The sequence below is a fragment of the Vicia villosa genome, linkage group LG4, assembly GCF_029867415.1.
Source record: "Vicia villosa cultivar HV-30 ecotype Madison, WI linkage group LG4, Vvil1.0, whole genome shotgun sequence".
Classification (NCBI taxonomy): domain Eukaryota; kingdom Viridiplantae; phylum Streptophyta; class Magnoliopsida; order Fabales; family Fabaceae; genus Vicia; species Vicia villosa.
The window spans coordinates 57,809,810-57,881,898 of NC_081183.1; the positions used below are offsets into that span (position 1 = coordinate 57,809,810).

At 36.3% G+C, this 72,089-nt stretch overlaps 1 protein-coding gene across 1 annotated transcript; it reads right to left on the reverse strand.

Annotated features, from left to right (window-relative positions):
- Positions 1-20,906: 20,906 nt before the first annotated feature.
- Positions 20,907-55,363, reverse strand: LOC131594839 (nuclear pore complex protein NUP205-like). The gene is made up of 45 exons (XM_058867047.1): positions 55,015-55,363; positions 54,814-54,909; positions 53,173-53,247; positions 52,493-52,597; positions 52,284-52,394; positions 51,499-51,658; positions 51,270-51,355; positions 50,701-50,823; positions 50,378-50,605; positions 48,382-48,471; positions 47,426-47,587; positions 47,008-47,124; positions 46,705-46,911; positions 45,350-45,451; positions 45,078-45,218; positions 43,721-43,851; positions 42,905-43,024; positions 42,243-42,366; positions 41,686-41,883; positions 41,271-41,389; positions 41,002-41,173; positions 40,800-40,912; positions 40,640-40,721; positions 39,255-39,341; positions 39,064-39,141; positions 37,297-37,500; positions 35,966-36,058; positions 35,703-35,816; positions 32,583-32,729; positions 32,432-32,487; positions 32,247-32,319; positions 30,923-31,113; positions 30,709-30,835; positions 30,542-30,619; positions 29,927-30,091; positions 26,773-26,937; positions 26,557-26,694; positions 25,940-26,083; positions 25,008-25,136; positions 24,824-24,919; positions 24,558-24,695; positions 24,340-24,440; positions 22,153-22,272; positions 21,820-21,943; positions 20,907-21,294 (listed from the first exon to the last, which is right to left on the reverse strand). The coding sequence occupies exons 1-45, from the start codon at positions 55,153-55,155 to the stop codon at positions 21,214-21,216; spliced, it is 5,652 nt and encodes a 1,883-aa protein (XP_058723030.1). The 5' UTR covers positions 55,156-55,363; the 3' UTR covers positions 20,907-21,213.
- Between the last annotated feature and the right edge of the window lie 16,726 nt (positions 55,364-72,089).

Here is a 72,089-nt window from a genome sequence, read left to right on the forward strand (position 1 = left end):
TTTACCCCTATTCGCTATTTTGCAGGTTTGGAACTCATCAATTACAGCGCTTTTCTCATAAAAGCGCTGTTAAAAGTGTGTCGAGAGGTTGAAGATGAAGACGTGTCCCCTTCCCACTGGCCAGTCTGCGCACGCGTGTTTTTTTAAATAATCCTCGGATTCAGTGTCTGCATGTGTGTCACGTGTGGTGGTCCCTCACAATCTGAGCCATCTGATCTCATTAATTCACTCATCCAACGCATCAGAATGAAGCCCCATACCATGGACTTTATTTAATTACCACATCTGATTATTGTCTTTATATTTTCTATTTTATTTTAATTTCTTTATAAAATTAATTAAAAATAGTTTTAAATATCCAAAAAATATACAAAAAATATTTTTAGGCTTCTAAAATAATATTTTATTTTCTGATATAAAAATATTTTATTTTCTGATATAAAAATATTTTATTTTGCATAATTAATTAGTTTATATTTATATATTTACTTTTTAATTATTTCAACCAATCAAAAAATCATAAAAAAAATTTTCTTTATATAAAATATAGTTTATATATTTTAGGCTAATTTTGTACATATTTAGGATAATTTTCTCTTTAAGTTTTAATTATTTGTATAATTATTTGTATAATTATGTGATTATTTAACTTAATGATTTCAAAATCAATTTCAAAAATTCCAAAAAAATTAGTTTTGTTTTAAAATTAATTGACAAGTATTTTGAACCTATTTTAAAGTTTTTTATTAGGTTTAAATTTTATTTCCATCTTTTTCTCATTTTAATTAAATTAATCATGCATTAATTATAATTAAAATCAATCATAAAAAATCCAAAAACACTTCTTTATTTTCTTGCAATTTAAATTCCTAGATAAATGTATAGGTTGTCAAATTCATGTAAATAGCGTAGTTTACATTTCCTGCACAATCGATGTAATAGCGTAGATTTACTTTCCGCATTTTACATTTCCGCATTTTAAATACCAGCACATATAAAACTGCGTGTATGCCAAAGATAAAAATTGAATCGTTAGATCACTAACTTCAAAGATAAAATATCTGAATCAGAACACAATCACACTTGCACCTCTTAGGGTAATCCCTCTTTTCACTCTTTTCAAAATCAAAATCAAATTCAAATGCAAAATCGAACTTTTGTTTATATCCGGTGAAAGGATAGTTTTTTAAAGGAAATAGGATAAAGACCTTATAACTTAGGGTAGACCTCCTAATTTGCTTGCTCAAATCAAAACAAACAAAATCTCATATATCATTATTTTTTCAAAATAAAACTTTCAAAAAGACAATACTTTGTATATATCCAAACAAGGATCTTTACGAGGTTAACGTTCTTTTTTCAAAACATCTTTTGAAAGATAAAAACACTTTGTATACATCCGCACAAGGATCATTACAAAGTCAATTTACAAAGGTATTTGAAACCACATACGAGCATTTCAAGGCAATAGAAAAGTAATTGAAAACAAGTGAGCTAAGCAAATTAAAGAGCCCATGGATAACCATGGATACAAAGGGTGCTAACACCTTCCCTTTGTATAACCTACCCCCTTACCCAGAATTTCTTAAAGGTCTTTTTTCTGTTTCTTTTATAAACCTTTCCTTAATTGGATAAAATAAAAGGTCGATGGCGACTCTCTGATTTTCAAAAACACAAAAGCAGAAACAAAAAAGAGTCAGTTCGCGTATCTCTCCGCGAGAGGTGCGGTAAAAAACCGAGAGCGACAACATCCTTATCAGAGGATCATTTCTTCATGTTCCTATCTTCACCAATTCTCTTAGAGATACAGTCGGCTTATAAGACTACCTTCTTACAAAAAGTAAAACACAAGGTGTGACATCCTTTTAATGCACACCGCCAACACAAGCTGATTCTTCATCATGACCATCATTCATGATAGATCTCCATAACAACACCATGCCAGATTAGGCTAGTGACTTGTCTTCACACTCCACCATGATCTTCAGAACAACTTCCTTTTCTGAAGAAGAAAACCCTTGAGATAATGTTTCAACATTAATTCAGATATCAATCTCAATCACATGGAATTCCCCAATTACTATGGTTTTGGACACAACGCCCATAGTAATCCATACACAACTCTTGCAAGAACACACGAGAACCATTCTCAAGAACCTTTTTCTAATAAGCACCAGGTCCAAACCTCATGTCTAACTTTAGGTGTTAGATACCATCCTTATGCATCTAAAGATGAGGTTCCCTCTAACAGATACTCATAGGACTGACCACAATAAACATGGTATTGAATGATCATCATACCTCAAACAGACTGTTCAAATTAAGTCTTCTTCTCCAAATCTTCAAGATACAAGGATGCCCTTCAATCTATGATCCTTTGGTCCCTAATAGGATTACCAACTCCTCATTACTGCAAACAAATTCTGATATGCTCATCTTAGGTGGCTCGGATGGTATCTCCATAGCACTCAACCCCTCTGATTTTCTCTTTCACTACATCAGAACAAGAGTTTCATGTTCTCATAGACTTGGTAATAATACCAAGTTTGAGTAAAAAACCTCCATCCTGTTTATGAGACACACCACCAAACATATTGAGAAAAAATTTCTCAACACAAAAATGTCAAGACATTATATCTTACATTTCTTCAAGGCTTTTCAACTCCAGATTAGGGACTCCCTTCAATAACTTCCAAGAACACCTTAGAGAATCATACATTCTCTTCTCCAAACGCAACACAGTCGTTAAAAAATTTCCCACTAGAAATAAGTGCTCAGCTTTTGTACTCCCATCTACTATGATCAGAAATACACTGACCCAGGGAGTAAACAATAGGTTCATCATATCTTGATCATCCCAATTTTCTAAGACAAGTTTTTTGGATAGAAAATTCTTAGACACACAACCCAGATGCCTCCTCTTCCTCATCGGGAGAAAGTTCTAAATCTATGTGATCAACACACATTTGTTTAGAACCCAAAGCATCTGCTAAGCCACGAGACTCTGCACACTTGCTGATATGATGTTCCAACATCCAGTAGAACATCAGTTCTCTTCTCATGGAACACAACGCATTCCTTGATCACCTTCAAGGTCTTTAATGGAAGTCCATCTTCCAACAACAACAATGGCAGGTCCTTTTTCCTAATTTAGCCACAAACAAGGAAACTCCATGTATATGATCACCATAGATCAAATTTTCTTCATATTCTCATCAAACTTATTGATAAGTTCCTTTATGAGTGGACTTTCGATAAACCTCAAGTATCTTTGGCAACTTTAATAAACTGGTTGAAAAAGTCTTCCATATATCACAACATCATAAGATAACCCTACTAAGGAGATCAAACCTTAATTCCCTTCCCATATTGGTATTCTAAGAACATACTATTACAAAGTATCAACACTAGAGACACAAGGAACAACCAGGGTTACATCAGATACCATGCAGCGGAACAAAAAGCAAAAGCTCCTCAACATTCTACAGGTGCAACATAAACACTTGCACATAATCCCGGAGACAACAGAACAACATAGGTTTGAAAATAAATCAAACACAATAGAGCAGCTCACCATCAACACAACATGTCTGAAAGACTTCAGACAGAGCCAACGCACACCCTGTCACAAATACACAATGCTCCCAATAACAGTATGAATTGTCCAAGTTCATACACCTTTTCAGTAGAACCTCCTTCCTTGCCCATTAAACCAGAAAGTACCTTCCCATGATCTCACCCAAAACAAAATAGGATGCCTGCTCTGATACAAATTAAAATTCTGGAATTCAAATCTCAGATGTCTATGAGATGTCGAGACACTAATCTCTTAACAAAACACAATGACAAGGTAAATACAATTTAAAGGTGCTGAAAAGTAAATGAACACAGAATTGTTTACCCAGTTTGGTGATATCAACACCTATTATGGGGGCTACCAATCCAGGGATAAAGTTCAATATAATAGTATTAGTTTGAATTACTATGCAAACAACCTCCGGTTCACACGTAAACAAGCTCCGGTTTAGTGCCTTCTCACTTAATCACTACCCGTGCTAACTTTCTACCTAAGACTCACCTAGGTATGAGACCCTCCTCAAATCCCCTTCAGTCACAAAAAGCGATTGGATACTTCTAAACAGTTAGAATAAAACAGGAAAACATAATTCCATGACAATACCTAGCCAAGACTCTTGACTAAGAACAATACTTAGAGTTGCTTAAAAGCTTCCTCCAAGAACAATAAACATTATATGCTTAAAGGATTAAGAATGAACAATAGAGAATTACAACACTAAACATCAGTCCTACTCTCATATCAACATGATATTTGAGAGGCTCAAACATACTAACTCTCCTTGATAATGGCTTACAGACTCAGCCCTAATAATAGAAACTTTTACCTCTTCGGCTGGTACTTCTCCTAGGTTACAATGCTTCTACTTATAACCTTTCTCTCAACTGGAACTGAACTTCCAATCACAACATATCATCTACTACAAATCATCATAACCTTCTACATAAAAATAGGTCTCAAATCATTTCCTTCCTAATTTCTCTCCATAATTAGAAAGTCAGTATTCTTCTTGATTCCAGCTTGAATCTTCCAAACCTTTAAATCAGCGCCATATAGGACTGCATAACATTCCCAGAGTGTTCTGCATTAGTTGAATTTTAAACGAACCTAATTGTCCAGCCTAATCAGTCACAATGTCGAGTGACTTTGCATAGGACATCTTGTCTGACATGTTGCTTCAGTTGATAGAACATCTTAACTCAACATGTTTCTTCATACAATATGACTTCTTGCTCAATCTGTTCTTTTAAGCAAGTTAATACATCCTATTTAACATAGTGCTGCTATATTTGTTTTAGTAAAATTAATGTCAATCTTAAAAATAGAGAACTAACGGATTGTTACCACGTATAGTGAATAGCTGCACGCGACAGTCCAGGTCTTCCACAAGCATCCCTTTCCCATCCTAGATTAGGTGTGCGCCAGCGTAGCCTCCCCCAGATATACTCATGGATCCGTGCGGGATCCAAAATGTATGTGAGGTAAGCGACATCAATATACGTGGATTCGTGTCCACAAACAGCTGAGTGCCGATCAAATATAGAAAGAAACATATCAGCACACTCTGTCTGTGTATCACCACGTCACTAGGATCACTATCAGCCTGTCGTCCCTCAGCTAGCGCCTCAATATATCTCCTCTTCATGAAGGAAAACCTCATGTGAGCGTCGTGGGTCTTATCCACCTCTTCAAGTGCATCTAGTGGATCAGCCTCAAGCTCCTCAACCAGAAGCTCTCTCGCTTCCTCCTTCGTCATCCTACCACGACGGAGGAGGGAAACCCTGATCGGTATATGGAATAGACGTGAGATGTCGTCCAGTGTAATAGTGACCTCACCATGGGTAGATAGAAAAAAGACGTTTCATGGTGTCATCTCTCCGCAATTGCCATAAGCATCCCGTTGTGGATCAGGTTGTACCCGGTCTCACAAAGGTCCGTTAGATCAGAGGTAGGGAGGACATCTTGGAACCACGCCTCTTGTGGCTGCTTCGAATCTTTAATCTTCCGCCCATGGTTATAGAACTTTTGAGCTTCCCTCTTCTGAAAATTTCCAATGAAAACAATGTTAATAACAATCAATGTTACAAATAATAAATTTCCAATGAAAAACTAAAGAATTAATCTAAGCAATGTTACCTCTCCATCCCAGCATGTCTTGCAGTATGGCCGGTGTATCCTGTCAGCAGGGACGTATCGAATGGACTCCCTGGGAAACCCTCAGGCGCATCCTCATAGCCATCAGCATCCTCTTGAAGTGGGTCATCACCCTTTGGAGGTGGCACCGAAGAAACATCATCAGCATGAAGTGGCACAGACCTTCCCGAAGAGGTTTGCGGGAGGACGGGGCCTATGATGTATCCTCACTAGCATCTCGACGCCTCCGGGATGAAGAAGTGGAAATGGAAGGGGTATGTGCACTAGGTTGCGTACTATGTTGTGGCGTAACCTCAACTTTGACCTTTGCTAAAACAACTGGAATAGAGACGTCGGCTCCCTCTGCCACTATCTGAGTCTGTCCACGTAACACGGATGCATGTTGTGCAACCCGCCCATGTATGAGTCAGCCCGTCCTATCACCCATAAGTTCTGCAAGGTATACCAAATAAATTTTAATTAGATACAAATAAATTATAAAAACAAAAGAAAAAAACAATTCTTAACTCCAGATATGTACATAAGGAAAGCTTTTGTAGATACAGCTACAGAAGTACCCAACATACATGACATATGGGTTTTTCTGGAGCTACATCTACGAAAATATCCTAACCTTAACTTGTTCCTTAGATGCACCTCTGGAACCTTCTACAACTCATAGACGCGACAATGGCGTCTGGAACCCTTGAAAGTCAAATTTCTGAGGCCCTGATCATCCGTTTTAAACAACAAACAATGCCTACATTGTCTCTAAACTATGTTTCTAAAACTATCTAAGGATTTCTACATCTAAAAGTATATTCTAACTCTTTCACGGAAAATACTCTAAAGTACCCCAGAAACTCGAAAACTTACCGATTATATTGAGCGATTAATGTTTTGGAGTGTGTTGATCGCTGAAATTGATGCTCCCTATCGAACTCTAGAGAAACATGCAAGTTTGGTGGAAAATGATTTTTGAGGTTTGAGAGAGTTTGGAGAGGGAAGATGAAAAAGTTTTAGAACGAGGGGGGAGAAGAGAGTCTGGCGCGAGTTTATCAAAAAATGATTCCAGAGATACATAACAGAAATGCTTCCGTAGATACAGAACAAACTAATGTTGAGTAAAAAAACAGGTGCGTCCGGAGATACACCTCTGAAAGCAGGGGGTATTTTTGGAAACGCACATGGTGCCTAAGAACCCCATGGGGTGAGGTAAGAAATTATAGCAGGTCCACGTTTTTTAACAATCTGAGTCCATCCCACGCTCAAATTTAACATACGAGAATTGGTTACATCAGTAAGTTTCACAATGACAAAACCAAGAAGCCTAATTTGTATCAGTAAAGAATAACGGTTGCGGTAAAATCAAATTTACACAAAACATTTGTTTTCCTCTTTAAGTCACGATTTCTTCGCCTTTTACCTACCTCACATCAGTTCACACGTTTTTGAAACCATGATATCCTATACAACGAATATCCCCTAAGTGAACATCTCATTCCACAAAAGAAGCTGAACTTTGTTGGATAAGTTTTTAAATATGATGGAAGAGTTTATCAAGTTGAGCATTATTGAAAGACAGCCAAATTAGAAAAAGTCAAAGGTGAAATCATTCTTAGATATAGATTAAGGTGGTGAGACATATTTTGATGCATTTTAGTTTTATCTTATAATGCATTTAAGTGATGACATAATTTTTTATATAATATTAGTTTATTATTTTCACATATGTAATTTGGATATATTTTAATATATTTTTAAAAAGATGTTTGATCGGAGAAATAGCAAGTGTATTATTTTCACCGGTGTAGTTATAATGGGTTTTACCCCAAGTATCGATCACGAGGATTGCGTAGGAAATATAAATTATTGTAACTAGTCAATTAAACAAAATAGCATAATGGTGTTTTTGTTATATTGAAATAACTGAATTAAAATAAATAAGCTGAAATTATAGTTAAGCTTTTGTGTATAAATTTAGAGTAATGCCAAGGTAGGTGTATGATCAGCCTTATAATGACTCTGTAAAAAGATCTCTTTAACAAGTTCATATGATGCAACTATTTGTTCTTAAGGGTGTTTTCCTAAGTCCTTAGTGAAAACCTTTTGGTTCGCAATCCTAATGCCTAAGTCCTTAGAAACATAAGTTTGTAAACCAAAGATGTAAATAATCAAGAATGTTCAAATAACCTTACGATATCCCTAGTCCTAGGTGATAACTATAAGATTTAATTGTTTAAAAACCTTAACAACCGTAGTCCTACAGATTGTTAACTGTGGATCAATCTTGTTTTGCCGACAAAGAAAGCATAAAAACATTAAACAATCAAATTGCAAAATACGAATACTTGATTAAAGAAATATGATATTCAGAGTCGTTACAATTCAAATCAGAGACATCCCCCTGGCATTGGGGGGTTTAGCCTCTCATAGTATTCAAGAAACCAAAATCAAAAAGTTTAGACATTACAAAGATTAGGAGAACTCTGATCTTCAATGGTGTCCACCGTTGAATCTCTTCGTCTTCCAAAACCTTGATGAAGCTATCTTTCTCTGCTCTGGAATTCTATCGTACAATCAAAAGTGCCTTCTCCTTGTCTCCCAATCCTCTTTTAATCCCTCTAGGTTTTCAGATCTCAGTCGGAATACCCAAACTGCCCCCGGAACTTTAAAATTGTAAAAACAAAAAAATCAGAATTTCTGTCCGCACAGCTGACACGGCCGTGTCACTTGACACGGGCAGACCGTGTCAGCTTCTGGTCTTAGGAGCACAGTTCTTCAGGAGGCCTGACACGGTCGTGTCAGGCGACACGGTCAGACCGTGTCCGCCTCTGCCTCCTTGCTCATTTTTACTTCTTGCTTCCTTTTTGCGCACCTCTTGGACATGCGATCTTCCTTCAATCCGAAGCTAACCTGAAACCATTACCAAACGAGATCAAAAGCACCTAATTGACAATGAAAACGGCACAAAAACAAATTTGCAAACAAATAAACTACAACTAGATAAAATAACGAAAACATTTGAAAACAAAGACAAAGTGTTACCAAATATGACGATCATGTGTCGAATTCATGATGAAATTGAGTGTAAAATGGTGGCCGATCACAACCCCAAACTTATCTCATTTCTTGTCCTCAAGCGATGCAAGCGAGCAAACAAAGGTCACCTTGAATTTCTTTTTGTACCACAACATAGCCGATATCATTCGCAACTTGAATCTCTTCCTTGAGTCAGCTTTTGGGACTTATCGCACCTTGTTGTCCATCACACTTCATATCAAGATGTATTTCACCTGTAAACTTGTCACACTTCTCACAAATTCTCTCGTGGTTAGAGTGTTTTTCGCTCAGATCATAATATGCGATATCAACCCTTGACTTTACGAACATTCTACTTCCACTACACAAAAAGGAATCACACAATTTGAGGGCTTTTTGGGTTGTAATGGGGCTGAGGTGGAGGTTGGATAAACAAGGAGAGGGTACACAATGGGTTTTTCTGCACTTATGTTACTTTTCTCGTTTTTTTTTATGTATGTGTGAGGGGTTTCTTCTTAGACTCTCTGTTTTCACCGAAATTTCGAGTGTTAGAATCACCTAGTCTTTCACTTCTTTTTGGGCAAGTGTATTAAACTCCTTTTTCTTTTTCTCTTTCTTTTTTTTTTCTTCTTTGTGTGGTTCACCCACTTCTCTTTTCTCTTTTGTTTATTTTTCTGTACACTTGCCCCTTTACTTTGATACATACATATAAACCACCCCAAACTTACAACTTTCACACGGTTTTGAGATAAGAGAAAAAAAACGATAAGTGCTACCCGGAAATGGTAATCATGAAGGATGGAGATACAACAAAACAAAACAATGGGTAATGGCTCAACGGGGTAAACGAGGGATATGACAAAAATAAACAAACCAACAATGGCGGAAAACAAGGACAGGGGAACAAAAAAAAACAAACAACTGCCTCTTGTGTGATTTCGCAATTGTATTATGTTGGTAGGACAGACGCAAAATTAGGGAGATAAAGACATACCTGATTTTACTCTTATGGTGATCTCTGTAAGTGTTTGGCATTTTATAATCCTCAGCAGGTAGGTTAAGTTTGCAGCTTCCACACACCCTTCATGTCGTGTGACTTCTCTTTCCGGCTTGATTTCGTCGCTTAACTGCTCAATTCCGTTCACCATGTTGCGTCCGACATTTTCGGCTACATCTACTTCCAAAGTGCCTTGAGAAATTAGCTTTTGGTTGTGTTGTCCCTCCATTCACCACTCATTAACTCATGCCTTCGACATCAATCTTCATCCTGTTACACTTTTGATACAACTAAAAAAAACTACAGACGATAACAAATTAAAATGAAATACTAAAACAAGAAAACAATACTGATAAAATCCCTCCCTCACTTGCACTAAACATTGTCCCCAATGTTTTCGTACTCGCCGGAGAGGACTTATAGAACATCCTACTGAGGAGGAGGAGGAGGAGGAGGAAAATGCAACATCAATTGTTGCATCATGCTAAGCATCTCCGTCATCATCACGCCTTGACGAGTTTGTTCAGCTCCTTGACGGTGTAACTCCAGACATTGGCGTGCTTGTTCACCTCGGAGGTCAGCAAATTCGCCATGTATCCATTGCCATTCTTCACTCGTGAAAGAGGAAGATTGACTACCACCTTGCGATGATTGACCCGTCTCTACCTGTATATGCTCCCTTTCGGCATTCGGCCGAAATTGATAACTGCTCCTAAAAATTTCACGATAGAGCCAATTCTCCTCGCTAAGGGTGGACGTACGTGCAGGGTTTGGAAGAGTCATGACCACCGTTTTCTCAACTTTGTACTCGTAATTGGTACCGCTCATCTGTATCACAAGTTGGTTAATCAAAGCAAGCATATCCAGTTTAGTCATACCTGCGACGGGCTCATGATGATACACCACCGGGTCATAGCCAAGAAACTTCGCTATTTGAGTAATGATGCCTCCCACACAAATGTCACCAGACACAGCTTTTCCCACTTTGCTTAAATGTGCAGCCGCAAAAGCAGCCACATTAACCGGAGTGTCCGAGATCATAGAGGACATAAGAAAAAGCTCAGTTTGGGAAATAACTCCTTGACTGTCACCCCTGGCAAACATAGAATAAGCCAAGCATTTTTGCACATAACGAAAACATGGATTGTGAATCTGGGAGGCTTTCGCGTCTTTAGCGGCATATTCTGTTCCTGTGATCTTACCCCAAAACCTTCCTGGTACAAAATCGCCAGGCAATTTACCTGGTCCATCAACGGGTATACTAAGGATAGCACCTAATTCCTCTAGAGTCAACCGGTGCTGCGTCTGAAACAGCTGAAAGGTGATTGCACCGATACACATAGGGAAATGTCCTTCCCACTCAGTATGGACCTCGTACTCCACTGTACTCAAGAACTCTAAGGTTATTCGTTCATAAGTTGGTGTCGTACGCACCATAAAGTCTAACAACCCTATTTTATTCAATAGTCTATGCACATCTTCAGACAGACCCAATTCAGCTAAAGTAGAAGGACACATATACCTGTTCGGAACTAACCGTCGGTCCATGTGTTTTGCATACCGGACTTCATGAGCGGGGTGGGTGAATGTGATCCCATGAGCATTCGCGTTGTCCGGCTCAGCCGCCGATTCAACATTCCTCCGTGGTCGGGTTTGTGGTCTCGAAGATCCATCCTCGGTTGGTCTTCTTCTGGAAGTATTCTTTGGGGGCATTTTAGGCACCTGAAAAAAATTCACAAAACTCAAAATTCGAATTAGTGAAAACGGCCACCGTAGGTAGATGGAGAACGACGAATGGAGCACTTTTTGTGAAGTGGGTGTGGGGAAAAAACGAATATTTGGAGTGGTGGAGGAAGGTTTATGTTGGAGGTTTAATGGAAGTGAGAAGTTTTTGTGGGAGAAGAAAGAGGAAGAAGGAGAAAAGTGAGGGAAGAGAAAGAGACAAGTAGGGTTTTAGGTGTGGGGCGCGCGGGACCCTCAAGTGAGAAAAAAAATTCAAAATCTGGCTCGCTGACACGGCCGTGTCAGCCAACACGGTCCGACCGTGTCCGAGTCTGGAAAATCACTTCTCTTCCTCAAAAATTCTGAGCAGCGTGACACGGCCGTGTCGGCCAACACGGTCAGACCGTGTCCGAGTCTGGAAAAGGAGTTTTGGCCCTCTAAAATTTCCATCAATGTGACACGGCCGTGTCAGCCAACACGGTCAGACCGTGTTAGGCACTGTTCCCAGAAAAAAAAATTCTTCTTGGATTTTCTGCTCTTTTCACTCCTTGATAGTCGTGTTTCAGAAAAAAACCTACAAAACAAAAACAATAAACAAAGAAAACTGTTAAGAACAAAAATAGTGGGTTGCCTCCCACTAAGCGCTTCGTTTAACGTCGCGTGGCTCGACGGACGTCCACCTCAATAGGTGAGACGCATATGATCAATTGATCCAGCGTCCTGTCCAGCATAATAGGGCTTCAACCTCTGTCCATTGACTTTGAATATGTCCCCATTGGCTTGGTTTTTAATTTCAATCGCACCATGTGGGAATACCTTGTGCACAACAAACGGCCCTGACCATCTTGACTTTAATTTTCCAGGATACAGCTTCAGCCTTGAGTTAAACAACAACACTAGTTGTCCTTCCCAAAAGTCCTTCTTGATGATTTTTTTATCATGCCACTTCTTTGTTTGTTCTTTGTACATCTTTGCATTTTCATAAGCTTGATCTCGAAATTCCTCTAACTCATGTAGTTGAAGGATACGAGACTCACCGGCTTTTACAATATCGTAGTTAAGGAATTTAGAAGCCCAAAACGCCTTGTGTTCAAGCTCGAGTGGCAAATGGTAAGCTTTACCATAAACCAACTGATAGGGTGACATGCCTATGGGTGTTTTGAATGCAGTCATGTATGCCCATAATGCATCTTCAAGCTTCATAGCCCAATCTTTTCTTGAGGCGCTCACAGTCTTCTCGAGAATCTGCTTGATTTGCCTGTTCGATACCTCTACCTGACCACTAGTCTGAGGGTGGTAAGCTGTTGCAATCTTGTGCTTCACATTATACTTCTTCAGCAGATTCTCCATCAACTTATTCAAGAAATGAGTACCTTCATCGCTTATGAGTGTTCGGGGAACACCGAATCTGGAGAAAATGTTATTCTTGAGGAAATTCATTACCACCTTAGCATCATTTGTAGGAAGAGCAACTGCTTCAACCCATTTTGAGACGTAGTCCACCGCTACAAGGATGTAGTTCTTCCCATGGGATGGTGGAAAAGGTCCCATGAAATCAATACCCCACACATCAAACAACTCCACTTCAAGTATACCCTTCTGAGGCATCTGATTTCTTTTTGAAATATTCCCCGTTCTCTGACACCTGTCGCATTCTTTCACAATGCTTTGAGCGTCTTTGAATAATGTGGGCCAATATAAACCAGATTGTAAGACCTTTGCAGCCGTTCTATCACCACTGAAATGTCCGCCATATTCTGAGTCATGGCATGCTTTTAGCACATCCCGTTGTTCCTCCTCGGGTACACATCTTCTAATCAAACCGTCGAGACCCTTCTTGTATAAGAAAGGATCATCCCACAAGTAGAACCTGCAATCATGTAAAAACTTTTTTCTACGGTTATAGTCAAAATCATCAGGGATAATACCACCTACCAAATAGTTCGCATAGTCGGCGAACCAAGGTACACCAATAACAGCGAGGATATGTTCATCTGCGAACTCATCCTTTATTGGGCGCGTAGCTTCTGTCTCTTCAATAGGTGACATTCGAGACAAGTGATCGGCCACAGTGTTTTCAGACCCTTTCTTGTCACGAATTTCCACATCAAACTCTTGAAGGAGTAAGATCCATCTTAGCAGTCGTGGCTTAGAGTTCTGTTTAGCAAAAAGATACTTCAAGGCAGCATGGTCAGTATAAACAATGACTCTAGAACCCAACAGATATTGCCTGAATTTATCAAAGGCATAAACAACCGCTAACAACTCCTTTTCAGTAGTTGCATAGTTCATCTGTGCGGGGTTCAACACATGACTAGCGTAGTAAATAACATGTAACAATTTTTCTCTACGCTGTCCCAGAACCGCCCCCACTGCAATATCACTTGCATCACACATGATCTCAAAAGGTAGAGACCAATCCGGGGCTACAACAATTGGTGCCGCCACTAATTTTTGCTTTATTGTATCGAATGCTACGGCACATTCTTTATCGAAAATAAAAGCTTTATCCTTAACTAAAAGTGTAGTTAAAGGTTTTGCTATTTTTGAGAAGTCTCTTATGAACCTACGGTAAAAACCCGCATGCCCTAAGAAACTTCGGATACCTTTTTCATTCATGGGAGGAGGCAATTTTGCTATGACTTCTATCTTGGCTTGGTCAACTTCTATTCCCTTATGAGAAATTTTGTGGCCCAAAACTATACCTTCACGCACCATGAAGTGACACTTCTCCCAGTTGAGGATTAAGTTGGTCTGTTGGCATCTTTCTAAAACAAGAGCAAGGTTAGTTAAGCAATTATCAAAAGACTTACCAAAAACCGAGAAGTCATCCATGAATACTTCCATATGCTTCTCAAGCATATCGGAAAAAATAGATTGTATGCATCTTTGAAATGTGGCCGGGGCATTACATAACCCGAATGGCATTCTTCTGTAAGCAAAAATACCAAAAGGGCATGTAAACGCGGTCTTCTCTTGGTCTTCAGGTGCAACAGCTCTCTGATTGTACCCCGAGTAGCCATCTAGGAAACAATAATAGTCATGACCCGCTAACCTTTCTAACATCTGGTCGATGAAAGGCAACGGGAAGTGATCTTTTCTTGTCGCCGGATTTAGTCTTCGGTAGTCAATACAGACTCTCCACCCTGTAACTGTCCTTGTGGGAATCAACTCATTTTTCTCATTCTTAACTACGGTAGTTCCACCTTTCTTTGGCACCACATGGACTGGACTCACCCATGAACTGTCAGATATTGGATAGATCATCCCTGCGTCCAAGAGTTTTACCACCTCCTTTCTAACCACTTCCTTCATTGCTGGATTGAGTCGTCGTTGAGGTTCGACAACTGGTTTGTGATCATCTTCCATTAAGATTGTGTGCATGCAGATTGTTGGACTTATTCCTTTCAACTCTTCAATGGACCATCCAAGAGCGCTTTTATGCTTTTTAAGAACTTTGACAAGTTTATCTTCTTGAAGGAATTCAAGGTGAGAACTTATGATGGCCGGGCATTTACTCTCAGTGTCTAAAAAGACATATTTGAGGTTTTCCGGTAATTGTTTTAGTTCAGCCCCCTTCTTTGGTTCATCTTTACTTCCATCCACTAACGGTTGCCTTAGTTCCTCCCATCGGTTGTGGCGAGGATTTTTGACAATTGATGTTGTTTCCATCATGGCTAAAATTTCACGATCTTTTTCATCAACTACCTCCTCTTCTTTAAAGATTGATAAACTCAAAACTCTTTCCAACGGTAACTGTTGTGTTGTCAAAGAATTTCCTTCATCACAAATTTGATCAATTACCTCAATGTGTTGACTTGTGGAAATGTCATCTTTGTACTTCATGGTGTTTCGCACATCAATCTTTAGTTCCTCATCATAAACTTTCAAGGTCATTGTACCTTCCTCTATGTCGATCAAGCATCTCCCGATCTCTAAAAATGGTCTCCCCAAAATGATTGGTATCTCTTCATCTTCGGGCATCTCTAGAATAACAAAATCTACAGGGAATACGAACTTGTCGATTTTCACCAACACGTCTTCTACCACTCCGTACGGTCTTTTCACCGATTGGTCAGCAAACTGAAGTGTCATTCGTGTATCTTGTACTTTACCTATCCCCAATCTTTTGTAGATGGATAATGGCATAAGACTTACACTTGCTCCCAAATCAATAAGAGCTTTCTTGAAAGACCTATCACCGATGGTGCATGGAATAGTTACTGAACCTCTATCTTTCTTTTTAACCGGAATCTTCATGCCCTGCAAAATAGCACTACAAGTTTCAGTTAGAATAATCGGATCACTCTCGATGGTCCGCTTCTTTGAGATAATATCTTTCATGAACTTTGCATAGGTTGGCATTTGCTCAAGTGCCTCTAAGAAGGGAATGTTCAGCTCAAGTTTCTTGAATATCTCCAAGAACTTCTCAAAATTTTTCTCATGTTGTTATTTCTTCTTATTTCTTGTGGGGAACGGAAGTTTAACCGTCGGTCTAGGTGCAACTACTTTTTCTTTTACCACCCCTTTTTCCCCCGTGACCTCTTTACTTGCACCCTCATTCTCTTTAATCTCTACATCCACTTCAATCAACATATCTTCTTCATCAGAATTCTTCTCAGGTGTGTCATTGGATTTATTGCTTCTGGTAGTTACAGCGTTCACATGATTATTGTCTCTGGGATTCGTAACCGTAGCACTAGGTAGAGCACCCTGTGGTTGAGAGTTAGTCATTTGTTGTGCAATCTGACTCATTTGGATTTCCAGATTTTTGATAGAGGCCCCTGTGTTCCTCAGGCTGCTCCTAGTTTCTTCCTGAAATTGAGAATTTTGAGCTGCCATTTTTTCAATAGCTATCTCCCATTCTGCCTTCTTCGGTGCCTGTTGTTGAAATTGTTGAGGTGCTTGAGATTGGAACTGTTGCGGGTGGTGTTGAAATTGTTGCTGGTATGGAAGTTGTTGTTGGGGAGGTAACACCATTATGCTATTTTGTTTAATTGACTAGTTACAATAATTTATATTTCCTACGCAATCCTCGTGATCGATACTTGGGGTAAAACCCATTATAACTACACCGGTGAAAATAGTACACTTGCTATTTCTCCGATCAAGTTTTTGGCGCCGTTGCCGGGGATTGCCAAAATATAAGTTATTATTCAGTCAATTAAAATTTTATTGCTCTGCAATTAAAATTTTATTTCCTCTGCAATTTTTAATTTTTATTTATTTATTTTTGTTGTTTACTCTCAACTAATAATTGTCTAATCTTGTATGCGAGGTAAGGCCTCGGCTGAACTTCTTTTTGACGCAGAACCCGAAAGATTATTGCGAGCACGACTCGAGAAGTTAAGCGGAAAAGACTGGCATCGAAAGAAGAATCACCTGTAGTGTCAGAATCGGAAGACGAAGAAGTACTATCTATTCAGTCCGAGCAGTCAAATTCTGAGCCTGAAACTATGGCAGCTGATCCACCTCCTCCAGAGAGACTTTTAGGTGATTATGGAAGGGCCAATGCACCGCTTGGAAGAATGACCATAGTAAATCAACCAGTTAACGTGGCACACTTCCAACTACATCCTTCCACTATCCGTCAGTTAGAAAGCAGGCCCTTTGCTGGAAGAATCAATGAAGATGCAAATAAGCATTTACAGAGATTCCTCACCACAACAACATCATTGAAGATAGAGGGCCATTATGAAGAAGCAAAGAGACTCGTGATGTTTCCTTTTACTTTATCCGAAGATGCGGAAGAGTGGTTTTACTCACTTCCAGCTGGAAGTATCACCACATGGCAACAGATGGAAACCGCCTTTCTTAACGAGTACTTCCCCGCATCAGTTTTCATTCGAAAAAGATATGATATTGTAAATTTCAAGCAGAAAGAAGGGGAATCGTTGGGAGATGCATACAAAAGGTTTAAGAGATGTTTGGTTGCATGTCCTACTCATAATATGGACCCAACAGAGCAAATGCAGACTTTTGTTAATGGTCTACGAGTCAAGACAAAACAGCTGATAGACACGGCAGCCGGTGGCTCAACTAATTTTTCAACAACCACTGGTATCAAGAGAATCATAGAAGCTATTGCCGCTAATGAGCACATTGAGTTATATGACCGTGCAATGAGCCAACCGGAAGGTAAAATTGATTTAAAGCTTGCCGATCAGGTGGTTAAAATGGAAGAACAAATTGCAGCTGAAGTAGAAAGAAGATTGAAGAAGATGAATCTCGGTGAACAGAAGGTAGCACAAGTTGAGCCAGCCGCCTCAGTTGTATGTGAAATATGTAGTGGACCGCATTTTGCTATGCATTGTGTGGCAACGCAAGAACAGGTGGAACAGATTCATATGTTGAGGCAAAATAATCCATATGCCAATACATATAATCCAGGTTGGAAAAATCATCCTAATTTTGCATGGAAGGACCAAACTGCCCCCGGAATACCCAAACTGCCCCCGGAACTTTAAAATTGTAAAAACAAAAAAAATCAGAATTTCTGTCCGCACAGCTGACACGGCCGTGTCACTTGACACGGGCAGACCGTGTCAGCTTCTGGTCTTAGGAGCACAGTTCTTCAGGAGGCCTGACACGGCCGTGTCAGGCGACACGGTCAGACCGTGTCCGCCTCTGCCTCCTTGCTCATTTTTACTTCTTGCTTCCTTTTTGCGCACCTCTTGGACATGCGATCTTTCTTCAATCCGAAGCTAACCTGAAACCATTACTAAACGAGATCAAAAGCACCTAATTGACAATGAAAACGGCACAAAAAAAAATTTGCAAACAAATAAACTACAACTAGATAAAATAACGAAAACATTTGAAAACAAACACAAATTGTTACCAAATATGACGATCGTGTGTCGAATTCATGATGAAATTGAGTGTAAAATGGTGGCCGATCAATGTTGTAACAGCCATCTGATGATGATGATGATGAAATAACTTGTTCATTTAGGTTAACAAATTAGCAAAATACCCATGCAGACCCGTGCGTCCGCACGGGTAAATTTATTTGATGCTATATAGATTCTATTTAAATATGCATGTAAATTTAAAAAGAGCTATTTAATTATAAAATGAATAATAATAATATAAATTTAATTTTGACATTTGAAATTAAAAAATTTGTATTTCAAATAAAGACAATTGTTAATTAAAATAAAATATGTATTTTACTAATAGTGGCCCGTAAAAAATAGAAATTTTGACATTCGAAAATAAAAATTTATGTCTAAAATAAAGATAATTGTTAATTAAAATAAAATAAGTATTTTGCTCATAGTGACCTATGAGAAATATAGAAAATTTTGACATTTTAAAAATAAGAATCTTATGTCTCAAATAAAGATAATTGTTAATTAAAATAAAATAGGTATTTTGGTGAGAGTGGTCTGTGAGAAAAATAAAAGTTATAAATCTTAATATAATATTTTTTGTGCAGTTCATTTGGAGACCATATTTGGAATTGGACCATCAACCCAACCTCGAAGATGCACTAATTTGGACTGCAGAAACTGCGATCATCCAGTTCAATGTCATGGAGATGCACCACAGTGACCGGGTAAAAATGCAGTTCGGCATGCATTAGGAAATCTCGGCAAACCCAATTTGTTTGTATCCATGGCATCTCTTTAGAGCCCATGCCCAATGGGGTTACACTCCCAATTAGAAAGATTTTGCTCTAGAATGATGCCGAACTTGGAAGAGACGTGAACGTCATGTCCTACAATTTCATGTCGCACCCGAGAACCAAATAATGCGACACACAACTGAATATATGAATTAGCTATGATCGGTTACTACGCCTCAAATATTTATGTCTCACCAGAGGTATTTGATTGACTCATGCACTCGAGTTATATCGTCATCGAATACACAATAATTACCAAGAAACATACACCCCTAACAACAAACCCAACACACATCCATCACCCAACGACGCCATCTATCCAGAAGCACCCAACCACGTCACCATGAAGAATACCAAGACTAACAAATGCCAAATACCCAAACTCAAAACCAAGAATATATATCATACAACCAACAAGACCATGTGGGTTCATCCATTACTTACCTAAGCCCCAACCTAGGCAAACATCAAGAATATTCCCCCATCAACCCAACTTACACGCAACCATCCATTCACCGTAACACCCAACACACCCAACACTTATCTGACTACCATACCCCACAAGACCAAGTTCCATTTTACCCTAATTATTCAAACAACCAATGCTACCGACCACCCATGGAGCCCAGATCTCCACCACCACCCCGACCAAACTTTGGGAATATGGGTAACCTTTTCGAAAGCGGGTCTTCTTCTATGCATGCTGACCTCTTGGATTTCATGGACTCAGATCGCATTGATTTCCCGAGGCCCCCGACCCAATCACAACAGAAAATTCCTAGACAACGAAATACTAGGAGAGGACGGAGACGAGAAAATTAGATCTTGTTGTAAATGTTTATTATTTCAACCATATAATCATGAATTTTAATTAATATTATCAATTTTTTTCTTTCATCCTTAAATATTTTTTATTTTAAAAAAAAGTTAACACTCATGCACCAGATAACTTACCGCATACTCCTAGTTTTTACATGCATGCGCCAAGTGGGATGGCACCACGTGACAATTTTGCATGCATGCACCAAATAAATTGGTGCTTACTCCTAATTTTTACATGTGTCATCTGAGATTGCGTGCACACTTGTATCATTTCTAAAACGTGGTTATTTGCGTAATTTTTCCAAAACATGGTTATTGACTCTTTTTTTTTTCAAAATACCTAATTATTGCGGGAAAAAATAACCTGATGCTGAGTTTTTTATTTTAAACTCAGATATTAAAATTGTCGAATTTAAGGCATTCTTAGTTAAATTATTAACTTCTTAACTATATTTAAGAATTTACATAAGCATTCTCAGAGAATTAGTTATACTATACACTTTTAAGTATAATAATTATCTCAAAGAAGAATTGATAATTTTTAATGGTTAAAATCTACATAATAATATCACTTATTTTAACCTTTCGAATTTCATAGTTTAAAAAAATCAATTCAGATATTTCCCTCCATATTTTGTTCTCTTGCGAACTAAAATTTGAATTTCCTCCATATTTTGTAAGGAAAAGGAAAAGTTTAAAAAAAAAAACAAAACACTAGCAACATACTATAACGTTAATTACCAGATTCAAGTAACAAGCCTTAATTATAGTTTGTCCCAGGAAAACATAGACCAATTTAAATTTAGCCTTTGTAATTTGGTTTCTTTCAGTTAAATTATTTTTTCTATTCAATTTCTAAATAAAACAAATTTGGTTCCTTGATTTGACATGGCAAAGACAAATTATGCTACTTAAACTCAGTGGTACTATTAAAATCAAAATACAATATAATACAAATATATTTGCATACATCAAAAACATAATTAAGGCAAGTAACAGTTGTCAGCACTATAGCATTTGTGCTGAGAAAACGCTGTACAAATATTGAGATTTTCCATTATCTGATGGGTTAAGACAATTTGCAACATTTGATGATTAATGACATTTTACATTATAGGTAAAATATTACAACATTTATATAACATTTTCCACTAATACCCTACAAAAACCCACTCGCATACGCACTGCAAGTGTTAGTTATAGCTTACTCATAGAACTCAAATCTGTGAGACAACTACAACGTATACGGAGTTAATCCAGGCAATTAATTGAATCTGTAAGAATATTATACTAAATCATCTTCTGGATTGCGATCTCTTTGGCAGAAGTTGCTAACCGGCAGAATACTTTGAGACTATGTCCTAATTTCTCCTGAGAAAACAAGCAAACGCAGTGTAAGATCATGAAAATGCATTCCCTTAATACAAAATAAATAAATCACACACTCATTTATTTGATGAATCTGATGACACAATTGCAGTATTACATCATCTTTGCTAGTCAGAAAAATCAAGTGTTCCACTCGTAAAATCATTTTTATGTATAATAATTTAAATTTTTTTAATGAGGTAAACTCGTACGAGTTTACAGGTTGAGTTTACGAATCGATTTCACCTAAATAAAACGAGTTGACGTAAAAATGTAAGTTTGACAACCTTGAATCACACAGAATGGAATCTAAGATTAAGATAAATCTTAATAGAAGCTTGGAAAATGAACATCCAATCTTCTATGTAAATTTTTCTAGGATCTACATAATATTAAAACTATACTTCGACTTTATACACATGTAAATCTTGTAGACAAGGGCATATTAACAACCAAAACTTCAAGAACAAATATTAAACTATTAGAATGTTATCATGGATCATTAAATAGTTTCTATGAAACCCATACCTCATTTAACAACTCCAGTCGTTCAAGGGTTGGAACTAACTGTCCACATAACTCCTGTTGGGGATCATACTTCGCACCATATGTAATTGTTTTTGTGGCCGTGGTAGATTCAAATGCATCAGAGCTGCCAAAAGATACAACAAAACTTAGCCTAGAGAGAAAGTAAACAAGGGATACTTTCTATGACAATGTCTAAGTCTTTACATTACAATATCAAACTCAGTTCTATTTTTTCTTCAGTTAGATCAACCATAAAATAACTTAAAATTAGATATGGATTTTAGATTCATTTACTAGAACGCTCTTCTTATCTTTTATAACTTAATGCCTTACCAATCCTGAAGGTGGATAAGGATGATATTTAGCACATGCTCAGAGAGCGGGAGCAATAAAATAATTAGCTGATCCGTGCAAGAAACAACTCGGCACATCTCTACCATTGCAATGTATCTCCTGTAAAACATGTTTTAAAAAATCAGAGTGAATGCTATGAAAAGAGAAGATGAGCGTAATTCAGGGATAACCTTAATACAGTTTATAGTTAATACACAACAGATGGTAACTGCTCTAAAATTGAAGCATTTAAACAAATGAAATGACCATTAACTATAATCAGCTAAGATTGTTGAGATGGATTAACTAACAACCAAATCTTCACATCCAATTCAAACTAAAATTCAGCAATTAATTCTCCATGCAGTGGAAACTGAGAACTTCCCCAAAATTATAAAGAGTGTAATTGCTACAGGTTTTTCTTGAGAATGGAGATACTGAAGAGTATATATAGTAGATAGACCCCATCATTTGAATCAGACTACGTTATTTATGTCATGAGCCCTTTGGGCATAATGTAACCTTCTAGCTTATCAACTTATTTAGAAAAATGAGGGTAGAATCAAATGTCTAAGCATGTGGGCTTCAATACTAAGCTACTATATCGAGAATCAATTCTCCCGCCTCAAATTGTTTCATATTTAACAATTAACAATTCAGAAATAACAGACAGATGAACCAATTAACTCGGAAGAACAATCATGCGTAAAATTAGGAGACGTAAACCATCAAATTCAAGTTGTATGGTTAAAAAGGAGGAGAGTCTCGGGTGTTTTATGTGATACAAAAGTACTGCTCAGACAGCTGTAAGGCCGACGATGTTCTACAGGATAGAATATTGGCGGTAAAAAACCAACACAAGTTGTATGGTTGAAAAGAAGGAGGACCTCAAATGTTTTTTGTGATACATAAATACTGCTCAGACAGTTGTAAGACCAACGATGTTGTACAGGATATAACGTTGGCGGTAAAAAACCAACACAAGTTGTATGGTTGAAAAGGAGGAGAGTCTCAGGTGTTTTATGTGATACAAAAGTACTGCTCAGGCAGCTGTAAGACTGACGATGTTGTACAGGATATAATGGTGGCGGTAAAAAACAAACACGAGAATAAACTAAGTGGAGCAGAGATGAGGATGTTGCTTTGAAAGTATGGTAAAACTATAAGAGATAAGATTAGAAATGAGAATATTAAAGAGAATGTTGGGGTGGCACCTAGAGTAAAAAAGATGGTGGAAAATAGGCTTAGATGGTTAGGCCATGAGAGAAAAGACGTGGATTTTGTAGTAAGGAGAGTATATCAGTTGGAGAGTAATCAAACAGCTAGAGGTAGAGGAAGACCTAGAAAAATTATAAGAGAAACTATTAAAAAAATCTCGAGATTAACGAGTTGGACAGAAACATGGTCTATGATAGAACATTATGGCGTAATTTGATTCATGTGGTTGACTCAATTAAGTGGGATAAGATTTGGTTGTTGTTGTAATAATCATGTGGACATTGTGGAGAACTTTAATTTAAATAGAAACAACTATTTATAAAAAGATAGCTATATATAATAACATTTTAATTAAAAAAACATTAAAATTCTCACAAGGTCCAAGACCTTGAGAACTCTAGGACCGACAAAAAAGCTTAAGTTAAGAGTTATTAGAGTGAGATATGAGAGAGAAGAGAGAAAAAGCTAAAAGAGAAAAGAGAGAAACAGATTCTATTATTGTTGAATTGGAAAGGAGCATTATGCTCTATTTATACAAGAGGAGTTGAACATTCAAGAGTTGAATCATTCAAGCTCTACAATTAAGGAAGACTTTTCTTATTCTATTAAATTAAGGCTGGACTTAATTATTCTATAGTGCTGATTATTCATATTCTAAGATATAACTCTAATAAGAGTTATGTTGTGAAAAAGAAGTACATCATAATCTACTATTCAAATGCAGACCAAGTAAGGTTTCCTTTTAATTTTACTTGATCACGGACAATGTTTAAGAGTTCAAATTCATGTAAGCAAACATCACTTAGACAATTCATTTAGCACGTTTGAATTTTAAAATGCTAATATTTCTTAGAATCATTTTCATAAGACCCTAATTAATTCTTACTGTTTTATAGGCCAAACACCAATCCAATTTCAGTACCAGAAAGTTAAATTTTGGATTACTAGAAAAGTAGTTTTATGATCAACCTTCTTTGTATGTTATCGGAAGATGAAACAGATTCTTGCCGGACACACATACTGATGATTTCATCCACCTCCTGCCTTGACAGTTCATTTATGTCTCGAATCTGTAAAAACGAATGTGTTATGTTTACTTATAAATCAATATGAATATTAAATATCTGACAATATAAACCAAAGTACCACTAAGGTACAGCAGACACAAATTAGTTTTCAACTCTTACCTTGTTCAGTAATAAGGATTTCTCCTCAGCTGCCCTTTCAAGTGCAGTTGTAGCTGAACTGAGTATAGAATTTAGCAAGCTTAATGTAGGCTGTTGAAGTTCAACGGAAGTAGGGTAATTGGAGGAAGCATCGGAAGACTGAGACATTATGAGACAAGAAAAATATTAATTTAAAAATCGGAAAGAAAGGACATAGTTAGACAAGATGAAGAGGGAAAACAGGTCAAAATCATTATTAAACTACCTTCTTTATATGCAAAATATACCTGTAATCTCAAGGATTTCTTCGTGACTAGAAAATATAAGTAAGAACTCAGGCTGAAGCACAACTTAAATATCTGTAGTTCTGAACTTCTCTGATTCTGTACTCCAGAAGATTAAAATTATGATATGCATAGTGCCAGAACATCTATTTTCCATAAATGTGAATTCATAAAACTGCAAACTCACCTCAGGAGACACTTTTGATCGAGCAAAACCTAGAACCTTTGAGCTTGAGTCATGAGAAAAAAGAACATGCATTAAACCAAAAAGCCCTTGAACAAAACCATACTCGTCACTCTCTTCATATGGCCAAACCTATCACATAAAAATCAAAATGTAAAGCAACAAAACAAAACAACTTTAATTAGTAGCAAAGAGCATGCATCAAACATAAAAGCCGTTGTGCAGAACCAACTCAACATTCTCTTCATATGCAATGGATGTCTCAGAAGCCTTATGCATTGTAAGCAGCAACACAACACCATGATGCACAAATTGAAAAGTAATGTTCAAGCTCATGAAACGTAAATTCCCAAAACATTTTTTTGTTGGAAACCCCATTATTAGGACCTTTTCCATCCCAATGCAGCTCAAGAAATGTAAATTCCCAAGGCATATTTTTAAGGAAATCCCATAATTAAGACCTTTTCCATCCCAATACCTCCAAAGATTATCCACACAACCTTAGGTCTTTTGGACCTAACATGAGACTATTCTATGTTCACATGCTTAGATCGCAATTAAAGGTTCTTTGCCCCTCCTCGAGAGTGTGTATAAGGGAATAATGAACTGCAGTCCACCTCCAAAGATTATCACTTGTCCGCACCTAGACCTACAGAACATAGAGAAGCTAGCTTCTCAAAGCAAGTAAGAAGATGATAGGGGCTCAGAAATTATAGGATATCCAAAACCCAGGTTGAGAAGTATCAGATACTTGGTGAAGTATAGAAGTGGCTCTATTCTTTCCCCTTAAAGGATGTCTCCCCAAGTATAGAAGGATGGCTCTATTCGTTTTTTTCTCTAAAACGACAGTCATTTTGAAACGGAGGGAGTATATGATACTTGTAGAAGCATCTAAGTATTTTAAAAAACAGAGAAATGACTGAACTATACAATACCTTGCTTAGAATACCAACAACAAGATTGATCTGCTCCATTCTTAACTCATCGGCTTCAGCAATTTCTAAACGGAGGATTTGATCAAAGAGTGATTGATGCCCTTTGACAAAATCAATCACCTCCCGAACAATTTTATTTTTCATCTGTATTTTAAAAAAGAAAACAGAAACATGTACACAATATTCATCAATGAAACAATGTTCACGCAATAGCATGAGGTCAATTAAAGATTGAAACAGGATGTTGGAACAAAAACAACCCAAACAAAGTAGACAACAACCCAAGAAACATGTAATTATCAATGAGAAGTAATTCTATTCGGAAATAAGTTCTTTCACTTTTAATTTTAAAGTCTAGGGGACATGTGAATGCTGTATAGCCAGAGTAGCAACCTCAAAAGAGTTTACCATCATACTAAAACATGTGTCGTATAATAGAATTACATCAGAGGCGAAATAACCAGAAAACCAATAAGGTGTCTACTCTAAATACTAATCCACAGTAGAATTACATCACAGTTTAAATAACCATAAACCAATAAAATTCTATCCAGAGAGGAAGAAAATTTCATATAAGATACTATAATTGAAATATTGAAAAAGGAGCACAAGCCAACCTCCATAAAATCTGATGTATCAACCAAGGAAGTTAATGAAAAGACTAATCTCAAGACCGGAGTTATCATCATCCGTTGTCTATCAACATCCACAGCCATATCTCTTCTAATTCGTGTATCAACCCACCTTAATCTTCCCTGTAATTCTTAAGCTTTAGTAGAGGTTAGGTGAAATGAAAATTAAACGTGGCAGTCTAAAGGAATATAATCAGTCACCTGTGAATTGGTTGACCTGCCTGATGAAAGATGCTCTAATATGCCCATGGTAAATAGAACCTGTGCTCCAGATTTTCCATATTTGTGACTAATTCTTAGTAGTACAGCAAGTTCAGCCTCAAAGGTACAAGCTCTCTGCAAAGAGTCCAGTGAAAGACCACCATCCTGTAATCAAACAAATAAATTAAATCTGCGTCATATACATGAGATAAAAGTTTTAACGAAAACAAACATAAACATGAACATACTGAGACCCATTTCTAAAGTATGGGATCTACATTGATTTTTACCCATTAAGAGAGTGTTAGGTTGTTAATCTCGAATAGCAGAGCGAAATGCCGAACAACTAAAATGATAGAGCGGCATAGCCATATGACCGCTATTGTGAAGACTAAAAAACAATGTACATAGTAAAACATAAATTCCAACAGCATAAATAAATACTAAAAAAATAGAAATTGCAACAGCATACATATCCCATCAAAATGAGTTCCCATCAAAATCAAATTATAAAAGTATTCCTGCACAACATCATCTTCCTCATTGACATTAGCCACAGACAATTACGCATCAGTAGAGTCTCGCTTTTTCATAACTTGACGTATTTGTTAAATATCATCTGGTATATTCCTGCAAAATTTTACTTCTTCCCTTATCACCAATTGATGCTTCTTAGCTCTTGATATTCCTCATGTTGAATGGTGCTCACAAAAATCACAAACAATTGTATTCTTGCTCTGGTTTTTATAAGAATTTCACTACCACCCAATATCAAAATTGTCAATAGATTTGAAATAACCTTCATTGTTGGAGATTGGTGTTACTCTTGCAATGACAGAGGATGACGACGCCATGGTTATCAAAAGAGGAACAAGGCAAGGCAAACATAATAGAGGCTGTAGGAATGAAACCGACCAAGGAGAAGAGGTGAAGCAAAACAAAAATTCAAAAGAGAACAGCAGGGCAGAGGCAAACGATGAAGAAGCAGAAGAGAACGGTGAAAAAACTGATGAAAACGACAAAGAATGCAAAAGACACAGTGGAAAACATCGCAGGGGAGAAGGCAAGGGAGAACGATGCAGAAAAAGGAAAAAAAGGTGGAACTTAAGAGGCATAACACATGGGGTTAAATATTTGACCAATATAAAAGGTGGGAAAGACCAACATACCCTTAAAAAAATTAAAAATTATGTTTCAAAATGTTAGTACTTACGATTTTTCCCCAATTTGAGAAATAACAGCCATTAAACTGGGATGGCACTGCTATTGCGCCGCTACGAAAGTGCTATTGGCGGCTCTTAGAATGTGGGGTTGGGCCTAACTCATCCCTACAAAACCCGACTTGCAACACTAGCAGGATAGGCGGCAATAACAGGGTGACCGTAGTGTTTCTCAACTATTTCATTCTAAGCAATGTCGGACTAAATCCATCCCTTCAAACCCAACACTATCAAAGACCCATGACAATATGCAGTGCGTTGTAAGGTGAATTACGGGCTAGGAATCTTGAAACAATCGGAGGAGATGGACTTACTGCTTGCTAGCACAATCTTGAAACAATTGGAGGAGATGGACTTACTGCGTGCTAGCACAATCTTGAAACACTATAGCAGGATAGGCGGCAATAACAGGATGACCGTTGTGTTTCTCAACTATTTCATTTTAAGTAAGAAGTGGGAATAGTATTTTGGTCAGGTTCTCATCCATTCTGAACAGGGTTCGTATCATTTTGTATTAGAGCTCTGATTCTTATCATGTTTTTTACCATTAATTCATGTTCATCATAAGTACAAAAAATCATCTAAAGAACTATCAATAAAAAAAGAACCAAGAAGATAAAAAGATAAAAGACCAAATAGTGCATTAAAATAGTCAGAATTTCAATCATTGTATCTTGATTTTAGTGCCCTATTAAATTTTATTGGTTACATACATATTTGGGTATGACAAAGCCTTTGGATTTTGATTAGTTTATTAAAACCTAAGTGAGAATTAAGGAATTGTAAAAGGCAAGATGTTACAACATCAGTGTTGTTGATGGTGGATGGCAGTCCATGGCGGAGAGCCAAAATTCTGCCATACATGCCGCTTTGCAGCACCACTGTAGCAGATTATGGCGGAAAAATGCACAATATCGACCAATATTACCATTTTGGCGAGCCCAAAAACCGTCATGTATATCTACCATAGCGGCCACGGCGCAACAATTTGATAACAATGTAACATTCAAGCAGGAAAAGGTAAATTATAAGTGTACAAGCAAAACTTGAGTGAATCAATACGAATGAAACACGGGTATTGTGAGGTCTTATTCTTTTGCAGGAAAGACGAACAACAAAGATGAGAAGTGAGAACAATATGCAGAACACTTCTAAGATTGTGCCCAATTCCTTCATGTTGGCCCTCATGGGGGGATGAAACATTTGATGAAGAGAAAGAGTGGAAAATTTGATGAGTGGATAGGCCATATAAAAAGTGCTCATAAGAACGATCACATTGTAGTTAAAGGAGCAAAAAGCTTATGTTAACATTGAAAATTATGCAACCCTGAACGATTGATTGAATTTTCTATGCGGGCTTTGAGTGTGCAGATGAAGGAAGAGGAAGCCGATGACGAGAAGATTTAACCATTCAAGGGCAGTGAAGATGAAAAGTATTCCTCTAAATGAAAATTAACACTGGTGGTTGGGAAAGCAAGGTAGTAAAGATCACAAGCTGACGGGTAGGATATATCCTTTCACTAGGTTGTGGAGGGAAATATTGTCAAAATTAACACAGTTAGACTATTTGATATATCCAATATTATAACTAACTTATCTCTATAATTACTGTAATCAGAACATGTAATTTATAGTTTTTATTTCAGTTTCTATTTCCTTGTAACTCCTCAATCACGACAAATTTGATAGATCTTATATCTTTGTTATCAATTTCTAAAGCTTTAGAATAAAGAGAAATACATGCGGGCATTCCTCTTCATCTTCACTATCCATTTCAAGTGATAGCACCATCAACCGAAAGAAACATAAATGATTATATGATATGGCAAATATATTGTATACCATTACAAACTATCCGCAAATGTGAAACAAAAAAAAAAAGATAAGGTAATTTCATAATAGAAGGAATTGTTTGTGGTGGAGAGAACAAAAACCTGATTGGAAATATTGCTTATGGCAGTAAGGCAAGACCTTAAAAATCCCCTGCTTTGAAGTTGGCTCAAGAAATATCGCTCATGATCTATACAAATCAACGCATCAAGAACGTAGAGTGATATTGTTTTTCCAGGTTCACTGCCATGAGTTGCATCCTTTATGACCTGCCATTTCAAATTATGTAAAACTATAATTAATTGGCATACCGATATTCATAAAGTATATAAATAAATGTATTAAAATGAATCTGATAATTAGTGAAAAACAAACCCAACAATAACATGTATAGCACCTGGAAACAAGACCATAACATCTCGTGGATAAGGTATTTAATGAAGACTTTAATTTTTGGCTAGCCTAACGTGAGAATTAGACTATTAACCCACAACAAACCAAGCCACTTCACCACACAGCAAACTAAAACATCCCACTTATATTTATGTCAATTAAATCAAGATCATATGCATGTAAATAAAACACGCTCCTCTCAAAATAAATAGTTGAAAACTAAAACAACGATTAATATCCCATATTAGGCATAAGCATAAGCACATAAAATACTACATGCTAATAAGTAATGCACGTAAAACCCATAGTAAGAGTTTGCAAATAACCAAATCCAATATGCTCTGAGCCTCTTTCCTCAAAGTAGAAAAATTTGCACGAGCCAGTTCTGCCTGTTCTTTGTCAATCTGGGGGTTGTAGAGAAAAATGCAAAAATAGAGTTAATGTCACCAGATAAAATATTGTAGGTTATTTGCAAATGTTTAAGAAACTATACCTTTGGGAGATCAATATATTCGTTATCTTGTTCACTAAGCAGCAAGAACTGAAGAACTGAGGTTGGAACATCAGGATCAACAACATTCAAACAATACTGGAAATAGCTAAGAAGCAATGCATATTGGCTGTACAAAGGACATGCAAAAGTAAGATTGCCAGCAAAACAATACACAGCCTCGCAATCAGAGTCAATTACAGAGCGTGTAACATACCGTCTCCTAAGAGCTTCTGATGATTCGTTTCTAAGAATTGCCATGATAAGCTTAAACAATATGGTCAAGCAAGCACCATTTGATAATTGTTTAACCACAATGAGATCAAGGCATGTTATACTGTCAGAACTTAGACTTCCCGGAAACATAAACCTTTCATCTCGCAGCTTAGCCATGCACGTCAGTGCTACCTGAGGGACACTCCATGTATGGATAGTTAAATCATAACTGGAAATAGTAAATATAAAACAGAATAACTTGCAAAAAAGAAAAAACTACAAATAACAAAGAATTACAGGAATAATTCTGATCTATCAATTCATAATAAATTATTACAATATATACAGCAGAAGTGGCTCGGACAAAACAGGCAAACCCACCTTGTTTTGGCTTGCCCCACCATCAATCCTTCTAAAGCAGGATGGGTGAGCCAACTTAGGTAGGTGGGTCGAAAATCCCATCTAGCCCCTCGGCAGGTTGTCCCACCAATAAAAAAAAATTGTCATTCTCACTCATGAAAATGGCAACATAAAATAATAATGCATTTGAGGATAGCTATAAATTAAGGTTTAAAGAACACCCAAAAACGCTAAGAAACAGTGACCACTACTATCTTGAATGTTGGCTGGGGGTTGGATCTTTCAAGAACAAATGTTTGAGTGAAACCATCATTCATGCTTAATCATCACCAATATTAGCAAGAATAAGGTCCACACGCAGTAACAGAATGAATTTACTTAAATTATAAAAAAGTACAACTCATTGTAGTTAAACGCAGCAACAGAAAAGAATGTCATCTAAAAACAAATCCCTAAACCTGACCTGTTTATTGGGTTAATGGGATGTAATATAAAACAAAAGAGATAGACCCTTATATTTTTTTTTAAAAATAGCTTTTCTGATTGACCTTGAATGGGTCAATCCACCCCGTTTATTTCAGCGGGTTAAATGCAGCAAGCCAACTTGAGCGGTAAAGTTTAAAATTTCAATTCACCCGGCCTAAAATAGAGGGTTAAACAGGTCGGACTGCCATACCCGACCCGTTTCACCACCTCTGATCAAAAGGGCTAACTGCATAGCAGAAATTGAAAAATTAAAAAGGAATAAACACCTAATCTTTGGCTAACAATCAGATCATTACCTAAAAATAATAAAGGAAACAAACATTCTCCAAATTGTTCAAAGTTTATAACTAATATCCCCATAGTTTTGGGATTTAGTCAATACCCAAATCCTTGAGTTCTAAAATGACAAATTGGATACTTGAAGACTTCATCAACATTTCCACATCATAAATCATTTAATCATATATTTAAATATTTACCTGAGATAATATGAACGCCATCCTCAGCGAACAGTCTGGAGAAGCAGATGCAGTGAGAGAGGAATCGAGGATCCTGACCATGCCAAGAATTATGTAACAGTTACAACAAACCCAAAAATAAACAGAAGAGACACGAGACAAGTTGTAACTCATTTTATTTTCACTAAGACAGTACAGTAACTCACTGAAAGAGAATTTCAGATCGATCTTCAAGCATTGCTAATCTTCTAGATGCAGACACCTTTCAAAATCAACACAGTTTAGAGAATTCAAGTCATAAAACATAAGTATTTTGTCAACAAAAAAAAATCAGTAGATTGAAAGAAAGAATTGCACCTCAACAATCTGAGACCAGGCAGACAACATATGCAGTTGTGAAGCTTGCTCCTCAAGATTTTTATTGTGTTTCCATCCCCATCTCAGCAACTGTTGAATTGTCTCTCTTACATCATTTAGCTCAACTTCATTACCAAGATTACTCACCTGAAGATATGCAGAATTAAATTTCTGAAGCAAAAAAGCTTAAAAATTATAAATATATTAACTCAAAAGGAAATTAGTAATGTAAAGGACTGCTAGCAACACATTCTCTTTTATTGATTTAAATTCATATGGGTCCCATTTAAACTGGGTGGGACTTAATTCTAACCAATCAAAATAGATGTTGAAAAGTGTGTTAGAGTGTATTAGGATTATGAGCCGGATCCCTTTGTCATGGGAATTTGGCTTGGCCCAATTCCCTCCCTTCCCCATTAAGTAAGAATTCTATTAGGGCTTCCAACTATAAATATGTGCAACAGAAAACTGAATTTAATAACAATTACACAATTCAGTTTCTAACTAACTCTCTCTCTCTCTTCTCTCATCTTCTTCATGATTACCATATTCTAACATGGTAGCATAGAGTCTTTTCTGAATCCACCTACGTGAATTGAGTGATCCTTCCATGGCTTCGTCTTCTTCGTCGCAAGCCATTACCAAACACTATATTTAAACAAAAAATCTCTGTTAAGCTTGATGAATACTGTCAATGGAAATAGCAGGTTGAGGGAGTTCTTCGAGGAACAAAAATGGTGAAGTTTGTAATTACACCTCAGATTCCTGAGCGACTCCTATCTGTTGCTGAACGAGATTTGCAAACAGAAAAGTTGGTTTGACAGGTTTAAAGGTGCCCTACTTTCTCTTCACTTTACTGTGGTTTGACAGGTTAAAAGGTGCCCGGCTTTCTCTTCACTTTACTGTCAGCAAGTGTGATCCATCATTGTTCATGCTGCACACTCCTACACAATGCACCCTTATGCTAGTGTATGTGGATGATATAATCATCACAGGCACATCAAATATTTTTATCCAACAGTTAATCACCAAGCTCAACCTCTCTTTTTTTCTCGAAGACTGAGGTCAACTTGACTATTTCTTAGGCATAGAGGTTCTTCATCTATCAAATGGTTCTTCTCTCTCAAAGCAAATATATCAAGGATCTTCTAAGCAAAGCTCAAATGTCAAATGCTAAAGGAGTTTCCATGGCCTCTAGCACTAAGCTGTCCAAAATTGGCTCAGCAAATGTCAGTGATCCTACTATGTTCAGATCCCTTGTTTGTGCCCTCCAATATGCAACAATCACCAGACCTGAAATCTCTTTTGCAGTGAATAAAGTGTGCCAATTTCTGTCCAATCCTCTTGAAGATCACTGGAAAGCAGTCAAGAGAATCCTAAGGTATCTAGAAGGGACCCTCAATCATGGACTACACCTTGTCTCAGCTGATAACACCACTCATATCACCATCACAGGCTATTGTGATGCTGACTGGGCCTCTGACCCAGATGACAGAAGGTCCACATCAGGGTCATGCATCTTTCTTGGTCCTAATTTGGTCTCTTGGAGGGCTAAGAAACAGAGACGGGTGATTAGGTCCAGTACTGAGGCAGAGTATGGAAGCTTAGCCCAAGCCACTGCAGCAATTCTATGGCTTCAGTGCTTGCTGCATGAACTCAGGGTCACAGACCAAGTGCCAAGGATCCTATGTGACAACCTCAAACCTCAGTGTTGTTTCCCTCTCTCACAACCCTATGCTTCATTTTAGAACAAAGCACGTGGAGGTGGAGCCAGACATTTTTCGCAGAAAAAAAAAAAAAGTCAATAACAGAGGTTGTTAGGCCCAACTCTCTCCCCTTCCCCATCAAGTAAGAATTCTGTTAGGAATTCTGTCAAGGCTTCCAACTATAAATATGTGTAACAGAAAACTGAATTCAATAACAATTACACGATTTAGTTTCTAACTAACTCTCTCTCGAGGGATGGCAATAGGCAGAGTTTGGGCAGGGTACTATAGTACCTATCCTCATACCCGCAGTTTGAAAAAACCCCAGTACCCGAGCCCATACCCGTGTGGGCACCAATATTCATACACATACCCGTACCCTATGGGTACCTCAATACCCGTACCTGTTTACCCGCGTTTGTAGTAAAATTAAATCGATTAATTACAAAATATCATATAATTTTAAATTTTTTAATAATACTAAAAAAAATTATGGATATTATTGTTAAGTTAAGAAATAAATAAACACTTTTGTTAAAATATGTAATAGTTTAATAGCAATATATTTTTTAAAAATTGATAAACATGCATTTTTATATAATACTCCCTCCGTCTCATAATAAATGTCCTATTTGAGCAATGCGCGGTTTTTAAGAAAATGATTGGATGTGTTGGTTTTAGTAAAAAAGTTAATGTCATTTACTAGAATACCCCTATTAATAGTAGTTGAATAACGTGAAAGTTAATAAATAGGGGTATAATAGTGGAAAAATAATAATGATTGATGCATTGGAATTGTAAATGGACAATTAATTTGAGACAAGGAAAAAATGCAAATGAGACACTTATTATGAGACGGAGGGAGTAATATCAATGACATTGTTAAGAGTCCCACACCTTCTATGGTTTCCGCTATCGGGCCACCCACCATTTATTTCCACGCTCCAGTTGTCTAGTCCTGGGCGTGAGGGGGTGTGTTAAGAGTCCCACATCGGACAATATATGGCATGAACATGTCCTTATAAGTGGGGGCAATCCTCACCCTACAAGCCGGTTTTGTAGGGTTGAGTTAGGCCCAACCACACTTCTTAACAGACATTATATAAATATGTAGTGTGGGTATGGGACGGGTTGGGTAGTAAGATACTCGTACCCGGACCCATACCCGCTTATTTTAATGGATAATTACCCGTGTCCATATCCGTACCCATTTTGCGGACTTTTACCCTACCCATTGTGGGCATTTTTTGCGGGTACCAATAGGGTATGGGTCAAATTGCCATCCCTCTCTCTCTTCTCTCTTCTTCATGATTACCATATTCTGACAGAGTGTGTTCCTAATATAATTCTATTGTAAGACTACAATTCCAGTAGTAGAGAATACTGAATCATCAATACTAGTAAGTGAACTGACCTGCCAAAGTTTGTCATGGAAGGAAGCAAGGTCAATCAGTCGGTCACCTCTCTCAGAATAATAGTAGACACCGCCCTTTCCAGAATTTCCTGGATTTTCCAATATGTCTTCTGCCTAAAAAAACATCCAACCAAAAGCAAGCAAAAAAATGATTAAGGTTATATAGATGACTAAAATAGTAACCAGAAATCATTTTCCATAACTAGCGCGTGTGCGTGAGGGTGTGTGCGCATGAGCGACGAGTTACAAGGTTAGCATCTCACCATCAAGTCATACTTCATACCAGCCATAGTACTCGACGGCTTATTAGTAGGATCTGGACATCTAAACTGGATGATTTCAAGCAATTCCAATACCTGAGTTTAAATTGAAAAACTGATTAAGAGAATATAATCACTTGTATACTAGAATTATGCACCTCCTATATAACTCAAATTCGATGAACTCAGTTTTACTGGTATGAAAATTGATGCTTCCATATCTTATCTCCACTTCCTAGCAGAGTTACTAATCCCGGATAGCAGAGCGGAGCGTCCGACCCCAAAAATGAAATAGCGGGATAACCGCTATTTGACTATTTTTTAGACTAATTATATGAATTATCTATTAAACATATACTTAATGTAATCCAAACAAAGAAGAGAAATAGAGTTATTAAGTGACTATTACTTACAAAAAACATAGGTAATGAAAAACAGATATATAACCAAACCAGATTATTTATTTTAAAGGTAAATCTGAGTTTTGGCGTTCAAAACAGTTCAAACTCGCTCAAGCTGGGAAGCGCCCTGTTCCTGTTACCCGCTAAACATCAAATAGCAGAGCTCCAGGCCGATAGCGGCCGCTATCGATAACTCTGCTTCCTAGTTTAAAATTTTGAGAGAAAAAAATAAGTGGGAAACTAATTATTTTGTATATAAAAAGTATGCACCATAGTGCCAACCCTTGGATTTGTTCAATAAGTCGACACAATGTTGGCTCTACCAAGATGTGTACATTTCACTTTGACCCGCCCACCCACTTATTCATCATTCGACCCTCATAATTTCTCTCACAACTAATGTTACAGTAGAGGTTACAATGCAAATTGGTAGTATAAGTAAGGGATATACTCGGAAAAAGAGTAATAAATGCAACTAGAAATTTGTAGATGGACTTATATTTAAGGAACAGCATATCTTCTAATTAAGGTCTTATATATTGCATTCCTTGCAAAAAAAACTTAATAATAAATAAGTAAAGCATCCATGTGTAGTATACTGATGTAGCCCAAGTTAGAAATTTAATTTAAATATTATGGCAACAAACAAATATTTCAAAATAATGTAGTATTGTTGGAATTTCCGCCTTAACTGCGGTCTGCCCCTGCCCCTAGAAAATGAAGTTTATAGATTGGTTATCAATTTAACCATGGATTTTCTATTAGTTAAAGCAAGCAGATATTTGCTAGTAATTTTATCAGCTCAATTCTTCTTAATTAATGGCAGTGCATTTAACTTATACTAAACAAATTGAAGTACAATATATGCATGTGTAAGAACTAAGAAGACCACAATTGCAAAGGAACCAGGAAGCAATTAATGACTGTCAGTACCTTACTCTTACTAACATTTCTAAAATCAGCATTTCCAGAATTGTCTTGCAGTGAAAATGGATATAAGGCCTGGTCTCCATCAACTCCAGTGGTCCCTTGTCCAAAAAGGTTAGAAAGGATTGTCTGACAAGTGTCTCTATGATTGGAGCTACCAATATCACCAGCATGTAGCTCAACTGCTAAAAGTTTTAATAGCCACGCTCTCTGAGAAAGGGAAAGCGAGGAAACAAAAACACCCATGTCAAACCCAACAATAATATATGAAGTTAATAATAGTTTGAAATCCATGATTAAGAAAATACAATAAAAATAATCCATATGCCTTTGTCTAATAGCTTGAGCGTTTAGGCTAGTTGGTTCATGATAGGCATTAAAGTATTCTCTACCAATTGATCTAATGTTCAATATTGCCTATGCTAGTTGGTTCATGATAGGCATTAAAGTATTCTCTACCAATTGATCTAATGTTCAATATTGCCACTCCAAGTATTCTAATAAAAGTTGAATTACAATACTTGGAATTCATTGTGGACCTATGTAATATCTACATTTCAAAAGCCCAAACGGTTCATGTTCAGTGGATGAGCATGACTAAATTAATGGAGGTGGCCAACATCGAATAAAATATATATTACACATTTTCTGTTGTATATTATTAAATCATTTGGGGGTGTGGTGTTTATGTTAGCTTAAGATTTACTCTGTACCCTGTATCCGTGATAGAATCCGGTCTCTCATTTTTATGAGATGTGAAATAAATTACAATAGTGTTAAGAGTCCCACATCGGACAATATATAGCCTGAACATGTGTTTATAAGTGGGGGTAATCCTCACCCTACAAAAAACCGGTTTTATAGGGATGAGTTAGGCCCAACCACATTTCTTAACAAATAGAAATACAAAAAATAAGTCCCATTGGTTTCAACCAATGACCTAGGATTTACAAAACATTTAAATACCACTGCACCACTATACAGTGTATATACTTCAAGTTTATAAGCAAAACAAATTACACACACCCCCACATAAAACTATTATAATGTACTCTTTCTGGTCTCGTATATAAGCAACATCAGCAAAATATAATGGTCTCAAATAAAAGCAACACTCGACTACAATTATTACATTTATTGTCACTATTACAAATTTACCCCTAAATTAATTCATTCATTTCTCATGTTCCAAAGCAAAAACTAAGGGTGAAATTGGAAAGAGGGTGCTTCTTACTCATGACTTAAATGCACTTAATCCACTTTCTGAAGGGTTTTTTTTCTTGCTTAAATTCAAGAGCAGAGGGAGTATATACCTAACCTACCTATTAAAAAGAAGATTATGGGATGGCCATGACTACTCCCTATCCCTAAGAAGATCTCCTGCTGCTCATGATTGAAGGTGAGAGTTCAAGATATAAGTGGGAGATCTTGCCAATTCAGTATCAAATATCCCACCTCTATCTCCAAGAAGTATTTATTTTAGACAAATGTTAGTGGTTAATTTGTTAAGGGGGAATGTTAGTTACAGATATCTAACTCAAATCACACAACTTGTAATTATAATGCTATAACAATAAATTCAATTAATGCTTAATTGATTAGAACTAATCTAGGAAATTGTATAGCCTAGGAATATTTACAAGTAATCTAGAAAGTTATACAATCTAGGATATTAACAGGTTTACTTAAATTTAACAGCAACTTTAAATAGGGTATTGGTTTATAGAGTGGTTTAAAGAGTGTATGGGTATCAAAGATGTAGGAGAAAAATACCTGATGAAGGGAACTGATTCGAAGCGGCTGGTTATTATTACGTTTAGGAAGCGGAGCAATGCCAATTGTATCAAGGTGCTGCATTATGTAGCAAGGGAAAAATTACAGACAAATATCTACAGGATAATTAACATCAACCATAAACTAGGATAGTAACATAAAGATGCTCAAAATTGTTAAAGCTTGTTTACCTTAACAAAGAATCGAAACTTTTTATTTGCCAACAGATCCATTGTAGGAGCAGATGTAAATGGATCAATGCACAACTCATAAAGAAGCTGCATCAAACAAAAACCGTATTCCTTTTAGAAACTGGTGCAAATGCATGGAAAAGTACAAAATACAAGATTCAATCTCACAAATTTGATTTCAGATATCATGTGTTTATTCCTATGGTAATCTACCTCTCACAAAGGGTACAAGTGCCAATCACCTAATGGTTGTCTGTTTATCTCTAAAGATGTTATTTTTAATGTGTCTAGAATTCCCTACCCTATTCTCTTTTCATCCTCTACAGTTAAGTTATCCTCCAGTACTAAAGATAGCTCTCTTTCCTCTCTACCAATCAATCATCTCAATCCCACCAATGTAAATTCCCCCAACATCACTTAAATCACCACTTCACACTTTCACACCAACTTCACAAATATACACACCTCAACCTGCTCCTTTAGCTTCCCCTGTAAGCAACACTTCCAAGATTTCACCTATGGCCTCTTACACACCTCTATCTAATCCTATACCAAATGCAAATCCATCATCTTCTCCTATGGTAACTGAATCCAGCCAACTTGATCCCATTTCTCCTGCATCCACTGCTACTAGTCAACCTAACGCCAACTCCTCTTAACCTACCATCACACAAACAACTGGGTCTGCCAACACTCACCCTACAAAAACTTGTGCCAAATCTTGCATTGTTCTACCTTGTGTCCACCCTAGACTCTTCCTAACACATATTGAACCAACGAATGGTAAGCAAGCTTTGTTTGACCCTAAGTGACATGTTGCAATGAAGGAAGAATTTGATGTCGTTCAAAATAACCAAACATGGTCTCTTGTTTGCTTGCCTCCAAATAAAAAGTCTACTGGATGCCAAGTGTGTTTATAGAATCAAAGAAAACTCAGATGGCACCATCAACAAGTTTAAAATTTTCCTAGTTGCCTGGGAGTTGCATCAAGTCCAAGGGTTTTATTTCAAAGAAACGCCCCCTCTTGTGGTCAAACCCATCACCATAAGGCTTATGTTGATTCTTGCTCTCTCCTATAAGTGGCCTCTTTAACAACTAGTTGTCAACAATGCATTCCTCAACGGACTCCTTGAGGAAGAAGTTTATATGCAACAACCTCAGGGCTTTGAAAGTGATGACCCAACTCTTGTTTGCAAGTTGCTTAAAGCACCGTATGGCCTCAAATAGGCACCAAGACAATGCCCAGGATTAGATTCCTAAATACTGCGGTGATTCCCAATGAAATCAATGAAAAACAGAATATTCCAAATAGAATTTAGTTATGAATGCTCTGAAATTTAACAACTATCATAGATATGTTACCCAACAGATCAACTACAGCTGACCTGAAAACCAAATTCATGAAGTAATGCATTTACATCTGGCTTCAAAAGCTTCTCCAGAATATCAAGAATAACCTTCATGCAACTGCAGATAACATTTTATGATCCCAGTTATATTTACTAGAATCAAGATATTAAAATAGAAACAGAAAATAGACAATACCTGTAATAAAATTTGGGCTGTAAAACTGTCCGCTCTACAGGTGTATCTAGATCAAATTTAAGTAGTAAGTGAGTGATATTTGGAGCTGGCCTGCTGATGTTGTCAATAAGAAGCTGCAACATGCAGAAGGTAGATATAAACAGCATTTTAAGATGAAAAAAAGGAAAGAGAAAACAAACAAATGCAAGGGGTGAAGACGAACTTGCAGAATAAGAATGCCAGGATCATCATTGTTATTATTATTATTATTATTATTATTTTCAATATTCTGAGACTCTTCTGACCGTGCCTCAAGGCAGGCTGCATAATCTTCTATCAAGCTGTTTGAGGCATTAGATTTTAGCAATAGCTGAACAAGCCCAACCATACGAGAGCTGCACCCGCAAAGTACAATATATCAATTGCAGACTCAGAATGATATTGTTAACTTGAGAAAGGTATTGAAAAAGAAAATGTGAAGGTATTGAATACCTTAAAATGCCCATGATTTTGATAGATGATTGCTGAACTTTTGGCTGAAAATCATATCTGACATACTCTAACAGAGCCACTATTTGATTGTGATCATGCGAGAGTATAATATCCAATGGCTGCAGCAGATCATCAATAAGGACAGTAAGTACCACAATTAAGTAGTGATTAAATGCTAAATAATACAATATAGTTAAACCGTGATGCTGTACTAGACTCAGAAGTCATAACTTTAGAGCAATGCCATTAGTCTATTACTCCCAAACACCCCTGGCCCAAAACTATACTAAAATCATTTAAAGGCAATTGATTGCTCACGAACACATCAATAACAAGATAATAAAATAAGCAAGTTAAAATATATAACTTGAATAAAAATATGTTGACTTCTCGTTCAGGTAACTGAAACAGATACCTGGTACAACGGACGCCAATAATCAGAAAGAAGTAAATCTTTTTCAAGGACAAGTATTATAATTTCCAAAGAAAGCTGCACCGCATTCTCTAAATACTGTCCATGTATTTGACTACTGCGTTCAGCAATGATGGAATTCACCCCTGGCAGAAGAATACTCATGATGTTACGGAAGACAGTCTTTCCACTCATGAAATCCTGAAGCGGGTAAACAGTAACAATCAGATCCTGTACTACAATTCATCAAAATAATTTAACCAGCAATTCTAGGAAACATGATATTGTACGCAATAAAACTCATAATAACAAGATGAATTTGTTTTACTTATAGTGGCTATTACGCCTTAAACATAATTGCATAAGGACTGATCCATAAGGCTTACAATGCCATAAGATCTATTATAACACGGCTTACAATGGCATAAGATCTATTATAACACTCAGCTTAGAAATACCAAATTAAGGATAGTAGTACTAGAAAAACATATTTATATAACAAACAACACAAGCTAACATCCCTTGTAATCCTGAACAAGAACATAAAGAAAAAAACATACCTTCAGCAACTCTAAAACAGGAAGTTGTCTCTGAAGTGATGATGATTCTTTTGTTGTTGAAATTCGAGACTGGTCAACTACACCCTCATAGTCTTCTTCCTTAACATCATACATAGCTAATATCCTGCGCATTAAGTAACGTGAAGGATATTAGCAACTCGTATAAGAAACTTGTAATTGATACGAACCTGAACCCATCACATAAAAATAACAATGCGAGAACTTAACAACAGAAACAGGAAATAATGATGTATTATATTTGAAATGGAGAAACTAAAGTAGAATGATACTCCTACAGCCACGTAGCTAGGCTCCTACATAGAGCTATTGTTATCAATCCACAACAACCATAACTGATTTCTTAAGATTCCCCCTCCATTGCCTTTACTACCCAATATAATATTAAACAAGAAGACAAATGATCCATCCGTCTAAATCTAGCTGCCATGTTAACATTCTTTCCGGCCTCCTTCCTACTTCTCCTAACACAACATTCCGTACAAAAGGCATGCACCAATCAAACTATTAAATAGAAAATCATGTTAGCCTCTCATTGCAAAAATATAACAATCTATCATTCCAAAAAAAAAAAAAAACATCACCATACACAACAGAGTTGTAAAATTGGTTATTTCTAAAATCACAGAAACAGAACCACTCACATGTGAAAATGTTTAAGGCAGGCACAAACCAACTGCCATTTTTCGCATGGATCTGCATATGCTCTTTGAGGATATGGCCCAAAAACATGATCGTAGATGAACCTGAAGATACCAATAAATCTGGAAAATAATAAACAATTATTTAGATGTTAGGCTGCATTCAACAAAAAATAAAGGCTTCAATATCTAGGTGAGTTTTTGTTTCGTCCCTATCAATTTCTTTCATTGTATCGGACCCGATATCTTAAACGGACTACAATTAATCCTCGACTTAAGTAAGTTCTATTAAGGTTAGTTTTAAATGGGTTTGGTCCAATAACAAATAAAGCTGAGGAAGTGATTCGGATCACAGGTTTTCAGCTATTTGTTTTCTCAATACTCTTTTTTGAATTTCCAGTTACGGAATGTGACCTGGTAAGTTTTCATGCTTTTGATGTGTTACTCACTTGTATTTTTTAATTGTCATGTGTACGTTTTGCCTCTTTCTGTTTCCATCCCCTCTGCGACCTTGTAGGCACCAATTGTAAGGAGTAGAAAATGACATGCTTCAGGTGCAATATGACATGCCATTAATACTACATGACAATATTCTGACAGCAGACTGGTTCTATCAAATAGATACCACAACTCACCATTAGCATGATGTTGCTTACATATGCTCAATTGACATAGAGCACTAAAAGATTCCATTTTGATACAGTGATAAATAAAAACAATGATAAAAAATCTGATAGGGATTAAAAACAAAAACCCACCGAACTACATATTTAAGTCAATAAATAAATAAAATTCCAACAAAGACAAGAGATACAGAACCTTTGCCCTCTATCTGTCAAATCTCTTTCTTCCGCAATAAGAGCATTTATCAAATTAAGGAAAGATATAGTTGAAGGATATTGCTCTCTTCTTGCCTCAATTTCATTTAATTCAAACTGCATATCATAAACCTGTCATATTTAAAAGTTCACTTAGAATTGAGAGAAAAGGAATTTACATGATTGCAAAGACAGGAATCAAGAGAAAGAAAAGAGTAGATATGATAGCTTAAAAGAAAGAAAAATCAACAATGAAAGAAAAAGGAGGATGAAGAAGGAAATCACTTATTATTAGTGTTTTTTATTATAGGTTGTACTACAGACTATAATTTAAACAATATTCTTTTTTACTGCTTGTGGTTTGTGATCCCCTCCGTTTGGTGGTTGGGGTTGTTGTACCTGGTTTTATTTACTCATGCTTTCCTGTTGGTTTTAATCCCAGAATATATATATATATATATATATATATATATATATATATATATATATATATATATATATATATATATATATATATATATATATATTAAGATATCATTTAAACACTTTTTCCTCGTCCTTTTTCTTTCATAAAGACTGTTTTTTTCCTTAAAAGTTTTGATCAGTTGCCAATATTAGTACACGAGTTTAATTTCTATACGTTGTGTCACAGTCAATGTAAAAAGTCTTACATTGTCACCAAATCACCAATCATTCATAGTGTGACTTTAGAATTGATTACGATTAAAGTAAAACATTTTTAATGATCTGATCTGACGGTTATGATTAAATGATCATGTAACATAATATTTGCACTGACAGTGTATGAGTTCAATATTTAGTATCAATATATCATGTTACATGTGTTTGTTGATTAGTGTATAACATCACTTACGAAACATTAACTACCAATGTAACAAAGTTTCTTAGGTTTTCATAATTAAAAATAAAACAAGTACAATGCTGCAAAAAAAAACATGAAAAAGATATCAATACAAAAAATATAGCTAAAGGCTTTATACAAATATACATTTTATACAAATTAGCATATCTAAACAAACTCTAAGCTATCTAATTGTTTGAGCCCAACAACCTAAACTTAAAGGAGAGCCTATTTGTGACTTGCAAGTATTCAAGAGGAGTTTAATTACATGATAAAAGTATGAATCACCAAAATTTATGTTTTGTATGTATTTAGTTAGTAAATAATTCAAGTCCAAGCCTCTTTCATATGAGGAGTAGCAATAGACATATGAAGTATAAATCATTCCTGGGCTTGCATTTAACAGCTTAAGACTCCTGAAGAGTTGACTTGACAGTTTTTACGGAAATAATTTATATGAAAAGACATGACTTATTTATAAGACAAATAAAATAACCTGAGTACCCATGGATGGACTGCTCTGGGCTTCGGGCCCAACCACTACTGGCAGATCATATTGCTCAAGAAAGGTCCAAATGCTATCCTTCAACTCTGGAGAGACGTGAATAAATGTGGATATTGCATTTCTTAGAGCACCCTGCATTAACATAACACACCTTGTTTAAAAAGAACATTAAGATTTCAATTGGAACTCCAGCTATCAACAAAATCAAGAATCACATTATAATTCTTCCTCTCAATAAGAGCATGGTGATACAGCCATCATACCTTAAGATAAGGAGGTACATTTTCATAACTAAGGAGTTTAAACAGTGGTTCAATGTCAGGAAACCAGTTTTTCCTTTCTATAGGGTTCCCATTTTCAACAACCTGTATAAACAAGAAACACACAGTAAAATGCATTGTTCCATTCAATCTGATCAAAACAAAAATGCTGAGTCTCATACAACTATGAAACATTAGACTATGCATAAAATAAGTTAAACTAAGAATTTCTAACAGGTAATATATTGCAACAAGCAAACAAATTAATTTAACCGAAAAACTTCCTTATATTTAAATTCATCTTAGTCAAACTAAACACTATAAGATTAAAATTCCAATAATGAGCCGATTTAGAATGAGTGAAAGTGATGTAGAAGAGAACTAATACAGTTTAGGCCACAATGAGTTTGGAGTTTGGGGTTAAATAACTAGTTACACTCAGAAGACTATGCATCTAGGCAATTCATAGTTAGCCCAACATTTGGGATCCTCCGGTGGAACTTGTCTGATAACTGAACCTGGTAAATCAGGCAGAGAATAACACAACCTAGCATGTAGTTTTAAAGGAAGACACTTGTATTATCCAGGTTTAAGGAAGTACTCTAGTTAACATAACCCAAACCAATTAAAGGCAAACTAAATATAACAAAGATAAATGTAATGGTATCCCATGACTTTTCTTTTTGACCTGCAAAATGAATCTCATGATTATATGGTAGAGGGATTGACCAATTTGGTCCAAGATCAACACTCAGCATGAATATCAAGACAATGCTACCAGGATTAAATATTCTATCTCCCAAAATGCAATACCTTGCATTAAGTTAGATTACTGAAAACCAGCCTATTGCAGACATTTCTCAATTTATATCATTTTGACATTGAGAAATGATATGTCCATTAATCATTGTGTTTGTGCTTTGCAATATTTTGCTTTAATTTCCTTTTTGTTTTGCTATAATTTTGGTTGTAAAACAAAGAGTGACTCCAGAGTGGCAGAGACAGCACCAGACCCAAAACAAAACTGAGTTAAAAATTAACCTATTTCACAACTCAATTTAGTACCCAATTCAAACTATGTATTTGTACCTTGAATTGATCAAACTTGTTTCATGGCATTGCCAATCAGATATGCAAAAGGAATAAAATCAAACAAGATTGAATAATTTAAGGATTAAACCATGAATCAACTTAAATCAAGAACTAAATTGTGAGTTTGGTAGACCAAAATACTTTCTTTAACGCCTTCACAGATTATGAATCACATTTTATTTTAGCAAAGACCAGTGTAAGCATAGTTGTAATATACAAGCACAATCCAATAAAAAGTAGAAATTATAAAATATGTCAAGGTAAACCTTCTTCAGAACATTTAAGTATGCCACAAGTGCTTTTGCATCCCCCTCTTGAATTTCAGGCAACATTGCTCCAGCAGTTTGAAGGGACTGTTTGAATTTCTCATCATAAATTGTTAAGCATTCAAACAAAGTGCTCCAGCCAATCGAACGGAATGCTTTACCTTGCAGCAACTCATGAACCTTTGAAGCACCTTCTTGACTAGAAGCCTGAAAGGAGGGGAGTGTCCCAAAAACCCAAGATCTAAAAATGACTACAGAGCAATATTTCAGTATCAAATTTAAGATGATTGGAGACTTCCTTACCAAGGTGCTCAGCATGTTCAAGAAAGCCACGAGCGTTTGAAAATTCGTATGGTCCTCCCCAGCAAAATTTACAAATGTCCACAGCACATCATTTCCCAACAAAAGCTCTGGTTCTTTCTGATAACTTACAACAAAATTCAAGGTCATGATTGCAAGCAAAAGCCTTAAAGCTAAGCTAAGCAAATTGTTTCAAAGAAATTTCAATAATTAAAAATATAAGGCCGGAGAAAAATTATCAACCATATTGCTTTTGACATAGTTTTTTCACAAAATAGAAAAAAAATATATAGAATAAGAGTTAATATTTGACACAAGAATCCAACAATTTGAATGTTAAGATCCACTTAAAACCTGTATTCATTGCTTAAATAAGACTAGAAAGATTGCATGTATTCTTTTTGCATTTTGTCAAACTGACCAGATAAACTTCGCTCACAAAGTCCAAGATTGAATTAAATTGTAAAGAGCCTGTTTCAGTGCCTTGTTGAGAAATTGAGCTACTGCCCTGTGCAAAATCATGTGATCCAGCAACTCGGTATGGACTTAGCACACTCATAACCTTCTCTTTGGATTCTTTTATCTGCAAAAAGTACGTACATAAACAGAGGTAGAGTACAAAACATTTTGATATCTGATATATTCCGTGTTAGAAATAATAGAACTTCCGCAACAATTTACAGCCAAAATGATTTTGGGATAAATACTTGTAATTTCAGTACTTTGAAATAGAACCAGCATAACTGAGAAAACTGAATTTTACAATACCAATAGAAATGAATGTTTCACAATAATTCGCAGTGGAGATATCAAGTATCTTAAGAGAAAAATAATGCATGTCTTTTTAAAAATTTAAAACCAGAATCGAACATTTGGTGACCAGTGCATCAAAGAGTGACAAAAAAGAGCTGATAGTAGCATTTGATATCCAGCAACCATATAATTTCCAAGGAAAGTTACGAAATATCATCCTTATCAGCTTATCCTAATCCTAACTAATAACAAAACAATATAAAAGTACAAAATCGTTACTGTTGCATTCTAAACCAAAAAAGTGGTTTAAAAAAATATACCCTATTTGCCATTCCATAGTATGTATATTCAGCAAAACAAAAAGAAACTGAATTTCAGCCAACATATAAAGATACAAAGAACCGAGCAAAAAAATATGGAATTTAGAAATAGAACATAAGCCTCCCATCATATCATCTCATTCAATAACTTTGAGAAATGACAGCTACATAATAGAAGAGAAAAGAAGCTAAATGCAGTAATTTAAAATATTATTTTGGCAACCTAAACCAAATGCTAACTAAAGGCATGCATTAAAACCAAATCAGTTTGTTCAATATTTAGGTGATGAAAAAATTAACTGACCTTGTCTCTAGCTAGAGGGTTAGACAAGAAGCACGCAATCAACCTGTGCAAATAAGCATTGTACATATAGATCATATCTTCATCTTCAGTCTGTAAGGTAAGCAACAAAACAGCTATGAAGTATAATCATGAAAAGTTACACTCAAAATAACAGAACAAATTACAAGAAATCTCCTAGAACTGATATTGCACATGTAAATCTAGATGACAATTAAAAAGTTATTTCCACAATATTACTATAAAATATCCATTGATTTATCGAATAAAAGTGAAAGCAATGAAAAACTTAAAATCATCCCATCAAATACAACTCTTCAAAGTGGGGATTTGAATATACATTGTACCATCTAGCTTTGATAATGTAACTGATTAGCAGATTTAATTCCAGTAACCATCACAACTACAACTAAATATTCCATTTAGAGCTACTGCGGAAGAGGTTTACTTCTTGTAAGCCATAAAGCAAAACTATAGGTGTATTTGGCCCAAGTAATTGTTGGAAAGTTGACTTAATTCTAATTTGCCCCTAGTCACCTTAATTGCAAAAACTTTAAATTTCTGATGTTGCAGCCCCTACCACATTAATACTGTTGGATGTGAGGAGGGGTGCTTAGTCTCACATGTTGTCAGGATCGTGATCTTGACTAAAGATCGGGGGGTAGCATGACTCTTGCATCATCTAGAAATATAGACTGAATAGTGCTTATAAGTTTGTAAGGATTGGACAGTTCTCACTCTCACAAGTTGGTTTTGTGGGTTGGTTTAGGCTCAAAGCCTAATATCTAGATTGATATCAGAGTTCATCCTAATTACAGAGTGGGGCCACATGCATCGTCTGTGCTCCATGTGCATAGGCCTGAGCATGTGAGGGGATGTTGGGAATTCACCTTGATTATAGTATGGTCCACCACTAGGCACCTTTAATGTGACAACTTTAGGTTACCTTCATTGCAGCCTAGTCTACAGCACTTTCATTGTGTTTGATGTGAGGGGGTGTGTTAGTCCTGCATCACCTAGATATATGACCTAAGTAATGTTTAAAATGTTTGGACAATCATCGACTTATAAGGCACTTAGGCGGTATTGAGTTATGCCCTAATCCCAAAATTTAGTATTGTATCAAAATCTATCCTTGCTCTGTTTTGAGGGCACCCACTCAGTACAAGCTCCAAGTGACTTGTGCATTAGGGGATTTTGGAAAGCTGCTTTAATTGTAATTTTGCAATCTGCCTCTAACCATCTTAATTGTGGAAACTTTGTGCTGCCTCCATCACATCCTCCAGCACCTTCATTGTGACGGGTGTGAGGTGGCAAGTTTAGTCCCATGATGGCCTATATAGTGCTTAAAAGGCTTGGGCATTCCACATCTTACAGAGTTGAGTTAGGCTAATGCCCAAATTTTAAAAAATATCAGAATCAAAGTTTTACATAAAAAAATTTATATAGATTCAATATTTAGTATAATCAGAAAGTAAAGGGGCGTCTAATTTACAAAGCATAAATTGATTATTGAAGCATGAAAGCAGTACAAGGATGATCTAAAAAAAGTATGTACCTACTAAGATGATCTAAATTAATTAAGAACACACTAAGTGCTAACTTGAGTAAATGAGACAAAAAGACTAAATAATTTTTCTTAAATTATATGTAGAACCCAATACACATGTTACAGAAGAAAATGCCTTTTGTGTTCTATTTTCTACATTTATCAATGAAAGCGCAAGTCTTTTGGAAGTTTAAGCAAACCAACATTCAAGCATGTTTCATACTTGATAAGAAATGTGGTTGGGCCTAACTCAACCCTACAAAACCAATTTGTAGGGTGAGCATTGCCCCCACTTATAAAGACATATTCAGGCCATATATTGTCCAATGTGGGACTCTTAACAATACTCAATGAACAGATATTCAAAGGGAATACACAGCTGCATCTGCTTTTCGAATGAATTACTTTTGTTAAAAAGAAACAGAGAAAAATATAACTTGGAAAATGAACCTGAAAGGCAGCAGTTCGAAGAACTTTCTCCAGTAAAAACTGAAAGACATTATTTGAAAAAATGACTTCTAAGCATTGACTGAGGTAACCCATTTCATTTGAAGAAGTACTAGAAATAGTTTCCCTTGTTGCAACACCATCTTGTATTAACATCAAATGTACCACCCAAGCAAGCTTTATGCCACCAGTAAATCCCTCAACAATTGGATCATTTCCAGTAGCCATTACCTGAAGCATAAAAGGAAGTCAACAGCATTCCAAATTGATACCATATATTTTATAAATTACCAGTACAAAGAAAACAGAATTATCTTTCATCTTACAAGTTCATGAAATTCATGTCTGAAGGATGTATTAGAAGAAAGGACAGATGCTTTGTCAGGCACTGTACCCAAACCATCTGAAACAAATGCAATCACAAGAGCAAATAGAAGGCTAAAGGTAATCTGCAAAAGCATGTGAGTGTGAAAAGTGTGAGCAAGCAACACAAATTTTACGAGCAAAAGACATGAGCCAATAAATCAAATTCGGATTGAATGGATTCCAAGAGTTGAGATAACAGTCACTGAGTGGGTTTATGTTTAAGGTTTAACTGCAAGAGTATGCCTCTGCCTAAATATTTCTCCTAAGGCAATGCTTTGATGAAATGACATGTTAACACCAAAGACCAATACTAAGTCCATCATAATGAGTCCAATGTGTAAGAAAAGCTCATTTCACCATAAGGCATAAAAGAGGAAGACGAATGAAATTCACTGCTAACATAACATCGTACACACAAAATGTGTCTGATTGTTTTAATGCTTATGAAGTTTTGAAAACCAAATTTGTAATGCTTCACTGAAAACAAAACAAATACTGAAAAATCCAGCAAAAGAGTAAGCACAAGAACCTGATGTTTTATGGGAGTATTACTCTGACTAACTTCAGAAGCACTATCCTTCAAAACAGAGAATAAATCTTTTACATCCTTAGGATCTGAAAACAAAAATGTTTCACTTATGATATCAATCAAAATATTCAGAAAGCATAATAGATGACAGAGGCCAACAGTAGACCAAGTAGTACATCAGCAATCACATAGCTATCAGAAAATCAACATGGAAGACTGTTACGCATACTTATTCGAACAATCAGAACAGAAAGGACAAGGCAATGTCCCAAAATAAGTCTTTCTCTAGAGACCACTGCCTGCCTCTCCACAAGAGAACCTCTTGAATCAATAACATAGCGCTCACACTGAGGACCTCCCACACCAGAAGGCTCTTCTCTATTGAGTTCCTACATCCAGAAAAGAAATTTCTCAGAAAAACGTTAGTTACAAGGTGGAGGTGCAATATGACAAGTCTTTCCACTAATTATACACTATAGAGGCAGGAAATGGGAACCCTACTCACGTGCTACACTTACATCGTGCAGATTAAATAACAATAAACCCGCTTATTTCAGTAGCAACACTAAATTAATACTTCCAGGATCTAAGATTGTGATGATTTAAACATATTACTCAGAAAGAAATATAATATGTTCATAATGTATTAGGGCAAACCAACCAAAGATTGTGAACCAGGTGCAATAATTTGTATAAGGGACCAAGTGCAACAAAAAAAAAAACAATATTGATAATACAGGCAGGATAATTGAGTTGAGATTGAAAAAAAAAAATTACGGATTGAATTAATTTGTTATTAATAAACAAATGACATATTTACACTACTTGCACACAAATATTGAGCACGTGAATATAAATTGTCGGTCAAAAATACCCAGAATTCCCAAAATCAAAATTTTATAAATGACGATAAATATTTCTAGTTGAATTGAAACTATATCCTAATTTAGAATTTAATCAGGAAGGTTAAAGCAAAAAAAGAAAGAAAAAAATCATCTATATCAAAATACAGACCTTGATAAGAGATATCAACCGCTGTCTAAGTCCAGAATTGATAACATCCTCTAGATATTTTTGTATGTCAACCAAAATATCATCTTCAAGTCCCTGATCAAGCACCACAGCCTATATGGAAAACAACATATAGTTATTAACCAAAAACAAGAGAACCAAATCAATGCCCAAATGAACTTTAACAACAACTGAGAAAGCAAAAAATATACCCTCAACAGAAGATGGAGAGATGTTATCAGATATCTTCTTTCTGTATACCAGAGTCCTGCTGCAAGCCGTAGAATTTCCAGCGGTTCCCTACCCATTAAACCCCACTAAAAACAAAGCATCAATAAATAACTGAATAGATGCTTACACCATTTAATAGCTTTCAATTTATATTGATTCCCCCATTCTGAATATGAGTTGAAGGGGAAATTTAGACTAGGCTGGATTTCTTTTAAGTATTGTTGTGTTTAGACTCTCTGTTGAGCATGTATTTTTGTTAGATCTTCAGATTGTCACCTAGAGATATGTTCTAACCATTTAAATATTATACATATTGTAGCAGAACTAGATCTTTTTAGAATACAGTTACAGATTCAGTTCAGAATATTTTCTCTTTCTAAAAACTTCACCTCAACCCCACTTGCATTCCCTATCATTTTCATGTCAGTTACTAAAATCTGACACTTACTTTTAAGAAAACTCTTTTAAAACTATTTTCTTTATAAATTACATGTTAATTATATAAATAAATAAATAAAAGTCTAGTATTTGAAATATGATGCAATAAAGTATCAACATAAAATATAGAAGTTAATATTTGCAGCCATACGATCAAGGATTCATTGCTAGTGAGTATGTGTGCATACATTTTTACATAAATAAAGGAGCAACATAAATCTACCTCCTGATTAGCCGATACTAGCAAGCGAACGCAGTCTACTTCATTTAGATGCAGATCATCGCTCAATTTGAGTGCCTGTTCTTCATAAAAGCAGATGTTAGAAAAAGGAAGGAGAATGAAAGTGAAACTACACTTTGCAACCCACGCCATAATGAGCGTACACATGTCTAATATGTAAACCAAATAAATAAATTAGTAGTAAGATAATATTCATAAAATTGCAAATCTTTGTCAATGAATCCTATAGACAAAATATGCTAGGAAACAAAATAAAATAAAAACAAATTAACAATTCAGCAGAGAAAGAAATATCAAAACACAAACCACAAGAAAATATTAAAATGATTGTCATATAACTATAACATGTAGAGTGTGGTTAGCTTTGGGCATTTGTGAAGGATCCATGCTTACTGCTGATTGAGGTGGTATCTGCTGTATTAGAGTGGTGCAATCTTGTTGTGCTTTGATAAAGATTTTGCCTCGTGGCAACAGCACTCTAGTCAAGCACACATGGTTTGAACAGTGAATTTGGCAAAGCCAAGCAGTAAAAAATCTCTAATTTGAATTTAAAAGATAGTAGAAAACAAGGTTAAGTAAAATAGAGGAGGCAAAACATTAGCCACCATTTGAACTAACATGCCCTTTTTTCTTCTGTCCATATTTATGTATTTCAGCATATTCTCTGATAGTTTAATACTTTCTCGTTTGATTTGAAATCTCGGTTCATTTTTGGGATGATCTGTTTTTAGTTCTTTGTCTCGTTTGATTTGAAATCTCGGTTTACTTTTGGGATGATCTGTTTTTTAGTTCTTTCCCTGTTTCTCCAGGCATTTATAGCCCATGTGACCGTAAGAGTGCCTTTTTTCCATTTTCCTTGAGTCCTTGACCAATCATTTCCCACAGTGTCAACATGCTAGTGACGAGACATTTGAAATGAACTATGCCCTTGTAGAAAAAATGATGCATTGAATAACCTAGCTTTGCCTTAATAATCTATATCGATTCCACCATTATATACATGTAACATTCGGAAAAGAGTTAAAGAAATTACTTCTAAAAATAATGAGAAGCTCGATTACACAAACCAACGATACACAAACACCAAGACTATGTTTGGAGGTTGGGTTTGGGAGGGAAAGGATGGAAAGGGCTTATTTTCCATTCCTTCAAATTTTTTAAATCTCTGAATAAGTCTATACATAGACTTAACCCTCAAAAACCCACCTCACAAACATACCCTAGAAGATGTCAGACCCAACCTTGTTCCAATTTTATTATATGCTCAATGAAAATCCATTTCTAAAAAGTTACTGTTTGCATTAGCTTGGTCTTAGCCTTTTCATACTAGAGACAGAAAATATTAACATAATAAATTCTTTTTTTGCGGGGAGTAATGTCTCAAATGCTATACGATAAATGTTTTAATTAGTAAAGTAAACACAGATTGCAAGTAGTCACGGAGAAGTATTATCATATACACAAGACATAAAACAGCTAGAAATAGCACTTAGTGCCCTAGTCTCGCTACCATTTTCTTCTTGCTCTAAACCCTAAATAAAGCATCTATCATTTAAGCTTATACTAGTTCGCAAAAAACCATGTAAGATGCAACAGAAAAAATTGTGCAAACGAAAAACTCACAATTTGCACATCCTGGTCATCAAGAGTGATGAGAGTAGAATCTTGAAGTCTAAGAGACTTTGACTGAACTTGACTTCGATCAGAAGGCTTTGGAGGCTGAACAACAACAAAAACAACAAATAAACAACAGCATGAGATTATGAATAGAGCGAGCTTCAATTCGGTGAAATTGTAAAAAAAAATAAAAAATGAAAGATGTACCGGATAGGATAGAAGGGATTGGAAGGAGGGAAGAGAAGTGCGAATGGCGTGCAAGACTTCGACTCGTTGCGATGCTGTTGGTGGCGAGGAACCGAGAAGCGCTGATTCCAACGTGGCTAGAAGCTGCTTCGGAGACACCATTTGTGCCAGTGATGAGATCAAACCCTAAGTTACAGAAGAGAGAAAGTGAAAGAGAAAACAGTGAAGTGTAGTCTCTGCGTTGGATGTAAGGTATTATTTCGATTTTGGGGCGGGAACCAAATAAATTTTAGGCGAAAACAACAGATTTGCAGCTCAGTGTGGACTGTGGAGCTATTATGCAACCTTAAACCCTACCGAGCAAACGTACAAAACCTCTCCTTTGTTATTCTTCTTTTTTATTTTAATAAATAAATAAATAAACAAAATAAAACAAATGAAACTTTTGAATTGGAAATTTGGAATACATAAAACAAAAACAAAATCAAAAAATATAGTTTGACAAACAAAAAAATATTTCTATTATCTATTATTTATCCAGGTGAGATGGCTACTGGGAGACATAAAGTGTTCGTTGATTTGATTGAATTTATCATGGCTTTCCCTCCTTTCATATATTTTGGCGCATCCATTTTTATTGGTAGGCCTAAAGCTTGTCACTTCCTTTTCATTGCTGATAAGATCAAGCTTAGACTGGCTGCATGGAAAGCTTGTCTTCTATCTATGGCTGGCAAGGTCCAGTTGGTTAAGGCAGTTATTCTAAGCATGATGGTCCACTGCATCTCTATTTATAATTGGTATGCTGGTATAATAAAGAAAATCGACACTTGGATGAGAAATTTCATTTGGAGTATTTGCTTGGATAAGAAGAAGCTTGTCACGATTGCTTGGAAGAATTGTTGCAAAGGTTTTAAAAGAAGGTGTCTTAGTCTTAAGTCTTTAAAGTCCTTCAATGCTGCCACTTGGATGAGAAATTTCATTTGGAGTATTTGCTTGGATAAGAAGAAGCTTGTCACGATTGCTTGGAAGAATTGTTGCAAAGGTTTTAAAAGAAGGTGTCTTAGTCTTAAGTCTTTAAAGTCCTTCAATGCTGCCACTGATCAGCATATGTGTTAGAATTTTTTTAAAAGAATCAAAGCTAGTCCATGCTTCAGGCTTCCAGAGTCTTTAGAAATTGAAATAGCATTTCTTATAGTATCAATTCTTTCATATGGAGTAGTGTAAAGGATTTTTATGCAATTGTGTTGGAGAATACCACTTGGTTAATTGGAAACGATTCCATGATTAATTTTTTGTTGGACAATTGGTGTGGGGTCTCTCTAACTTGCATGTTAAACATTCCTAGTGTTTTCCACATAACGCTTACGGTAACGGTACAGAATTGGTCACGTAATGGCGTTTGGTCTATTTCCCGACTTGCAGCAGCTTATTTCGAACATTCACATTCTTGAGCTGGAAACTGCGGACTTTGTCATTTTGAAGGGTACGGTTAATGGTGAGTTCAATGGCAAGCAAGCCTACGAGTTTATTCAAAAGCTTCATCCTTCTTCTGGTTGGACGGATTTTCCGTGGGATAGCAACATCCCTCATCCGCATTCTATGTTAGTTTGGAGGTTTCTTCATAACAAAATGCCTATGGACAAAAATTTCTCATTAAGAAGTATTCCTATTACCTTTAGGTGTTCTCTCTACAAGCTTAGCTTTGAATCTTTGCTACATATTTTCTTCGGATGTTCTTTTGTGAGATGTATTTAGAATTGGTTGTGGCCAAATTTCAGGGTGCCATGCTTATTCATGATATTTCAGATTGGTTGGCTTTCTTAAAAATCAATTGGTCCCCTCAAGCCAAGGATGTGGTCTTTTCTCGTGTTATGATTCTCTTCTACCAGATTTAGAGAGTCAGAAATATGAGTAGATATGAGGATGTGAAAATTCATTGGAAAACTTGTTCGTTGGTTATTTTGGCTAATGCAAAGTTGGTTGGGAACGGTACCTCTAGATGCTCGAACAACTATATCTCCAACTTTACTCTCTCAAAAGGCTTTAATATTTGCATTCACCCTAGGAGGCCTTTAAAAACTGTTGAGGTTTTGTGGTCTGCTCCTCCCTGTGGTTGGATTAAAGTTAAGATTGATGGGCTTGCTCGTGGCACTCCTTCTTTACTTCTTGTGGTGGTATTTTCCGTGATGACAATGCTTGTCTTGTGGGAAGTTTTTGTGCCTGCCTTGGCGAAGGTTCTTCCGAATCGGCAGAGTTACTAACAGCTTTATATCTATTGAGTAGGTTAAAATGTTTAAATGGAAAAGCTTTGGTTAGAAACAAATTGCTTACTTGTTGTGAAAGCCTTCTCTAACTCCAATTTAGTTCTCTGGAAGATCATATCTCGTTGGCTTACGTGTAAAACTTATACTTTATCTATAGACTTCATGATTTCACATATATATATATATATATATATATATATATATATATATATATATATATATATATATATATATATATTTATATATATATATATATATCGGGAAGCCAATTTTTGTGTTGATATTCTGGCTAGTATTGGTTTTTATAGTAGGAAATTTGATTGGTTCAATTATGTTTATATTGATATTTTGAAGGATTACCTTTTAGATAAGGATGGTATCCCTTGGCTAAGACTTTGTTACTAAAGGGTTTTAATTTGGTCCCCCCGTCCTTGTGTTTTGTATTCTCCTTCTCTTTTTGTTTTAATGGATTCTTTCTTTTTGTCAAAAAAAAAATGTACGGGAGAATATAAGAGGAAAGAAAATATGAAAATAAAATAAGTTTTAGATACTCTAATGTTATTCAGGGTAACACGCGGTTTTGGACCAAGGAACATGATAAAGGTGGCATCTAAAATTTGGGAAAAATTTACTACTTTTAGGATAGACGGTGGGGATAATAACGATTTACATGTGGAGGTTGTAACACCCCATATTTTCTGTTTATTAATTTAATTTGGATTTAAATTAAATAATTGGAATTTTAGTATTTTAATTCGGATTTAATTGGAAAATGATGGAATAGGATTTATTGGGCTTATGGTGTAACGTTAGTAAAAGAGGGGTGCTATTTGGTTAGGCCTTTTACTAAGTTGTGGTCATTTTATTTTATTTTTCATAAAATAAGAAAAAAGTCATTTGGGAGAAAAAGGAAGAACACGTGAAAAGGGCAAGAGAAGAGAAAGAAGCAAGAACGTGAAACGAAAGAAGAGCATTCAAGAAATTCATCGAGGTAAGGGGGGCTCTTCCTTTTAGTATCTCTTATATGGTCTTAGGTAATAGGTAGATTGATGTATGGTTTGATTCAATTAGATATTGGGATTGTTAGGTTAGGGTGTTATAATTTTGGATTGAATTGATGAAATTGTATGATTGATGGTTATAATGCGTTATTTTTTAGGTATGATGATGTATGACTATAAATTCGATGTTTGTGTACCTGTATATGATGTCTGGAATCGTTTTTTAGTGAAAAAGGTGTGAAATCGCAGGTCTGTCGCAGACCTGAGAATTGGTAAAATTGCAGGTCCGCTGAGCGGAGGTCTGAAGGAATTCGCTTCTGCCTCGCATCGCTAAGCAAACCTTGCTGCGCGGAGATTTTTCTAAAATTTTAAAATAGCGTATCTTTTGATCCGTGAATCCTTTCTTAGTGTCGTTTTAGGCGTTATGCAAGTAATTGAATTTTTTATATGATGAATGATGAATACGGGCAGTGACCGACTTTATTTCTTTAAAACCTGATTTAATTACTTGATGAGAATTGAACATTATGTGTATATGAGATAGGTGTGACAATGTATTCGATGTGATGATGAATTGGTTGTGATTATTAATATGATTGTGATGAATACATGATTATTTGAATGATGTTGAAAACATGTACATACTTATTCGGTGATGTGGTGTTGAGATGAGTTGTTCATCATGATTCGGTGATGTTTTAAATATGTTATGTGTGTTTCATTCATTCATATGCATTCGGTGATGGATCCCGGTGATGTTTGGATCGATGGTGGACATATTTCCCATTGTGCGGAAATTGTGTCGGTGGGCCGTATCTCGAGGAGGCGTAGATCGGTCAGGTGGATTAATTCCACGGTTTATTGGTACCACATGCATAGTGTCAGTTGTGTCATATGCATTTTGTCATTTCGTGATTGTATGGATTTCTGTGTTATGTGTTGCAATCTATTATTGTACGAATCGATGAATAATAGATGTGAATCTGAATATGTATAGTTGGGTGAACGATATATTATGATGCTTGTTTCTTATGAATTGCATAATATTTACTAACTGCGAATGAGACTCACCCTTACATATTATCATTTTTAGATTGAGGAGTAGCGACATTAGTGCTTAGTGAGGATGACTCGTAGAGTTTATCCGTTTATGTTGGGTCATGTCGGTCATGCTTTGATTTTGTAACATTGGGGTGTTAGAGCAAGATTTGTTCTGATCAATATTCTTAGTTTTGATGATAACAATGTATATGAATTTTGTATGAGATAATGTGGTACTCTAATACTACGCAATTTCCATTTCAGGAATTACATAAAGAGTATGCACAAAATCAGCGCAAGAAGCACTGACTCAGAAGGTTCAGCATGCAACATCAGAACATGGTCTGGCAAGACATCAGAAGCTGGTCAAGCATAATCAAAACATGATCTATGGAAGCATCAGAAGAACTTGAGACCAGAAGCAGAAGCACTGAAGTTCTCATGGTTTCACGCTAAGAAGCACTTCAAGGTCAGAAGACAAGAAGATGCTCTGCACCAAGCTGTTTGACTCTGATGATATTCAAACGTTGTTTACACAAACATCAGATCAGAAGCAAGTACAAGATGGCAGGCTACGCTGACTGACAAAAGAAACGTTAGAAGCTACTAAAGGCAGCGTCAGTAGACACAACGAAAGCAAGGCTCGAGGTAGTTGACAAAAGAGTGAAACATTAAATGCAATGCTGTACGGATTACGCAAAGCATTAAATACTCCCAACGGTCATCTTCTCAAACGCCTATATATTGAAGTTCTGATGAGAAGCTGAAAAACAACACTTGCGCAAATATACAGAAACGCTGTCGAATTAAAAAAGCTCTTAAACTTCGTCTTCAACCTCACTACATTACTGTTGTAATATCTTAGTGAGATTAAGCTTAAACTTAAGAGAAATCACAGTTGTGATAATAGCTTTCTAAGAAGCATTGTAACTCTTAAAAGAATTTGTTTACATTAAGTTGTAAGAACTAGAGTTGTCAGCAGGCTGGATATCTTGAGAGATGCCTTCTTCAATGACCTTGATGATGTTTCTACTAGAAACCTCTGGAGAAGCTTTCGCCAAGATTTTTAGGTGGGAGCTATGGTTGTTCACAAGAGGCTTGTGGATGCTGCACCTGGTTATGCTGGGTATCTTCTTGAAACTGATGAATGAAAATACTTTCATCCTCTCAGAAACATGAGAGTTCTTGAGGAGAAGATGTTTGTTGATGAGCTGCTGGACAACCCTTGCAGGGACATTGTGGTATGGAGACCTAAGTATCCAGTTCTGATTGGAGACTTCAAGTCCTTGTTTGACTTTCTGAGGGAAAATCCTTCTGAGGAAGACCCCAATTTGGTCATTCCAGAAGTTGGTGATCCTCCAAAAGTTGAAGGTCCTTCTGCCCCAAGGAATCTAGCTGCCATTCTTCAAGCTCTTGAGAATGGAGATTTTGAGCTGCCTGCTACAGAATATGATGGAGATGCTTCTATGGAAGAAGCTGATGCTGAAGATCATCCTGTTGGAGATATTCCTGCTGAGGAAAATCATAATGATTATCTGACAATGGAAGCTGCGGTTGTGAATGTTGTCCCTCTGGACAGAAGTTGTGAAGCTTCTTCTGGTGAACCCTCTCTTTTAGCAAAGACTCTAGAGGTTATTCAGAAGATTCAGGCTGAGCTAGCTTCTCGCATGGACGAGCAAGGCACGATCAATGCTGAGTTCCGCACTTTCATGGAGAGGCAGACTGAGAGCAACAATGGGATTCATGACATGCTGGCCAAGATTATGTCTAAGCTAGGGTCATCTTAGTCTTTGAGTCTTAGTTGTTTTTCTTTGTTTCTTGCATCTGTCTTCTATGCATCCTCCTTGTATTTTGTGATGATTCTCCTTTGCCTATCAATGAAAATTATCTTTTCTTCTCTCATATTGTTTGTTTTTCATCTGAATCTTTTATGTTTTTTGATGTTATGACAAAAAGGGGGAGAAAATGTGATAAATGATCTGAATTATTTTATCAGTTGCTGGGAGAAAGTCTCCACATTTCTAACAGAACTTGCAAGTTCTATGTCTTTGAGTGTTTTGCAGAAATTGAAGATATTCTTAAAAGCTCAACATGAGAAGCAAAGACATGGGGAAAAGCAATTCTGTATAGAAACAAGCTCTTGGAAATTGAAGCAAGCTGAGTCCTGTAAAGCATCAAGAATCAGAAGCAAGAAGGAAGAATGTTCTGATATTCTGATGATAGAATATGCTCTAACTCATTCTTATTCCTTATATGTTCTGATGCATGTTTTTAGTTCTAAAATATGCTCTGTAACACTATTGTTTTTGCTCTGATACATAATTATATGTTCTGATACATATTATATGTTCTGATTCATTCATGCTCTGACTTTTGTCGTTTAGTTTGTTCTGTAACATTTTTGGATGTAGAGATGCTCTGATGATGCTCTGGTACATTCAACCATGTTCTGATACAATCCAGCATGCAATGATTCAAGAAGAAATTCAAGCTCTGAAGGTGTCCTAAGGAAGCAAGAATCAGAAGCTATGAATGTTCTGAAAATCTAAGCATATGTCATCGTCTCAACTGAAATGGAAAATACTCAGGGAAGTCCTTTATTTATAAATTTCTTCCAGTATTTATTTCAGGGGGAGATTGTTAATCTCAGGGGGAGACATATTCACACACAATGTCTATATGCTTATGCTATAGCTGTGTAATTGTCTTTAGCCGTCTGATATTCTGATTGCAAATTCATAACATTTATGTATGTTTTTGTCATCATCAAAAAGGAGGAGATTGTTAGAACAAGATTTATTGTGATCAATATTCTTAGTTTTGATGATAACAATATATATGAATTTTGTATTAGATAATGTGGTACTCTAATACTATGCAATTTCCATTTCAAGAAATATATAAAGAGTATGCACAAAATCAGCGCAAGAAGCACTGACTCAGAAGGTTCAGCATGCAACATCAGAACATGGTCTGGCAAGATATCAGAAGATGGTCAAGCAGAATCAGAACATGGGTCTATGGAAGCATCAGAAGAACTTGAGATCAGAAGCAGAAACACTGAAGTTCTCATGGTATCACGCTCAGAAGCACTTCAAGGTCAGAAGACAAGAAGATGCTCTGCACCAAGTTGTTTGATTCTGGTGATATTCAAACGTTGTTTAAACAAACATTAGATGAGAAGCAAGTACAAGATGGCAGGCTACGCTGACTGAGAAAAGGAACGTTAGAAGCTATTAAAGGCAACGTCAGTAGACACAGCGAAAGCAAGACTCGAGGTAGTTGACAAAAGAGTGAAACATTAAATGCAATGATGTACGGATTACGCAAAGCATTAAATGCTCCTAACGGTCATCTTCTCAAACGCCTATAAATATGAAGTTCTGATGAGAAGCAAGGTTATGAACTACAATTTACGAATTCTGAACCAACTTGCACAAACGCTGTTCAAAACAAAAAGCTCTCATACTTCATCATCAACCTCACTACATTGCTGTTGTAATATTTTAGTGAGATTAAGCTTAAACTTAAGAGAAAATCACAGTTGTGATAATAGTTTTATAAGAAGCATTGTAACTCTTAAAAGAATTTGTTTACATTAAGTTGTAAGAACTAGAGTGATAAGGTTGTTGATCAGTATACTCTAGAAAGTCTTAGAGGGTATCTAAGCAGATTGTTCCTAGAGTGATCAGGTTGTGATCAATATACTCTAGAAGACTTAGAAGTTGTCTAAGTGGAAAACCATAGTAATCTTGTGTGATTAGTGGATTAAATCCTCAGGTGAGGTAAATCACTCCAAGGGGGTGGACTAGAGTAGTTTAGTTAACAACGAACCAGGTTAAAAATCATTGTGCAAATTGTTTTTATCTTACAAGTTTTAAAGCTACACTTATTCAAACCCCCCCTTTCTAAGTGTTTTTCTATCCTTCATGTTTTAGTTCTAAATATGCTCTGAAACATTATTGTTTTTGCTCTGATACATATTATATGTTATGATACATATTTTATGTTCTGATTCATTCATGCTCTGACTTTTGTCGTTTAGTTTGTTCTGTAACATTTCAGGATGTAGAGATGCTCTGATGATGCTCTGGTACATTCAACAATGTTCTGATACAATTTAGCATGCAATGATTCAAGAAGAAATTCAAGCTCTGAAGTTGTCCTATGGAAGCAAGAATTAGAAGCCATGAATGTTCTGAAAGATCTAAGCATATGTGATCGTCTCAACTGAAATGGAAAATACTCAAGGAAGTTCTTTATTTATAAATTTCTTCCAGTATTTATTTCAAGGGGAGATTATTTATCTCAGGGGGAGATTATTTATCTCAGGGGGAGATTCTTAATCTCAGGGGGAGACATATTCACACACTATGTTTATATGCTTATGCTATAGCTGTGTAATTGTCTTTAGTCGTCTGATATTCTGATTGCAAATTCATATCATTTATATATGTTTTTGTCATCATCAAAAAGGGGGAGATTGTTAGAATAAGATTTGTTCTGATCAATATTCTTAGTTTTGATGATAACAATGTATATGAATTTTGTATGAGATAATGTGGTACTCTAATACTATGCAATTTCCATTTCAGGAATTACATAAAGAGTATGCACAAAATCAGCGCAAGAAGCACTGACTCAGAAGGTTCAGCATGCAACATCAGAACATGGTCTAGCAAGACATCAGAAGATGGTCAAGCAGAATCAGAACATGATCTATGGAAGCATCAGAAGAACTTGATATCAGAAGCAGAAGCATTGAAGTTCTCATGGTATCACGCTAAGAAGCACTTCAAGGTCAGAAGACAAGAAGATGCTCTACACCAAGCTGTTGGACTCTTATGATATTCAAACGTTGTTTACACAAACATCAGATCAGAAGCAAGTACAAGATGGCAGGCTACGCTGACTGACAAAAGGAACGTTAGAAGCTATTAAAGGCAACGTCAGTAGACACAGCGAAAGCAAGGCTTGAGGTAGTTGACAAAAGAGTGAAACATTAAATGCAATGCTGTACGGATTACGCAAAACATTAAATGCTCCCAACGGTCATCTTCTCAAACGCCTATATATTGAAATTCTGATGAGAAGATGAAAAACAACACTTGCGCAAATATACAGAAACGATGTCGAATTCAAAAAGCTTTCAAACTTCATCTTCAACCTCACTACATTGCTGTTGTAATATCTTAGTGAGATTAAGCTTAAACTTAAGAGAAAATCACAGTTGTGATAATAGCTTTCTAAGAAGCATTGTAACTCTTAAAAGAATTTGTTTACATTAAGTTGTAAGAACTAGAGTGATCAGGTTGTTGATCAGTATACTCTAGAAAGTCTTAGAGGGTATCTAAGCCGATTGTTCCTAGAGTGATCAGGTTGTGATCAGTATACTCTAGAAGACTTAGAAGTTGTCTAAGTGGAAAACCATTGTAATCTTGTGTGATTAGTGGATTAAATCCTCAGGTGAGGTAAATCACTCCAAGGGGGTGGACTAGAGTAGTTTAGTTAACAATGAACCAGGATAAAAATAATTGTGCATATTGTTTTTATCTTACAAGTTTTAAAGCTACACTTATTCAAACCCCCCCTTTCTAAATGTTTTTTATCCTTCATGTTTTAGTTCCAAATATGCTCTAAAACATTATTGTTTTTGCTCTGATACATTTCTATATGTTATGATACATATTATATGTTATGATACATATTATATGTTATGATACATATTTTATGTTCTGATTCATTCATGCTCTGACTTTTGTCGTTTAGTTTGTTCTGTAACATTTCAGGATGTAGAGATGCTCTGATGATGCTCTGGTACATTCAACAATGTTCTGATACAATTTAGCATGCAATGATTCAAGAAGAAAATCAAACTCTGAAGCTGTCCTATGGATGCAAGAATCAGAAGCTATGAATGTTCTGAAAGATCTAAGCATATGTGATCGTCTCAACTGAAATGGAAAATACTCAGGGAAGTTCTTTATTTATAAATTTCTTCCAGTATTTATTTCAAGGGGAGATTATTTATCTCAGGGGGAGATTATTTATCTCAGGGGGAGATTCTTAATCTCAGGGGGAGACATATTCACACACTATGTTTATATGCTTATGCTATAGCTGTGTAATTGTCTTTAGCCGTCTGATATTCTGATTGCAAATTCATATCATTTATATATGTTTTTGTCATCATCAAAAAGGGGGAGATTGTTAGAACAAGATTTGTTCTGATCAATATTCTTAGTTTTGATGATAACAATGTATATGAATTTTGTATGAGATAATGTGGTACTCTAATACTACGCAATTTCCATTTCAGGAATTACATAAAGAGTATGCACAAAATCAGCGCAAGAAGCACTGACTCAGAAGGTTCAGCATGCAACATCAGAACATGGTCTAGCAAGACATCAGAAGATTGTCAAGCAGAATCAGAACATGATCTATGGAAGCATTAGAAGAACTTGAGATCAGAAGCAGAAGCATTGAAGTTCTCATGGTATCACGCTAAGAAGCACTTCAAGGTCAGAAGACAAGAAGATGCTCTACACCAAGCTGTTGGACTCTTATGATATTCAAACGTTGTTTACACAAACATTAGATCAGAAGCAAGTACAAGATGGCAGGCTACGCTGACTGACAAAAGGAACGTTAGAAGCTATTAAAGGCAACGTCAGTAGACACAGCGAAAGCAAGGCTTGAGGTAGTTGACAAACGAGTGAAACATTAAATGCAATGCTGTACGGATTACGCAAAACATTAAATGCTCCCAACGGTCATCTTCTCAAACGCCTATATATTGAAGTTCTGATGAGAAGCTGAAAAACAACACTTCCGCAAATATACAGAAACGATGTCGAATTCAAAAAGCTTTCAAACTTCATCTTCAACCTCACTACATTGTTGTTGTAATATCTTAGTGAGATTAAGCTCAAACTTAAGAGAAAATCACAGTTGTGATAATAGCTTTCTAAGAAGCATTGTAACTCTTAAAAGAATTTGTTTACATTAAGTTGTAAGAACTAGAGTTATCAGGTTGTTGATCAGTATACTCTAGAAAGTCTTAGAGGGTATCTAAGCCGATTGTTCCTAGAGTGATCAGGTTGTGATCAGTATACTCTAGAAGACTTAGAAGTTGTCTAAGTGGAAAACCATTGTAATCTTGTGTGATTAGTGGATTAAATCCTCAGGTGAGGTAAATCACTCCAAGGGGTGGACTGGAGTAGTTTAGTTAACAACGAACCAGGATAAAAATCATTGTGCAAATAGTTTTTATCTTACAAGTTTTAAAGCTACACTTATTCAATCCCCCCCTTTCTAAGTGTTTTTGTATCCTTCATGGGGGACGATAGTTTTAGAGTTTTATGAGATTACTCTATTTATTTGGTGTTGGATTATATTTCCATTTGGATGTATTCACGATGTTTCTTATTCCGCTGTGATAAACATGATTGTGTTTTGGTAAATCATTTCCTAATGAAGCATGACTTTGACCATGGCTGGATTATCTGTTTTAAGTAATTGTGGCACCCTTGTATTTATGTTTTTACTCTGATATATTTATTTAAATTGTCGCGGGGTTTAGAAGGGTGTTACAATAGTGGTATCAGAGCATAGTCGGTTGTTGTGACCAGAGTCTTAGCGTCAGTCTCTCCCTTTGTATGCGACGAGTGCGAGTTATCACTGTCAATACTTTGGTTCTAATGGAATTGTTTTGTGATTAGCAGAACAATGGATGGAAGAGGTGGAAGAAACGATGATGCTATCGCTGAGGCTTTGGGCATGATTGGTGGTGTGTTGGGATGGAATACAAATGGAGCCAGGATTGGTGCGGGCAGGCAATTGGGGAATTTCCAGAGGAATAATCCTCCATTGTTCAAGGGCACATATGATCCTGAAGGTGCTTAAAAGAGGCTTAAGGAAATCGAGAGAATTTTTAAAGACATCAATTATGCTCAGAACCTGAAAGAGAGGTATGGTACTCATATGTTGTCCGAAGAGGCCGATGACTGGTGGATGGCTACTAGGGCTGAACTGGATGCTGATAGTGTAGCTATTTCCTAGGCTGTGTTTAAGATAGAGTTTTTGAGGAGGTATTTTCCTGAAGACATTCGAGGTAGGAAAGAAATTGAGTTTTTGGAGCTGACTCAAGGTAATATGACGGTACCGGAGTATGCTTTGAAATTTGTTGAGTTGGAGAAGTACTACGTTCACTACAACAATGATGAAGCTAGTGAATTATCAAAGTGCATCAAGTTTGAGAATGGTCTTTGTGATGAGATCAAGCAAGGAATCAGGTACCAGAGAATTCGACGATTTGTCGATTTGGTGGACTGTAGTAGGATCTTCGAAGGGGATAACCTTAAACTGAAGTCATCTCACTCTCGCGAGTTGGTTGACAAGAAAGGTAAGAAGCCTATGGATAGAGGTAATCCATATGGTAGAGGAAATACTAAAGCTTGGGATTGGAAGGGGCCTAGTGGGGAAGATTCTGGTGCTCCCGTTAGGTGCTACAACTATGGTGAAACTGGGCATAGAAGGAATGAGTGTAAGAGTGGGGAAAATAAATGCTTCAAGTGTGGTAAGGCGGGTCATATTGCTTCTGATTGTAGGATGAAGATTGTAACTTGCTACAATTGCGGCGAAAAGGTTCACACCAGTCCACACTGCACTAAGTCGAAGAAGAATCAGGCTGGTGGAAAGGTCTTTGCTTTGTCTGGGTCAGAGACTGCTCCGGAAGATTGTCTGATTAAAGGTACGTGTTTCATCCATGACACACATTTAGTTGCAATTATTGATACTGGAGCGACTCATTCGTTCATTTCATTGGATTATGCTAAACGATTGGGATTAGAAATATCTGTTATTCATGGAAGTATGGTTATTCATACTCTTGCGTCGGGTTCAGTAACTACTTCTTCTGCTTGTTTGAACTGTCCTGTTGACATATTTGGTAGAAAGTTTGGAATGGACTTAGTGTGCCTTCCTCTTGAACAACCTGACGTCATTTTGGGTATGAACTGGTTGCAATTTAATCGAGTTCATATCAATTGTTTTACGAAGACAGTTATCTTTCCTGAAGAGGTTAGTGTTAGAACAAGATTTGTTCTTATCAATATTCTAAGTTTTGATGATAACAATGTATATGAATTTTGCTTCAGACAATGTGGTACTCTAATTCTATGCAATTTCCATTCCAGGAAATATATAAAGAGTATGCACAAAATCAGCGCAACAAGCATTGACTCAGAAGGTTCAAGTATGCAACATCAGAACATGCTCTCGGAAGACATCAGAAGATGGTCAAGCAGAATCAGAACATGGTCTATTGAAGCATCAGAAGAACTTGAGATCAAAAGCAGAAGCACTGAAGTTCTCATGGTATCAAGCTAGAAGCACTTCAAGGTCAGAAGACAAGAAGATGCTCTGCACCAAGTTATTTGACTCTGATATATTCAAACGTTGTATCAACAAAGATCAGATCAGAAGCAAGTACAAGATGGCAGGTTACGCTGACTGATAAAAGGAACGTTAGAAGCTATTAAAGGCAAAGTCAGTTAAAGCAGGAAAAGCAAGGCTCGAGGTAGTTGACAAAAGAGTGAAACATTAAATTCAATGCTGTACGGATCACGTAATGCATTAAATGCTCCCAACGGTCATCTTCTCAAACGCCTATAAATAGAAGTTCTGATGAGAAGCTGAATACACAACACTTTGCGAACACATACAGAAACACTGTCAAATTCAAAAGCTCTCAAACTTCATATTCAACCTCACTTCATTATTGTTGTAATATCTTAGTGAGATTAAGCTTAAACTTTAAGAGAAATATCACAATTGTGATTATAGCTTTTAAGAAGCATTGTAATACTCTTGTAAGAATTTGTTTACATTTATTTGTAAAGAACTAGAGAAGATCAAGTTGTGATCGGATTCTCTAGTAAGTCTTAGAGGGTATCTAAGCATTGTTTTCCTATAGTGATCAGGTTGTGATCAGAATACTCTAGAAGACTTAGAGGGTATCTAAGTGGAAAACCATTGTAATCTTGTGTGATTAGTGGATTAAATCCTCAGGTGAGGTAAATCACTCTAAGGGGGTGGACTGGAGTAGTTTCATTAACAACGAACCAGGATAAAAATCATTGTGTAATTGTTTTTATCTTAAGAGTTTTTAAAGTACACTTATTCACCCCCCCTTTCTAAGTGTTTTTCTATCCTTCAATTGGCATCAGAGCGCCAGTTCTAAGGTGCAAGCACTTAACCGTGTTTAGAAAAGATTCAGGAAGAAAAAACGCTAAGTCAAGATGGTTGAAACTCCAACACCTACATCTACATCTGACTCTATTGAGCAATACAATGGAAACGGTAACAATGGCTACACTAGACCACCAGTATTCGATGGTGAAAACTTTGAATATTGGAAAGATAAACTCGAAAGTTACTTTCTTGGTTTAGATGGTGACTTATGGGATCTTCTAGTGGATGGTTACAAACATCCAGTGAAAGCTAGTGGTGTAAAGCTCTCAAGACAAGAGATGAGTGATGATCAAAAGAAGTTATTCAAAAATCATCACAAGTGTAAGACTGTTTTGTTGAATGCTATCTCTCATGCTGAATATGAGAAGATATCTAACAGGGAAACTGCCTATGATATATATGAATCATTGAAAATGACTCATGAAGGAAATGCCCAAGTCAAGGAGACCAAAGCTCTTGCCTTGATCCAGAAATATGAAGCCTTCAAGATGGAGGATGATGAAAACATTGAGAAAATGTTCTCAAGATTTCAAATGCTAACTGCTGGATTAAGAGTTCTTGACAAGGGATACACCAAGGCTGATCATGTCAAGAAGATCATCAGAAGCTTGCCAAGAAGATGTGGTCCTATGGTGACTGCTTTAAAAATTGCCAAGAATCTGAATGAAGTTTCTCTTGAAGAATTGATCAGTGCTCCGAGAAGTCATGAAATAGAGGTGGATGCTATTGAACCTCAGAAGAAAGGTAATTTTATTGCATTAAAATCTAATTATAAAAAATGCACTAACGCTTTTCAGGCAGAAGAACAAGATTCTGAAGAATCAGAATCAGAAGAAGAAGATGAACTATCCATGATCTCCAGAAGGGTAAACCAACTCTGGAAAAGCAAGCATAGGAAGTTCAAGAACTTCAGAAGTTCTAAGAAGCTTTAAAAAGGAGAATCTTTTGGAAGCAGAAGATCTGACAAGAAGAAGGTCACATGCTATGAATGCAATAAGTCTGGTCACTACAAGAATGAGTGTCCAAAACTTCAGAAGGAGAATCCCAAGAAGAAGTTTCATAAGAAGAAAGGTCTTATGGCAACGTGGGATGGTTCATATTCAGAATCAGAATCAGACTCTGAAGGCGAGCAGGCAAATATTGCACTGATGGCCACAGTTGATGATGGATCAGAATCTACATCAAAATCAGATTCTAAAGAGGTATTTTCTGAACTATCTAGAGAAGAGTTAGTTTCCAGTTTAACAGAACTTCTGGAACTCAGGGCTCATCTTAGTATCAAATACAAAAAGCTGAAAAAGCTATTTGATTCTGAAACTAAGAAGCTGGAAGTGGAAAATTCTGAACTGAAGGAAAATGTTTTAAAATTATCCAAAGATATTGGATCTCCTTCTGACTCAAAAAAATCCATTCCTAGTCTCAATAATATTCTGAAAGAATATGACTCGAGTTTTAGAAAGTTCTTATCTAGAAGTATTGGCAGAAGTCATCTTGCTTCTATGATATATGGTGTTTCTGGAAACAAAAGGATTGGCGTTGGCTATGAGGGTGACACCCCACACAATTTTGAACCTGTAGATGATTTGAAAATCACATACAAGCCATTGTATGATCAATTCAAATATGGCCACTCACATGATATTAGGCTCACTTCACATGCCAAAAGCTTTCATGCTACACACACTAAGAAGCATGTGACACAACCTAGAAAATATCATGTTGCTAAACCTTAGGAATTTCATGTTGTACCTCCTGTTGTTTATTATGCTAAACCCAAGTTCAATCAGAACTTGAGGAAAACTAACAAGAAAGGACCCAAGAAGTTGTGGGTACCTAAGGAGAAGATAATTTCTGTTGCAGATATCCTTGGCAGCAAAGAAGACAAAGCACAACATGTCATGGTACCTGGACTCTGGGTGCTCGCGACACATGACGGGAAGAAAGTCTATGTTCCAAGACCTGTTGCTTAAGTCTGGTGGAGAAGTCAAGTTTGGAGGAGATCAGAAGGGCAAGATAATTGGCTCTGGAACCATAAGTACTGGTAACTCTCCTTCCATATCTAATGTACTTCTTGTAGAAGGATTAACGCATAACTTATTGTCCATAAGTCAATTAAGTGACAATGGTTATGATATAATCTTCAATCAAAAGTCTTGCAAGGCTGTAAGTCAGAAGGATGGCTCAATCCTATTTGCAGGCAAGAGAAATAATAACATTTATAAGATTGATCTTTCTGACCTTGAGAAGCAGAAGGTGACTTGCCTTATGTCTGTTTCTAAAGAGCAATGGGTCTGGCTAGAGCTGTCAAAATGGGCTACCCGGCCCTAAACGGGCCGGCCCATGCGGGCCTCGGGCTTTTCAGGGCCGGGCCCAAAAAGCCCATTTTTAAATGGGCTCCATTTTTACTACCCAGGTCCAACCCTGTCTGGGCTGCGGGCTACCCGACCCTAAATGGGCCTCGGCCCTAAACGGGCCTATTTCTAAAAAAATAAAATTTTCTCCTTATTTTTCTAATAACCATAATATTGCATGC

Bases quoted from the DNA above. Each gene is read 5' to 3' on its own strand.
- LOC131594839 (XM_058867047.1), bottom strand. From the start codon at position 55,155: ATGGTGTCTCCGAAGCAGCTTCTAGCCACGTTGGAATCAGCGCTTCTC. The intron at 45,219-45,349 runs GTATGATGGCTG...ATGTTAATGCAG, and splicing joins ATGTACCTCCTTATCTTAAG to GGTGCTCTAAGAAATGCAAT. The intron at 24,696-24,823 runs GTATATTTTGCA...ATAATGTCTCAG, and splicing joins AGAAATCCTTGAGATTACAG to TCTTCCGATGCTTCCTCCAA.